General features: G+C 38.9%; 4 protein-coding genes across 4 annotated transcripts; all 4 read right to left on the reverse strand.

Moving 5' to 3' along the window:
- Window positions 1-6,478: 6,478 nt before the first annotated feature.
- Window positions 6,479-7,432, reverse strand: LOC133764315 (olfactory receptor 4A5-like). Its single transcript, XM_062197984.1, has one exon. The coding sequence runs from the start codon at window positions 7,424-7,426 to the stop codon at window positions 6,479-6,481; it is 948 nt and encodes a 315-aa protein (XP_062053968.1). The 5' UTR covers window positions 7,427-7,432.
- Window positions 7,433-27,718: 20,286 nt separating this feature from the next.
- On the reverse strand, window positions 27,719-29,681 carry LOC133764317 (olfactory receptor 4A15-like). The gene is made up of 2 exons (XM_062197985.1): window positions 28,784-29,681; window positions 27,719-27,741 (listed from the first exon to the last, which is right to left on the reverse strand). The coding sequence occupies exons 1-2, from the start codon at window positions 29,679-29,681 to the stop codon at window positions 27,719-27,721; spliced, it is 921 nt and encodes a 306-aa protein (XP_062053969.1).
- A 13,936-nt stretch (window positions 29,682-43,617) lies between these two features.
- LOC133764318 (olfactory receptor 4A5-like) lies at window positions 43,618-48,031 on the reverse strand. Its single transcript, XM_062197986.1, has 2 exons — window positions 47,133-48,031; window position 43,618 (listed from the first exon to the last, which is right to left on the reverse strand). Coding segments are annotated over exons 1-2 (900 nt in total).
- Window positions 48,032-66,701: 18,670 nt separating this feature from the next.
- Window positions 66,702-68,557, reverse strand: LOC133763682 (olfactory receptor 4A47-like). The gene is made up of 2 exons (XM_062197475.1): window positions 67,659-68,557; window positions 66,702-66,732 (listed from the first exon to the last, which is right to left on the reverse strand). Exons 1-2 carry the CDS (start codon window positions 68,555-68,557, stop codon window positions 66,702-66,704), a joined length of 930 nt encoding a protein of 309 aa, XP_062053459.1.
- Between the last annotated feature and the right edge of the window lie 3,532 nt (window positions 68,558-72,089).

The following is a 72,089-nucleotide window of genomic DNA, read 5'->3' on the forward strand; positions in this document are numbered from 1 at the left end:
GGATGAAGAGAAATCAGAATTGACACCACCAAGGTGGACTGCAAAAAAAAAGATAAGAGCATATGCAATCTCTGAGGATATAAATGTTTTTCACACGGGGATACATCTCATTTTTCAGTGCAGAGTGTGAAGATCTACAATTTCAAAAAGATTTTCAGTCTAGACTATGGGATGGCCCATAGTGCCTTCATGAATAAACAGTTGATGTGTTTTCAAATTATCAAATTTGAGAGCTGGCATTGATAACATATATCAAAAATCAAACAGATTAAAATCTTGGCTATTATGATTCCTGGGAAAATTAATTGAATAAAACTATTATGGTGTTTTTAGTTAATGGCGTATGGAACTAAATAATTTGTTTCTGGGATCTTTTAAAAGCCTACATGACTGCTTTAATATGGCTCATGTCTAGTCAGGTAATGGCTTTTGTTTTATATCTCAACAGTGACATTAATACCCAGAGGAGAATTCTTCTCCCAGATTAGGGACGCTATGATTGGGCACTGAGCCAACAATGAATAATAAAGTGCTTCACAGAGTTGTTCAAACCGTTTGTCCCCAAGGCTGCTTCTTCCAAATTAAATTCTCTGAGGAATCATGTACCAAAGAACTGAGACAGTCTTATTATCCTTCTAGTACATTCTATATTTTCAGAGCCTTCTCCTGGACAATCCTTCAGGACAATTAAAGAAAAAATAACAATCTAACAACAAAGAGACATTTGCATATTAACAGTGAAGAAACAAAGATTTAAGAACAGAATTATTTGATTTAATTAGTTGGCACATATTTAAGTTCTCAAATCCAAGAAAGTGATAAAATAAAAGAAAAGCCTCAGTTTTTTCATGCGGTCAACTTATTTAAAGAGAACGTCACCAGATCATTTCTAATCAACTTATAAAATTTTTAATCCAACACAGATATCAAATTAAATGTAATTCCAATGTCTTATTTAGAAGAAAAGAATATTTGTTTAAAAAAGAGATGCAGAGACAAGTAACTAGGACCTGTAATATGTAACAGAAGGCAAAAATAATTAAATTCAGAAGTATTTCACACTTGATATTCAGCTATTTTTATACAGAGCCAGTCCTTAAGATTAAGCCACTCAAAATATCTTCGAAAGAACCATATAATACAATGCAACAGGTATTAAAATATGATGCATAGGGCCGGCACCGTGACTCAACAGGCTAATCCTCCACCTAGCGGCTCTAGCACACCTGGTTCTAGTCCCAGTCAGGGCGCCGTATTCTGTCCCGGTTGCCCCTCTTCCAGGCCAGCTCTCTGCTGTAGCCCGGGAGTGCAGTGGAGGATGGCCCAAATGCTTGGGCCCTGCACCCCATGGGAGACCAGGATAAGCACCTGGCTCATGCCTTGGGATCAGCGCGGTGCGCCGGCCCCAGCAGCCATTGGAGGGTGAACCAACGGCAAAGGAAGACTCTTCTCTCTGTCTCTCTCTCTCACTGCCCACTCTGCCTGTTAAAAATAAAAAAAATAAAAATAAAATATGATGCATAGCTAACACATTCAGTCAAACTAAGACACTAGGGGAACCGTGAACTTTGGATTATCTCTAAACAGAGAAATAAGCATCAAATCCCAGCAGAGAATCTCTGCAGCTGAAGACTGAATGTAGAGAGGAGAATGCAGGAAGTTTGGAGATACTAGAGCAGGAGGGAGAAGCAGAAGGCCTATGGGATGGAGCACAGCCAGATCCATGCACAAAAGAGTAAATCAGGCTGATTTTAGAGGCATGACAGAAAGATAGCTGACAAGTCAGAGCACTGAGCACAGGGATAGAATCAAATTCGAGACTGTGTTCTCATAGAGAAATCACTTCCTAGAGGATGAAGATGAGTAGAAATGGAAGGTTCTCTTGGAAGACTTGATGGTAAAGGGAAGGAGAAAGTAAGAAGGGGTTAATCAAGGTTCTGAGAAAATAAAGGAGAATGACCAACTCTACAGACACTGTTAGTATTCTTTCTTCATTTTGAAAAATCTTTATTGAGAGTACACAATTTCTTTATCTATTTGAAAATGTTACAGAATTAGAGGGAGACAAAGAGAGATCTTCCATCAACTGGTTTACTTCCCAAATGGCCACAACAGCCAGGCAGAAGCCAAGATAATAGGGCGATCAATGAGAGAGAGAGAGAGAGACAGAGAGACAGAGAGAGAGAGACAGAGGAGAGAGAGAGAGAATCTTTCCCCTACTGCTTCACTCCACAAAGGCCTGCAGAAGCCTGGGCAGGATCGGGCCAAAGTCAGGAGGCTAGAACTCCATCCGAGAATTCCACTTTTATTGCAGGAGCTCGATTACTTGAGCAATCATCTGCTGCCTACCGGAATGTGTGTTATCAGGAAATTGGCTCAGGAGCAGAGTCCAGGAGACTTATCCTCAGATTTCAGTATCAGATACAGGCATCATGCTGTGCAGTGGTTTATCCTGCTGTGCTACCATGCTTGCCCCCAATCTAATTTTAAAAACCACAGTGACATAGTACCTAATAACCTGTCTGAATGGCTATTACCGACAAAAACAGGAGATAGAAAGAGATAGAGATAAAGATAGAGATAGAACTAGCAAGAGAGGGCAGAAGAAGGAGAAGGAGGAAAGAAAGAAGAAGAGGAAGAGGAGGAGGAGGAGGAGAAGGGGAGGAGGAGGAGAGGAGGAGGAAGGAGAAAGGACAGAAGGAAGGAAGAAAGAGAATGAGTACTTTTGGAGATGTGAGAAAAGAGAACTTTGCATACTGTTGGTGGGAATAGAAATTTTGTAAAGCACTATGGAAACTTCTCAAAAAATTGAAACTCTGACCCAATATACCTCCCTATGGATATATAGATACATAATCTCCAGATGACATGAAATGAGTCTGCAAAAAGATATCGGCACATCTGTAGATCTGTCACATTCACAACAGCCAAAATATGGAGTCAAACTCAGCGTCCACAACAGCTGAATGGAGGAAGGAAATGTGTAGCATATATTCAGTGGCATGAAGTTAGTCTTTTGAACAGGAGTCAGGTGTTTGGACAGCAGTTAAGTCAGTCCTTTGGATGCCTGTACCCCATATTGTAGTGCTTGAGTTTGAGTCTCAGATCCACTTCTATTGCAGTTTCTTGATAGTTTGCAGCTTGGGTGGCAGCAGGTGATGGCTCATGTACCTGGAACTCTGCCGGTCACTCATGGACCTGAGTTGTTTGCCTTCTCTATCTCTAGCTCACTGTTTCTATGCCTTTGAAATAAAATGAAATTTAAAAAAATTTGAATGAGAAAAGGGAGAAACTCATTTGAATATTATCCTTAGATGAAGTTCCAGGACATTATGCTAAATGAAATAAGCCTGGCACATAAAAACAATTGCCACATGATACCACTTATATGTGGAATCTAGAATGGTAGTCACCAAGGACTGGAAGGAAGGTGTTGGTGAGATGTTGGACAAAAGACACAAAATTTCAGTTAGAAGCAGTTAATTTTAGAAATTTATTATACAACATGGTGACTTTAGTTAACAACAATGTATTATATTCTTGAAAATGGTTACCAGAGTAGATTGTGATTTTTCAACAAATAAATTATAACAATGTGAAGTAATAACACATGTAAACTCATCAATTTTAACATTCCAGAATATATATATATATATATATATATATATGTCTATGTAACATTTTGTACATCATAAATAGGTACAATTTTATGTCAATTTATAAATCATATTTAAAGGATTGTAAAAATCAAGAAAAAGAGCTGATTCTGAGGCAAGAGTGAGTCTAGGACATCTGCCATTCTATGATTCTGCTATGTAGCCCACATCCCCTTTTGGATCGTTCTCACCTTTTAATTCTATCAGTTAGTATTAGCTGACACTACTCTTGTTTATATGATCCCTTTGACTCTTAATCCTATCATTATGATCAGTTATGAACTGAAACTGATCACTTTGACTAGTGAGATGGCACTGGTACATGACACCTCGATGGGATTAAATTGGAATCCCCTGGCACATTTCTAACTCTACTGTTTGGGGCAAGTCCGATTGAGCCGAACTGTACATCTCCTCCCTCTCTTATTCCCACTCTTATATTTAACAGGGATCACTTTTCAGTTAAATTTCAACACCTAAGAATAATTGTGTGTTAATTACAGAGTTCAACCAATAGAATTAAGTAGAACAAAAAAAAATACTAAAAGGGGTAAAGTCTTAAGTTGTTCCTCGACAGTCAAGACAAGGGCTGATCAAGTCATTGTTTCTCATAGTGCCCATTTCACTTCAACAGGTATTTCAGGCATGGAAAGCCAAGACACTGTGGGGAAAAAAAAAAAAAAAAAAAAACACCCTAAATGAAAGATCTCTGTGAGGGAGATCCCAGCAGAAAGAATGGATATCAAAGAAGAAGGTACATTTCTCTGAAGGGAGGAGAGAACTTCCACTTTGAATACGGCCTTGTCTAAATAAGATTGGAGTTGGAAAACTCAAAAGGCTTCCATAGCCTTGGCAACTCATGACAAGAGCCTCAGGTGATTACTGACGCCATAAACAAGAGTGTCAATTGTTAAATCAACAACAGGAGTCACTGTGCACTTACTCCCCATGTAGGATCTCTGTCCTTAATGTGTTGTACTGTGTGATTTACTGGTATAATTAGTACTCAAACAGTACTTTACACTTTGTGTTTCTGTGTGGGTGTAAACTGATGAAATCTTTACTTAATATATACTAAATTGATCTTCTGTATATAAAGATAATTGAAAATGAATCTTGATGTGAATGGAATGGGAGAGGGGGTGGGAGATGGGAGGGTTGCAGGTGGGAGGGAATTTATGGGGGGGGGGGGGAGAATCCACTGTAATCCAAAAACTATACTTTGGAAATTTATATTTATTAAATAAATGTTAAAAAAAAAGATAATTGTGCATTTAATTTAACTACAGTTTTTATTTAAGAATTATGCATCAACAACTAAAATACTTAAAATAATTGTCAATAATAGGTTTTGTATAGTTTGTCTTCTGGTGAATTTACTTCTGGTGCTATCAAATAAAATTTCCACTTAAAAAAACAAATCAAGATTTAAAAAGAAGCTCCTATCAATCTAATAGGTAATAGTGTAGGAAAAAATACACCAATGAAGAAGACTTTCTGATACACATAAAAAATAAAGAGTTAGTGCAGAGGATTTCTAAAGAACTCCAAGAAACTAATAATAATAGTAAGAGGTAAGAGGTTGTTCTTAAAACTGCTGCAAATACATGGATATACATTTCCTAGAATGTTGAAAAAAATGAATTTCCAACAAACATATTAGAATAAGGTAATATTCAGTAGCAGAAAGGGTTGCAATTGGAATCACAGAGGAACTCAAAGGCTCACATCCATTATATTCACAAAAAATGTCAACATCGCACATATTAGACAAGGATGAGGAGAGACGAAACTGTTATATACTACCAGAAGCTTTAGGGGGAAATATAATTGTCTATGAAAATCAACATTTCAACATTCTACTTAACACAAAATAATTTCTTTCAGATAGAAACATGAACTTTTACAAAGCATAATTGATGTCTCATATTGCAATGAAAGCAATTTAAACTGATTTATGATGTTCCAAGATGGCTACTGACTGAGAAAACATTTAGGTTTTTCCAAAAAATTGCAAAGCAACATATAATTTACATAATTTCAAGTCTATAACTAACTTGAACATAAGTTTTAGGGAATACACCTGTTATGTGATACAATACATGATTTACTCACATCTTCAGCATCATGAAGGCAAAATAAGAAGCTTTAATTATTATTCAAAGGTTGGCAAAGATGTAAACGGAAACTAGTGAGAAAAGTCACAAAAATATGTGTACAACTGGGATTAGTATGGCTTTCCAAAGCAAAAAATCCACCATGTCATCAGGAAATTGAGTGTTTCTTCATCATCAGCCACATCACATAAAAACAGAAATAGTCAATAGCAGTGTATTTAACCAACCACAGTGTTATCTATCACCAAATACCCTGAACTTAAAGTGCATAATAATTGAATATGGTGGTAATCTTAAATAAAAAGCATAATGTAGCTATACAAAGATACTATATTGACAGAATATTGAGCCTAAAATTTTAAAATTATTGTTTTGGTTCCAGAGATATTTCTTAGTCAAATTTCCTTCTCATTCATATGGGTGATACTACAGAAATAAAAAGAAAGTTCTAAATCCCATTCAAAAAAAATTAAGTTATAAGATATGCTTCTTTTTTTTAACTTATAATACAACAAAGTGTGCCTTTTATTTGTCCACTAGAATTTATCTATGACATTGATTCTCATATTAAAACATAATTTATTCTATTTCTTTGTAGAATTTATATACAAATAAGCATCCCTAAAACTTCCACTTAATTGATTACATCACATATTTTAATCATTTACTACCTCTTAGTTACTCTAGAATTAAGAGCAAATGTGTTCAGTGTTGGTCACATGTTCTTATTCTACGAAGAGTTAACTTTTTACACCAGAGATTAGCCATAGCATTTTTCATTTCCAAATTCCTCAAGGTATATATTAAAGGATTCAACATGGGAGTCACAATGGTGAAAACCACACTTATGGATTTATCAATGGGAAAATTGGAAACAGGTCTGACATAAATGAAAATACAGGGAACGAAAAACAGGACAACCACTGTGATATGGGAGCTGCAAGTGGACAGGGCCTTGCGCCTTCCTTCCTGGCTGTGAGTTTTAAGAGAGTTTAGGATGATGCCGTAGGATATTAGAAGAAGACTAAAGATAATCATACAGATGGCTCCACCATTGGCAGCCACAGTGAGGCCTATGAAGTAGGTGTCAGTGCACGCAAGTTCCAACAATGGGTACATGTCACAAATGAAGTGGTCAATGACATTGGGGCCACAGAAGGGGAGACTGTACACAAACACAAGTTGAATCACAGAATGCGTAAACCCTCCAACCCAGGCCACCACCAACAGAAGGATGCAAAATCGTCTGTTCATGATGGTCAGATAGTGCAGTGGCTTACAGATGGCCACATAGCGGTCATAGGCCATCACCACCAGCAGGAAGACCTCAGCACCACCAAATAAGTGTTCTATAAAGAGCTGGCCCATGCAAGCCGGGAAGGATATCGTCTTCTTATCACAGAGTAGGTCTATGATCAACTTGGGAGAAACAGCAGTGGAATAGACAGCATCCATGACTGACAGATAAGCCAGGAAGAAGTACATTGGGGAGCCCAGAGAAGGGCTGGAAACAACGGTCATCACAATGAGCAGGTTGCCCACCATCGTCACCACGTAGATGAATAAAAACATGACAAACAGTGCCTTTTGTCCCGTGGGATCCTGAGTGAAGCCCAGAAGGATAAACTCTGTGACATTGTTACCATGTCCCATTGATTCTTCTATAAAGGCTTATTTCCAAATAGGCACTCAGAAGAATAGGACCTGTAATAATATTGTGGACAGGACTGTAAGGACATTAGGCTGTGGAGCAGGTCTTCATTATATCTTCTACATTGGTTTATCCACAAAATCATTTAATAAGTATCTGGTCAGTTCCTCTTTGAGAGTCCAAAGTCTTTGCTTGACAATTCTATAACCCTGAGAGGGTATGATTTTGGGTTGGAGGTAAATGATTCCATTTTTGAGTCTTCTTTCCTTACTTTTATTTATTGAACTCGCTCAGTGGAGCATTAAGCCTTTGACTACAAGATAATTTAAAAATAGGTAGAAATAAATAAATGAGTGGAATCAGTGTTGTGTGTTGGTAGTATTTGTGCCCAGTAGCTTCACATTATAATCTGAGCTACCTGCATATCTATCTCTGTCTCCTATAACTCTCTCACTAAAATTCAATAAATTGAACTTCTAAATAAATTTTAAAAACTACAAAATCATTTAGCATCTTCTACCTTCAGCAGTCACCAAGTCTGACTCCCTGTCAGTTTTTTTAAAATTTTATTTAGTAAATATAAATTTCCAAAGTACAGTTTATGGATTACTATAGCTTTTTCCACCCCATAAATTCCCTCCCACCTGCAACCCTCCCATCTCCCACCCCCTCTCCCATTCCATTCACATCAAGATTCATTTTCAATTATCTTTATATACAGAAGATCAATTTAGTATATATTAAGTAAAGATTTCATCAGTTTGCACCCACACAGAACGTAAAGTGTAAAATGCTGTTTCAGTAGTAGTGATAGCATTAATTCACATTGAACAACACATTAAGGATAGGGATCCTACATGAGGAATAAGTACACAGTGATTCCTGATGTTGATTTAACAATTTGACACTCTTGTTTATGGCATCAGTAATCTCCCTAGGCTCTAGTCATGAGTTGCCAAGGCTATGCAAGCCTTTTGAGTTCACCGACTTCAATCTTATTTAGACAAGGCCGTAGTCAAAGTGGAAATTCTCTCCTCCCTTCAGAGAAATGTACCTCCTTCTTTGATGACCCTTTCTTTCTACTGGGATCTCACAGGCAGAGATCTTTCATTTAGGTTTTTTTGTTTGTTTGTTTGTTTGTTTTGTTTTTTTGTTTTTTTTTTTCCAGAGTGTCTTGGCTTTCCATGCCCAAAATACTCTCATGGGCTCTTCAGCCAGATCCGAATGCCTTAAGGGCTGATTCTGAGGCCAGAGTGTTGTTTAGGACGTCTGCCATTCTATGAGTCTGCTGTGTATCCCACTTCCCATGTTGGATCTTTCTCTCCCTTTTTGATTCTATCAGTTAGTATTAGCAGACCCTAGTCTTGTTTGTGTGATCCCTTTGACTCTTAGACCTATCAGTGTGATCAATTGTGAACTGAAATTGATCACTTGGACTAGTGAGATGGCATTGGTACATGCAATCTTGATGGGATTTTATTGAAATCCTTTGGCACATTTCTAACTCCACCATTTGGGGCAAGTCCAATTGAGCATGTCCCAAATTGTAAATCTCCTCCCTCTCTTATTCCCACTCATATTTAACAGGGATCACTTTTCAGTTAAATTTCAACACATAAGAATAATTGTGTGTTATTTACAAGAGTTCAACCAATCGTATTAAGTAGAACCAAAATAAATACTAAAAGGGGTAAAGTATTACGTTGTTCATCAACAGGACAAGGGCTGATCAAGTCACCATTTCTCATAGTGATTTATGTATTTATTTGGAGATTTAGAGTTACAGAAAGTGAGGGAGACAGGGCGAGAGAGAGGAAGAGAGAGAACAAGCAAACCATGTTTCATCTGCTGGTTCATTCCCCAAATGGCCACAGAAGCCCGGGCTGGGCTAGGCCAAAGCCAGGAGCCAGGATCTTTTTCCAGGTCTCCCACATGGGTGCCGAGGTCAAACAACTTAGGCTATATCCCACTACTTTCTTAGGTACTTTAGCAGGGAGTTAGATTGGGAGAGGAATAGCTAGGACTCGAACTGACATTCATATGGGATACCACCATTGTAGGCACTACACTACAATGCCAGACTTCTGTCAGCTTTTTAAGAAACTATAATTCTATCCATTGATTGTCACTGATACCACAATTGCTCACACATTTAAATACACTATCCTGGTTTTCAGCAAATGGTTTTAACTGAACTGAATTAAAATCTCATCTATCGCCAAACATAAAGTAGTATTTTTTTCAAAACTCTTGTGTTGAGCTTGGTAGTGAGAGAGTAAATAACATACACTGAGAAAGAAGTAGAGAATTGTGGGTCATGGTTATATAAACCACAATGTTGTAGCCTGTGCTGTGGCATAGCAGGTAATGCTACCACCTGCTGTGTAGACATCCCATCAGGGTGCCAGTTCAAGAACTGGCTGCTTGACTTCCTATCCATCTCTCTGCTATAGCCTGGGAAAGCAATAGAAGATGGCCCAAGTCCTTTGGCTCCTGCACCCATGTGGGAGACCCGGAAGAAGCTCCTGGCTCCTGGCTTCGGATCGGCGAAGCTCCAGCCTTTGCGGCCAATTGAGGAGTGAACTAGCAGATGGAAGACTTCTCTCTCTCTCTCTGGCTCTCCTTCTCTAGCTGTACAACTCTGAGTTTCAAGTAAATAAATAAATCTTTAAAAAAATTTAAAAAGTAAATCACAATGTTTCTTAGGTATGAAGAAAATTCAAATGGGATTTCAGGGTCAGGGTTACACAAAACAGTATACTGAAGCCCAAGATAAGTGATGTAAGGAGGCATTTGTTTGAGTAATTTTGTCAATGTAATTGTAAGCCTGTCTCAGTTCACTCATTGAAAAATCAGGGAACTGAGCTACGTGAGCTCAGAATCCTAACTAGCAATGTCCCCATTGCAGTAGCTATGCCTTATTATATTCGGCTCATTTTTTTTTTAATTTTTCCTATTTTTGAGTAGAGAAATATCAATTTCCAAGCTCATGATCATAGTTAATGTAAAAAGGAAATCCAGTGGTAAGTGAGATAGGGTAATTTCAGTGACCTTCACTCAATTTTCCCTTTAAATAAGTACCTACTTGAGAATGAGGACAGCTTTGGGAAGTACATAACACAGCGATGGATAACGAGGATTCAGAGCAACACTGCCTGTGTTGCAATCCCAGCTTCAACAGACCTTGCAGCTTCATAAACCTGCCTATGCCTATTTCCTCATCTCTGGAATGAGGATCCCAAAAGCATCTACTTCCTAGGTTGTGGTTGTATTGCATGGAAAGTGTGCAGAACACCTCTGAGCACCTGGTCAAGTCACAAAAATGGTATCCATCATTAGTGCTTGTGAATGTTTCACCATAAGCACTAGATCAGAACAGAGCTTTGCCAATTTAGTAAGAAACCTAGACACAAATCAACATAAAAGAAGTATTATAACAATAATTCATGAATCACTTTTTGGACATAAGTTTAAAATGCCCATTTTCTTACATATAAGTATTACTACCTGTGACGGTAATGTATCTTGATCAGGAGTAAGAAGACCCCATTCACAGAGACTAGGTAGTGGAAAACATTTGCAGGAACAGGTATCTTCACTTAGAGCCAGCTGGGATGAATTTCAACACACAGCATTCACATGACTGCCTCCCACTGCCTCAGAAGCTCTGTTCTCTGAAGCTATAGACTGACAAAGGCAAAGTTGTGGAGTAACATAAAGGTAATAAGTGCTCTATACCCACTTATCTCTTATTCTCACACTGTACTTTCCACAATGCTTAGTGCCTTCACTCTTGTTACTCAACAATGCTGGATTTCATCAGGATAAATCTTCTGTTAGCCATTTTACCTATTCATATCTTAATAGTAGGATATTTAAACTGCAGAGAGAAAGACTTGACACTATGCAAACCGAGGCTATTACTATTCTATAATGTGACAATTCTTTTAAAAATAATTAACAATGAGGATAAGGTTTTTTGAAAAGGAAATGCACAGAACAGTGGGGTGAATATAGTTAACAAAAATTTATTATATATTATGTGAGGAACTATAAACAAGGACATGGCATTGCTAACTATTGTGGTTGGATCATATAAATGGCTTCAAGTAACACACTGTACCCAATAAATTTGTAAAAGTATTACCAATTAATAAAATCATGTAAAATGTTTATGGACAGTATAAAAAACACTGATATTGTTTTTTAAAATTAAAAAAAGCCCATAATACCAAGATTTGCTGTAGGCTACTTTACAATTATAATGTTAATAGAACTCTCTAAGAAACAGTAGAGAACGTACCTTCCTATGTATGTGTTTCATTACATTTATGAACTCACATGTGTTCAGGGATGATTTTAATATTCATAGATAAAAGACTAGGTCCACTTTCTAGAACATAATAAACATTGGTCTCGGCATCCTAATGTACCTGGTATGATATGTAACTTTAAATTCACTATCCTGAATATATCTAAAGGTAATTATACTTCAGTATTATATATAATATAAAATGTGATAACAGAGGAACTATTGTTATACATCCACAAATTTACTATACCTGAATCATCTGTAATGTATCGCTTGGTGAAATAAATATCATATGTAATGCTTAAATCAAATATCTATGGGGTCACCATAGATGTCTCATGTATCTGTGTGTGATCATACAACACATAATAATGTGTGGGCTAAGCAGAAGATTTAGAAAGATTACAAAGTGGATGCAGATTTCCTGTTTTCATATAAGCTTTTCATTATCTCAGGCTCTCAGATAAGCGTAGAAGTATCTAAAGTGGATGTCTAAAACACAAAGACATTTTTACTTAATGTCAGCATTTATTCTACAAAGGCAGTTGAATAGTCTTACCTGCTGGAAAATTTTCTACCCAGAAAAGCAAAGATGTTATATATGTATGATGAAACATTCCTAATCAGTAGAAATTAATCTAGTCATGCTAAATAATTGGTGGCAAAAATCAACCAATTTTAAAAATATTAACATTAACTGTATGAATCTGTCTTCTCAGAGAATTTTAGAGAACTAACCAAAAAAAAATTGGAAAATGTCTGATGACATTCACATGCCAATGTACTAAGATTTGTACCTAGCCAAACAAAGGCTGGGATTTAGTTCCATGGCACATCCAAAGATAGAGCATTTTGACAAGTAGAAGCATATCTCATCAGTCTACAGTAATTCAAGGAGAGGATGTCTAAAGCCACTTCTTCTCTAATGAAAAACATTTGCCTGGTTCTTCTTAATCTCATCATAGGAAATTGAGACTTTTCCATAAGAGTCTATAAGCAATAATAGCTACGGTAACATAGTATCCTACTATGCACTAGATTCCAACTGAAGAGACACTCCAACTTGGGCAGAAATTGGGGTTGTCAAAATCTCCTGGGCCATTGCACTAGGAAAACAACGTTTCCTTTTTTGTATTCAGACACAATCTTTACATCATTACTATTTTAAGTGCAAGAGACTGTGAGATCATTATACCTTAGTTTGTTAAAATATTTGGAACAGATTCAAATGAAGTAATCTCTCCTGAACTGTTCTCTTCTCTAGAACAATCCCTAGACAACGAAGGATTGAGTTATACCAAGAAACATTTGCTGAATGGCAAGAAACATGAGAAATCCATCATATTAAAAGAACATCTGTCAAGTAAAATGAGCAGTAACTTATGAGTTTCACATTAAGAAATATTTAGGAAAGACAGATAATATTTAAGTCAGAAGGAAGGAGGACGTTTCCCTCACCCACACAGACCCCACACAAAGAACAATGTCACTCTGCCCACGAATCCCTGAGACTCAGAGGCAAAGAGCCTTGGAGCGGAAGAAGTTAGACACTGCTTTTCTAATTTGAAAAGAGAAATAATCATAGTTTTCTAGTTACCCTCGGAGTGGAGGCCTTTGATCAAGAGCTGGATCTGTGTCAGATAGAACCATAATAATCTTCCTTCTATTAAAATATCCTTTAATTTCAATCCAACAAAAATAAATTCATAAATTTCTTATAAGAAAGAAATTGTTTTTCCACCAATGAAACAGTGCCAAACAGATTCCAGTGTTATTTTACAGTAGGTTGCCACTGACTCCAATGAGTATCTGTGTTTCATCATATGTTCAGTTAGATACTGGATCTTCTGTGTCATGAAAGACTTCAATACTTACATAAAAATATAAAAAATATCTAACACATATGGTTTATACATATAAATGTATTTAAATCTTCATCATGCCTAGAATTGTGCTCAACATTCACATATTCAAACAACCTAGCAAATACATTAAATCCAGAAACTCAAATGAGATATGCATTACCTTTAACATAAAAGAATATATATATATATATAAGCACCATGCCTCTTCTATGATAAAATTGGTAAAAGAATCAAAATATGTCTTTGATTCTAAAGAACTCTCTGATACACTAAAGTGCAAAACATGCAAGGGTTCTCAATAAAATCCAGAAGAAATGAAAACTAAATGTGCTTGAAACCATTAAGAAAATAACAAGGAGTGCAGTGGATACTTTGAAGCAAAGCCAGAGAGCCAGACTCAGGTTTGGGATATCTTTTCTACGAAGATTTGTAAAAATTCTAAAGACTAGATACCATGGAAAAGAAAAAAAAAAGAAGAAGAAGAAGACCTAAATGAAAGATCTCTGGGAGTGAGATCCCAGTGGAAAGAACGGGGCCATCAAAGAAGGAGGCACCTTTTTCTGAAGGGAGGAGAGAACTTCCACTTTGACTATGACCCTATGGGAATAAGATCAAAGTCAGCGAACTCTAAAGGCTTCCATAGCCCTGGCAACTCATGACTAGAGCCTAGGGAGATTACTGACGCCATGAACAGGAGTGTCAAATTTTGTTAAGTCAGCAACAGAAGTCACTGTGTACTTACATCCCATGTGGGATCTGTCCTTAATGTGTTGTCTAAAGTGCAGTGATGCTATAACTAGTACTGAAACAGTATTTTTACACTTTGTGTTTCTGCGTGGGTACAAACCGAAGAGATCTTTACTAATTATATACTGAATCGATCTTCTGTATATAAAGATAATTGGAAATGAAAAAAAAAAAAGTGGTGTTAAATTGGAAATGGCATAGAAAATTAATTAATTTTAAAAAAAATTATGTAGGATCTCTATCTTTTTTATATTAAACTTTTATTTAATGACTATAAATTTCCAAAGCACAGCCCATGGGTTACAATGGCTTCCTCCTCCCAAAACTTCCCTCCCACCCACAACCCTCCCCCCCCTGCTCCCTCTCCCCTTCCAATCACATCATGATTCATTTTCAATTCTCTTTATATACAGAAGATCAGTTTAGTATATATTAGGTTATGATTTCAACAGTTTGCCGCCATATAGCAACACATAGTGAAAAAAAAATATTGTTGGAGTACTAGTTATAGCATTAAATAAGAGTGTATAGCACATTAAAGACAGAGATCCTACATAATATTTTTTTTAAAAAATTAATTAATTTTCTATGCCATTTCCAATTTAACACCAGGTTTGTTTTTTTTTTCATTTCCAATTATCTTTATATATAGAAGATCGATTCAGCACATAATTAGTAAAGATCTCATCAGTTTGCACCCACGCAGAAACACAAAGTGCAAAAATACTGTTTCAGTACCAGTCATAGCATCACTGCACATTAGACAACACATTAAGGACAGATCCCACATGGGATGTAAGTACACAGTGACTTCTGTTGCTGACTTAACAATTTGACACTCCTGTTCATGGCGTCAGTAATCTCCCTAGGCTCTAGTCATGAGTTGCCAGGGTTATGGAAGCCTTTAGAGTTCGCTGACTTTGATCTTACTCCGATAGGGTCATAGTCAAAGTGGAAGTTCTCTCCTCCCTTCAGAGAAAGGTACCTCCTTCTTTGATGGCCCCGTTCTTTCCACTGGGATCTCACTCACAGAGATCTTTCATTTAGGTCTTCTTCTTTTTTTTTTTTCTTTTCCATGGTATCTTGGCTTGCCATGCCTACAATACCCTCATGGGCTCTTCAGCCAGATATGAATGCCTCAAGGGCTGATTCTGAGGCCAGAGTGTTGTTTAGGACATCTGCCATTCTATGAGTCTGCTGTGTATCCCACTTCCCATGTTGGATCCTTCTCTCCCTTTTTGATTCTATCAGTTAGTATTAGCAGACACTTGTGTTGTTTGTGTGATCCCTTGATTCTTAGACCTATCAGTGTGATCAATTGTGAATTGAAATTGATCACTTGGACTAGTGTGATAGCATTGATACATGGCACCTTGATGGGATTGTATTGGAATCCCCTGGCACATTTCTAACTCCACCATTTGGGGAAGTCCAATTGAGCATGTCCCAAATTGTACATCTCCTCCCTCTCTTTTTCCACTCTTAAATTTAACAGGGATCACTTTTCAGTTAAGATTTAAACACCTAAGAATAATTGTGTGTTAATTACACAGTTCAACCTCTAGTACTAGAACAACAACAACAACAAATACTAAAAAGGATAAAGTATTACATTGTACATCTCGAGTCAGGACAAGAGCTGATCAGGTCATTGTTTCTTATAGTGTCCATTTCACTTCAACCGGTTTCCCCTTTGGTACTCAGTTGTCACCGATCAGGGAAAACAAATGATATTTGTCTCTTTGGGACTGGCTTAATTCACTCAGCATGATGTTTTCCAGATTGCTCCATTTGTTGCAAATGACTGGGTTTCATTGTTTCTTACTGCTGTATAGTATTCTATGGAGTACATGTCCCATAGTTTCTTTATCCAGTCTACTGTTGATGGGCATTTGGGTTGGTTCCAGGTCTTAGCTATTGTGAATTGAGCTGCAATAAACATTAATGTGCAGATGGCTTTTTTATTAGCCAAATTAATTTCCTTTGGGTAAATTCCAAGGAGTGGGATGGCTGGGTTGTATGGTAGGGTTATGTTCAGGTTTCTGAGGAATCTCCAGACTGACTTCCATAGTGGCTTAACCAGTTTGCATTCCCACCAACAGTGGGTTAGTGTCCCTTTTTCCCCACATACTCTCCAGCATCTATTGTTGGTAGATTTCTGAATGTGAGCCATTGTCACTGGGGTGAGGTGAAATCTCATTGTGGTTTTGATTTGCATTTCCCTGATTGCTAGTGATCTTGAACATTTTTTCATGTGTCTGTTGGCCATTTGGATTTCCTCTTTCGAAAAATGTCTATTGAGGTCCTTGGCCCATCTCTTAAGTGGGTTGTTTGTTCTGTTGTTGTGGATTTTCTTGATTTCTTTGTAGATTCTGGTTATCAACCCTTTATTTGTAGCATAGTTTGCAAATATTTTTTCCCATTCTGTCGGTTGCCTCTTCACTTTCCTGACTGTTTCTTTTGAAGTACAGAAACTTCTCAATTTGATGCAATCCCAAATGTTAATTTTGGTTTTGACTGCCTGTGCTCCTGGGGTCTTTTCCAAGAAGTCTTTGCCTGTACCTATATCTTGCAGGGTTTCTCCAATGCTCTCTAATAATTTGATGGTTTCGGGTCGTAGCTTTAAGTCTTTAATCCAAGTTGAGTGAATTTTTTGTGTAAGGTGAAAGGTATGGGTCTTTCTTCAAGCTTCTGCACGTGGAAATCCAATTTTCCCAGCACCATTTATTGAATAGGCTGTCCTTATTCCAGGGATTAGTTTTGGATCTTTGATCAAATATAAGTTGGCTGTAGATGTTTGGATTGATTTCTGGGGTTTCTATTCTGTTCCAATGGTCTATCCATCTGCTTCTGTACCAGTACCATGCTGTTTTGATAACAACTACCCTGTAATATGTCCTGAAATCTGGTATTGTGATGCCTCCGGCTTTGTTTTTGTTGTACAAGATTGCTTTGGCTATTCGAGGTCTTCTGTGTCTCCATATGAATTTCAGCATTATTTTTTCCAGATCTGAGAAGAATGTCTTCGGTATCTTGATTTGTATTGCATTGAATGTATAAATTGCTTTTGGGAGAATAGACATTTTGATGATATTGATTCTTCCAAACCATGAGCATGGAAGATTTCTCCATTTTTTGGTATCCTCTTCTATTTCTTTCTGTAAGGTTTTGTAGTTTTCATCATAGAGATCTTTAATGTCCTTGGTTAAGTTTATTCGAAGGTATTTGATTGTTTTTGTAGCTATTGTGAATGGGATTGATCTTAGAAGTTCTTCCTCAGCCGTGGCATTGCCTGTGTATACAAAGGCTGTTGATTTTTGTGCATTGATTTTATATCCTGCTACTTTGCTAAACTCTTCGATGAGTTCCAGTAGTCTCTTAGTAGAGTTCTTTGGGTCCCCTAAATAAAGAATCATATCATCTGCAAAGAGGGATAGTTTGAGTTCTTCCTTCCCAATTTGTATCCCTTTAATTTCTTTTTCTTGCCTAATAGCTCTGGCTAGAATTTCCAGAACTATATTGAAGAGCAGTGGTGAGAGTGGGCATCCCTGTCTGCTACCAGATCTCAGTGGAAATGCTTCCAACTTTTCCCCATTCAATAGGATGTTGGCTGTGGGTTTTTCATATATTGCTTTGATTGTATTGAGGAATGTTCCTTCCATACCCAGTTTGCTTAGAGTTTTCATCATGAAAGGGTGTTGTATTTTATCAAATACTTTCTCTGCGTCTATTGAGAGAATCATATGGTTTTTCTTCTGCAGTCTGTTAATGTAGTGTATTACGTTGATTGTTTTGCAAATTTTGAACCATCCCTGCATACCAGGGATAAATCCCACTTGGTCTGGGTGGATGATCTTTCTGATGTATTGGTGCATTCTATTGGCCAGAATTTTACTGAGTACTTTTGCATCTGTGTTCTTCAGGGATATTGGTCTGTAATTCTCTTTCAATGCTGCATCTTTTTCCGGCTTAGGAATTAAGGTGATGCTGGCTTCATAGAAAGAATTTGGGAGGATTCCCTCTTTTTCTATTGTTTTGAATAGTTTGAGAAGAATTGGAGTTAGTTCTTCTCTAAATGTCTAGTAGAACTCAGCAGTGAATCCTTCTGGTCCTGGGCTTTTCTTTGTTGGGAGGGCCTTTATTACTGTTTCATTTTCTGTGTCAGTTATGGGTCTGCTCAGGTTTTCTATGTCTTCCTGGCTCAATTTAGATAGGTTGTATGTGTCCAAGAATCTGTTCATTTCTCATAGATTTCCCTGTTTGCTGGCATACAAGTCCTTGTAGTAATTTCTGATGATTCTTTTTATTTCTGTGGTGTCTGTTGTTACGTTTCAATTTTCATCTCTGATCCTATTGATTTGGGTCTTTTCTTTTTTTAGTTAGTTGGGCCAATGGGGTGTCAATTTTGTTTATTTTTTCAAAAAGCCAGCTCCTTGTTTGGCTGATTTTTTTGTAATGTTTTTTTGGATTCAATCCTGTTGATTTCTCCTTGAGATGACTTGAAAGCTCGTCTATTTGGTGCCTTTCCAATTTCTTGATGTAGGCACCTATTGATATAAACTTTCCTCGTAACACTGCTTTTGCTGTATCCCATAAGTTTTGGTATGTTGTGCTGTTATCCTCATTTACTTCCAGAAAATTTTTGATTTCTCTTTTAATTTCTTCTATGACCCATTGTTCATTCAGTAGAATGTTGTTCAATCTCCATGTGTTTGCACATGCTCTAGGGATTCCCCAGTTGCTAATTTCCAATTTCATTCCTTTGTGGTCTGAGAAGCTGCATGGTATGATTCTAATTCTCTTGAATTTGCTGAGACTTGCTTTATGGCCTAGTATGTGGTCAATCCTAGAGTAGGTTCCATGTACTGCTGAGAAGAATGTATAATCCTTAGATGTAGGATGAAATGTTCTGTAGATATCTGTTAGATCCATTTGGGCTATAGTGTCATTTAAATATACTGTCTCCTTGTGGATCTTCTGTCCTGTTGATCTGTCTGTCTGTGAGAGTAGAGTATTGAAGTCCCCCAGTACTATTGTATTGGGGTCTAAGTCTCCCTTTAAGTCACTTAACAAGTCTTTTAAATAAGCTGGTGCCCTGTAATTAGGTGCATATACATTGATAATCGTTATATCTTCCTGTTGAATGGATCCCTTAATCATTATATAGTGCCCCTCTTTGTCTCTCCTAACAGTTTTTGTGGTAAACTTTATGTTGTACGATATTAAGATGGCTACTCCTGCTCTTTTTTCATTTCTGTTGGCATGGTATATATTTTTCCAGCCTTTCACTTTCAGTCTGTATGCATCTTCATTGGAAAGATGTGTTTCTTGTAAGCAGCAAAAAAGATTGGTTTTGTTCCAATCAGCCAATCGGTGTATTTTAACTGGACAGTTCAGGCCATTAACATTCAATGTGACTATTGAGAAGGAGTAACTTTGCCCTGTCATTTGCCAAAGATTTTTTCTAATATATGGTTTGAGACTCCTGTGATCTTTTCCTGTGAGGTTTCCTTCCTTTATCTTCTTTCATATTGGTGACCGTGTTTCTGTGTTTCTGTATGTAACACATCTTTAAGCATCTTTTGCAGGGCTGGACGGGTGGCGACAAATTCTTTCAATGTCTGTTTGCTGTGAAAGGTCTTTATTTCAACAAATGAGAGCTTTGCAAGATATAATATTCTGGGCTGGCAGTTTTTCTCTCTTAGTACCTGGGCTATACCTCGCCATTCCCTCCTAGCTTGTAGTTTTTCTGGTGAGAAGTCTGCTGTGAGTCTAATTGGAAATCCTCTGAGAGTAATCTGACATTTCTCTCTTGCACATTTTAGGATCTTTTCTTTGTGTTTCACTGTGGTGAGTTTGATTATGACGTGTCGTGGTGAGGATCTCTTTTGATCATGTTTATTAGGGGTTTTATGAGCTTCCTGTACTAGGATGTCTCTGTCCTTCTCCAAACCTGGGAAATTTTCTGCTAGTATCTCACTGAAAAGGCCTTCTAATCCTTTCTCCCTCTCCATGCCTTCAGGAACTCCTAGAACCCGAATGTTGGGTTTTTTAAGAGTATCCTGTAGATTCCTGACAGTATTTTTTAGATTTCTGATTTCTTCTTCTTTTCTTTGATTTGACTGTTTCCTTTCCTGTTCTCTGTCTTCTAATTCCGATATTCTCTCTTCTGCTTCACCCATTCTGTTTTTAAGGCTTTCTAATGTGTTTGTCATTTGATCTATTGAGTTCTTCATTTCATTGTGGTTTTTTGTCACTATCACAGTTTCATGTTCTACTAGTTGTTTCATTTCATTTTGATTCCGCCTTAATATTTCATTTTCACGAGAGAGATTTTCTATCTTGTCCATTAAGGATTTCTGTAGTTCAAGAATTTGTTTTTGAGAACTTCTTAATGTTCTTATCAATTTTTTGAGATCTGCTTCTTGTATTTCCTCTATCTCTTCATCTTCATAATCTTGGATTGGGGTGTCTTGTTCATTTGGGGGCATCATAGTGTCTTCCTTGCTCTTGTTACCTCGGTTTCTACGTTTGTTGTTTGGCATATTGGAGATAATTTATGGGTTTTTTTTTTTTTTTGCTGTGGTGTTTTTTTCTCGTTATACTATGCCTCTAAGTGGGCTGTCTGCTTTGATGGATCCTTAGAGGCTGTGATGGGTGTGGCCAGAGAGCTCTGCTTGATTCTTCAGGTTTAAGGCTGTGCAAAAAGTGACTCACCCAGATTGTTCTCTCCCTTGCTCCTTGCTGGATCGCTCTCTCTCTCTCTGTCTCTCTTTTTTTTTTTTTTTTTTTTTGACTCAGTTGGGAAGTAGTTCGGCCCAGGTGAGTGGAATTGAGGGTAGTTGAAATCTGGCCTCTGTGAGTATTCGTTTGATCTACCCCTGGGACCACACAAAGAGTTTATGCAGCCCTCAATGTGTTCTCAAGTTTCACCAAAGTTCCAAAGTTACTGAGTTTGTGAACTCATTGGCGACGCTTTACATATGTAAAATGGCGCCTGCTCTTTGTTTTGCTCGGTGAGTGAAGAGAGAGGCCTCTGCTTCCCCCCCCCCCCAACGTCTCGGGTTTCTGATGTCTTTGTCTTACTTTCCTTTCGTTCCCACGCTGGCGAGATTCTGCGGCTCGGCTCCCGTGGTTGGGTTTCCACGTGGTGGGCTCCCTGTATGTCCTCTGTGTCACATCCACTAGATCTGGAAGCATTTCCTCTGCAGTTTTTTTCTTGAGTCTTTTCCTGAGGCTACAGAAATTCCACTTTTATGAAACTTTATTTTCCCAAACTACGGCACACATCCTCACTATCCGCCATCTTGGCTCCGCCCCCCCCAGATCTCTGTCTTTAATGTGCTGTACACTCTTATTTAATGCTATAACTAGTACTCCAACAGTATTTTTTTTCACTTTGTGTTGCTATATGGGGGCAAACTGTTGAAATTGTCACCTAATATATACTAAACTGATCTTCTGTATATAAAGAGAATTGAAAATGAATCATGATGTGATTGGAAGGGGAGAGGGAGCGGAGGGGGGGGAGGGTTGTGGGTGGGGGGGAAGTTTTGGGAGGGGGAGCCATTGTAACCCATAAGCTGTACTTTGGAAATTTATATTCATTAAATAAAAGTTTAATTAAAAAAATTCTAAAGACATGAGAGAAAGCTGAGTGGTACCCTCTGTAGATGATTTACTGAGGAGGAACAAATGAAACTCAAGGTCAACCCAAAACAAATGAAATGTCCTTTCTAAAAACCAGGCTTTCATTAGAGACCACAAAGGGCTTTTTTCTTCAAGCAGCTGAGGCTTAAAACAGAACACTCCTCATATACCTCAAACTCAGTTTCAATCATCTAATTTCTTCACTACACTAAGGTTAGCTGGAATTCCACACTTCTCTAGTTAGAGCTGGTAACTAGAAACACCAGAAATTCATTCTTAAGTATAAAAATAATGCCTTTAATTTTCCATAGAGTTTTTGTTTACTATTTCTAGCATTCAGATAAAAAATAGCTAAAGCCTTGTTAAAAGGAAAGAGCACTGAACGTATATATAGATGATACAGACAATGAAGAATGAGCATTTAATAATAAGCTGAGTGTGTAGCAGTAATTGAGCCACAATGTGAATAATTAATACAAATTACTTAAGTAACATCCACAAAATATATACTAATGAAATTAAGAACTCAATGATTGGAATTAACAGCCGGTTTGAAACAGATGAATATAGAATTAGTGAATTGTCGGAAATCTTAGAAGGGAAAATGCAGACCAAACCAGAGATCAACAAAGTAAATGCAGAAAATATTATAAAAAGAGTATGAAGGCTCAGTGGAAAACTTTTAAGATACATTTGTAGAAGATTTATTCATTTATTTGAAAGGCAGAGTTGCAGATCCAGAGGGGGAGAGACAGAGAGGCTTAGTCCATTCTGTGGTTCACTCCCCAAATAGCAAGCAGGAATCCAGGAGCCAGGAACTTGGGTGCACGTGGGTGCAGTGGCCCAAGCACTTGGACCATTTTCCATTGCTTTCCCAGGCCCATTAGCAGAGAGCTGGTGCAGAAGTGAAACAGCCAGGACTCCAACTGACACCCATAAGGGATATCAGAACCACAGCAGTTCTTTACCTGCTAAGCCACAGCACCAGTCCCTCAGATACTATAATTAAATTATAATTCAATTTAATTATTTAATTGAACTATAATTTAATTATAGTTTAAGAAGACAAGAGACAGAGAATAGGGTAGCCAAAATGTTTGAACAATATGGATGAAACTATTCTGAAAGAGTTGAAAAGCATTAAGCTATAAATTAATGGAATATTGAAAGCTCGTTAACAATACATTATAGCCAGCGCCGAGGATCATTAGGCGGGCTAATCCTCGGCCTGCAGCGCTGGCACCCTGGGTTCTAGTCCCAGTTGGGACGCCGGCCCTATCTCGGTTGTTCCTTTTCCAATTCATCTTTCTGCTGTGGCCCAGGAAGGCAGTGGAGGATGGCCCAAGTGCAGAGACCAGGAAGAAGCACCTGGCTTCTGGCTTCAGATCAGCTCAGCATGCCGGCAATGGCAGCCATTTGGGGGGTGAACCAATGGAAGGAAGACCTTTCTCTTTGTCTCTCTCTGTCAAAGAAAGAAAGAAAGAAAGAAAGAAAGAAAGAAAGAAAGAAAGAAAGAAAGAAAGAAAGAAAATACGTAACTTCTTTTTTTTAAGTTTTTGTTTGTTTGTTTGTTTTGTTTTTGTTTTTTTCAGGCAGAGTGGACAGTGAGAGAGACAGAGAGAAAGGTCTTCCTTTGCCGTTGGTTCACCCTCCAGTGGCTGGTGTGGCTGGCGCGCTGCCGCCAGGGCACTGCGCTGATCCAAAGCCAGGAGCCAGGTGCTTCTCCTGGTCTCCCATGAGGGTGCAGGGCCCAAGCACTTGGGCCATCCTCCACTGCACTCCCGGGCCACAGCAGAGAGCTGGACAGGAAGAGGAGAGACCGGGACAGAATCCGGCGCCCCAACCAGGACTAGAATCCGGTGTGCCAGCGCCACAGGCAGAGGATTAGCCTATTGAGCCACGATACTGGCCCAAAATACGTAACTTCTACAAAAGGATAAACAGGTATGAGGCAGCATAATAAAACTAAAACTAAAGAAAAGAAAAAGAAAAAGGACGTCTTACGAACATATTGCATTTAGGAAAATAAAAAGGCTAAAAATTCATTTCTTAAAGTACTAGTAACCCACAGAAGATAAGGAAATAAGACCTCCATAGTCCTAATGAGAATGAATATCAACACAGAATAATATATCAACTTTAAAATTAACAAATGAAGGGAAATGCAGATAGTTTTCTTACAAAATGGAAAAAAACTTGGAATACTGTGTGACCCATCAAATTCCACCAGGCAGAAATCTAAAGATTGATCTTCAGGAAAAAGGGGCAAGCTCTGTTATAGAAAAAAGAAATGCTGAGAGTAATGAGGGTTAAACCAAAGGGGAATTTTGTGTGTCAATCAACCTGAATAAAAACTATACACATTAATAAGCATAAAACAAAGAGGAATGTGGTAAATTTAAATCCACATGCATAACATTTAAAAAAAAAAACTAAGGAACTTTTTGCTTTTTCAAAAGCACAGCTCAATGGTAAAAGCCTTAGGAAAGAAATATCTTAGTTGACAGTGTAAAAACATAAAAATATCTTGGAAAATATTCACAAACACTGACCAGACAAATATACTTTCTATATTAATATCAGACAGAAAAAAGGAGTCGTCAAGAAAAGAAATGTGGCCGGTGCCGTGGCTTAACAGGCTAATCCTCCGCCTTGCAGCTCCGGCACACTGGGTTCTAGTCCCAGTTGGGGCACCGGATTCTATCCCAGTTGCCCCTCTTCCAGGCCAGCTCTCTGCTATGGCCGGGGAAGGCGGTGGAGGATGGCCCAAGTCCTTGGGCCCTGCACCCGTATGGGAGACCAGGAGAAGCACCTGGCTCCTGGCTTCGGATCAGCGAGATGTGCTGGCCGCAGCAGCCATTGGAGGGTGAACCAATGGCAAAAAGGAAGACCTTTCTCTCTGTGTCTCTCTCTCACTATCCACTCTGCCTGTCAAAAAAAAAAAAAAAAGAAATGTTTCCAGAGATAAATTTTTTGTAATGACAAGAGTTCAATAGCAGGAAGATATTACAAAAATTTATATGTAATGAAACCTAGCCTTATCAAATTCTTTGAAAATAAGTTTAACCAACAAGAGAAATGGACAAATCAGTAATAATCTGAGGAATTTTTGGCACATAGTGAATACAAGAACACGCACTTAAAAGCATTCATAATGTGGGGCCAGCACCATGGCTCACTTGGTTAATCCTCTGCCTTGCAGCGCCAGCATCCCGTATGGGTGCCAGGTTCTAGTCCCAGTTGCTCCTCTTCCAGCCCAGCTCTCTGTTGTGGCCACAGAGGGCAGTGGAGCATGGCCCAAGTGCTTGGGCCCCTGCACCCGCATGGGAGACCGAGAAGAGACACCTGGTTCCTGGCTTCTGGTCAGCACAGCACTGGCCATAGCAGCCTTTTGGGGAGTGAACCAACAGAAGGAAGACCTTTCTGTCTCTCTCCTTCAATGTCTATAACTCTACCTGTCAAATAAAAAAATTGTTTTTTAAAAAAAGCATTCATAATGTATTTAAAATTTGCATATCACTCAGAAACTCCATCTATTGACAGGAAGAAATACTGCATTCAGCAGCAGCAAAATGTGTACTCTTAAGGTGAACACGGAACAGATTTCGAAATCACTGTGATTTCTTCCCAGCAGTGCATGGAACTTTCTCTAGGATTGACCATACATTAAGCCATAAAGCAAGTCTCAGCAAATTCAAAAAAATACAATTCATACCATGAATCTTTATGGACCACAATGCAATGAAGCTGGAAACCAGCAACTCAGGAATCCCTGGAGCATATGCAGACACATGGAGACTAAACAACATGCTCATGAATGAACAATTGGTCATAGAAGAAATCAAAAACCTTTCTGGAAGCAGATGAAGATAACAACACAACATATAAAAACTTATGGGATATAGCAAAAGCAGTGTTAAGAAGAAAGTTTATAGCAATAGGTGCCCACATCAAGAAATTGAAAAGGCACCAATACACAGCAGACCCATAGAATGGCAGATGTCCTAAACAGCACTCTGGCCTCAGAATCAGCCCTTAAGGCATTCAATCCAGCTAAAATCCCATAAGAGTATTTCAGGCATGGAAAGCCAAGACACTGTGGCAAAAACAAACAAACAAAAAAAAAGGTCTAAATGAAAGATCGCTGCATGTGAGATCCCAGTGGAAAGAACGGGCCATCAAAGAAGGAGGTACCTTTCTCTGAAGGGAGGAGAGAACTTCCATTTGACTACGGCCTTGTCTAAATAAGATTGGAGAATTCAAAAGGCTTCCATAGCCCTGGCAACTCATGACAAGAGCCTCAGGTGATTACTAACGCCATAAACAAGAGTGTCAATTGTTAAATCAACAACAGGAGTCACTGTGCACTTACTCCCCATGTAGGATCTCTGTCCTTAATATGTTGTACTGTGTGATTTAAGGGTATAACTAGTACTCAAACAATACTTTATATTTTGTGTTTCTGTGTGGGTTCAAACTGTTGAAATCTTTACTTAGTATACACAAAATTGATCTTCTGTATATAATGATAATTGAAAATGAGTCTTGATGTAAATGGGGTGGGAGAGGGAGTGGGAGATGGGACGGTTGTGGGTAGGAGGGAGGTTATGGGGGAAAAGGCCACTATAATCCAAAAGTTGTACTTCAAAAATTTATATTTATTTATTTTTAAAGATTTTATTCATTTATTTGAAAGGTAGAGTTACAGACAGTGAGAAAGAGAGAGAGAGACAGAGAGAAAGCTCTTCCTTCTGTTGGTTCACTCCCCGAATGGCTGCAATGGCCAGTCCTACGCCGATCTGAAGCCAGGAGCTTCTTTCTGGTCTCCCATGCGGGTGCAAGGGCATAAGCACTTGGACCATCTTCTGCTGCTTTCCCAGACCACAGCAGAGAGCTAGATTGGAAGAGGAGCAGCCTGGACTAGAACTGGCACCCATATGGGATGCTGGCACCACAGGTGGAGGTTTAACCTACTGTGCCACGGTGCCGGCCCCGGAAATTTATATTTATTAAATAAAAGTTAAAAAAAAAGAAAGGCACCAAATCAGCTATCAATGCATCTCAAGGATCTAGAGAAACTACAGCAAACCAAATCCAAAACTAGTGGGAGAAAAGAAATAATTAAAATTAGAGAAGAAATTAACAAAAATCAAAAAACAATACAAAAAATCAGCAAAATGAAGAGGTGTTTTTTTGAAAAAATAAACAAAATTGACACACCGTTGGCCAACTAAAAAATGGAGAGAGAAGACCCAAATCAATAAAAAATTAGCGATGAAAAAGGGTATGTAACAACAGATACCACAGAAATAAAAAGTCATCAGAAATTACTACAAAGAGTTGTATGCCAACAAAGTGGGAAATCTATCAGAAATGGATAGATTCCTGACACATACAACCAACCTAAATTGAACTTTTCTCTGAAGGTAAGAGAGAACTTCCATTTTGATTATGGCCCTCTCTAAAAACCTATGGAGTTTGTGGACTCAAAAGGCTTCCATAGCCTTGGCAGCTCCTGACAAGAGCCTCAAGTGGTCACTGACGTCATAAATAAGAGTGCCAATTGTTAAATCAACAACTGAAGTTACTGTGCACTTGCTTTCCATGTAGAGCCTCTGTCCTTAATATGTTATACTATGAGAATTAACAGTAAAACTAATTCTAAGACAGAACTTTATACCTTGTGTGTCTGTGTGGGTGCAAACTGTTGAAATCTTTACTTAGTATGGGTTGATCTTCTGTATATAAATATAATTGAAAATGAATCTTAATGAAGAATGAGATGGAAGAGGGAATAGGAGGTAGGATGGTTTGGGGGTAGGAGGGCAGGTATGGGGGGAAGAACTACTATAATCCAAAAGTTGTACTGATGAAATTTATACTCATTAAATAAAAGCTTTCTATTAAAAAAAGAAAAAATATTATCTCCAAAAATAAAAAATAAAATTATACAATAAAAAAGAAATTGCTTAATAATATTCCATGTTTTAATTTGTTATATCAAATAAAATACCTACATTAAAATTTTCTTAAAAATCATTGTGATTTCAAACCCAGTCATTTCTAACCAAGGAACATATTTACAAACAAATAAAATGGAAAAAATCACTCACTACCATGGAACTCACTGTATAGCCATATTCCCTAATATCTACAAGTAACTGCCTTGAAAGAATATTGGAATGGCCTACTAAAGGCAAGCTTTCCCTGAAAATGTGGAATGCTTTCTTCTACATATTTGACATAGCATGTGCTTGTTATGGTTTAGTATCCTGTATCTCATGGCATGTATTTATACATGATACACTGATATTATTTCTTAGTCTATTCTGAGAAAAATGTTATAGGTACTAGCAATTCTGAGAAAGAATTAACTTTATTTAAACGAAAAACATAAGAAAAATTTCCATTACAGATAAAAATTACAATATTAATTATGGCATATAAACTTATAGTCTTAAAAATGTCACTTTATAAGAAAATATGAATATATACTTTTCTAACCAACTATGAAAATCTTAAAAATACCCATTCCCCATTTGAAGAATTCACTACTAAACATTTCTTCATTGTGCAAAGGTAACCAAGTCTAAAGAATAAGTTTAATCTGATTACAAAATCAAGAATAACCCATGAAATGGGGTGTGTATTGGTTCTGCTGCAGAGGCTAATAAAGGTGCAGTTGACCTTTAAAAAAAATCACACTTGGCTGTCCTGGAAGGAACAAAACTCCACTGAGAATAGATTTTCCATTTCTCTGCCACATCATTTTCTTTTTCTGGTCCAAAGCTTCTTCATGGCATTTTTCATCTCTGCATTTCTCAGAGTATAAATTAGAGGATTCAACATGGGGGTAATAACAGTGTAAAACACAGTCAAGGATTTGTCAATGGGTAAGGTGGAAGGGGGTCTCGCGTACATAAAAATACAAGGAACAAAGAAGAGGACCACCACAGTGATGTGAGAACCACAGGTGGATAAGGCTTTGCGTCTCCCTTCCTGACTGAGATTCTTCAGGGAGTGTAGAATGACTCCATAGGAAATGAGTAAGAGAACAAAGATGACGACACAGATGGCCCCATCATTGGCAACCACAGTGAGCCCAATAACATAAGTGTCAGTGCAGGCAAGTTTTAACAAGGGGTACATGTCACAGATGAAGTGGTCGATGACATTGGGGCCACAGAAGGGAAGGTTGTAAACAAAGAGAAGTTGGACGACAGCATGCACAAAACCTCCAACCCACGCCAACAGCAGCAGCAGAACACACACCCGTTGGTTCATGATTGTCAAATAATGCAAGGGTTTACAGATGGCCACATAGCGGTCGTAGGCCATGACAACTAGGAGTAAAATCTCAGCTCCACCAAATAAGTGTCCTATAAAAAGCTGGGTCATACAAGCTTGGAAGGAAATGGTTTTCTTTTCATAGAGTAAGTCTATAATCATGTTTGGGGTAACTGTAGTAGAATAGACCGCATCCATAAATGATAGGTAGCCTAGAAAGAAGTACATTGGAGCATCCAAGGTGGGGCTGACCACCACAGTCACGACAATGAGTAGGTTGCCTACCATTGTCACCATGTAGATGAGCAAGAATAGCACAAATAATATGTTCTGACCCTGAGGGCTCTGAGTGAGCCCTAAAAGGACAAATTCAGTCACATTGTTTCTCCGTTCCATGTGTCCATCTACATGTCCTTATTTCAAATTACCTGCAAATATAATTATTACTAGTGACTTCATGAAATATTAGGATACATTGTTTATTCATTCAATAATCTGCTATTACAATTTATTATGTTTCAGAACAATCAAGAATACAAAGCTTATTAAAACATGAGCCCAGTGATAACATCTTACCTAACCCAAGTACATTGGGAATAGCCTGGTGATGACTGCATGGGAACTCTGTAATATAATTGCAATGTATGTTGAATCTAAAATTATTTCAAACTGAAAAGGTTTCTTTACAAAAAGTATAGTCCCTTACCTCAGAGATCTACCAGATAAATGGAGCAAGAAGTAATTAAAAATATGTGGGAAGGCCGGCGCCGCGGCTCAATAGGCTAATCCTCCACCTTGCAGCGCCGGCACACCGGGTTCTAGTCCCAGTTGGGGCGCCAGATTCTGTCCCGGTTGCCCCTCTTTCAGGCCAGCTCTCTGCTGTGGCCAGGGAGTGCAGTGGAGGATGGCCCAAATGCTTGGGCCCTGCACCCCATGGGAGACCAGGAGAAGCACCTGGCTCCTGCCATGGATCAGCGCGGTGCACCGGCCGCAGAACGCCGGCTGCGGCGGCCATTGGAGGGTGAACCAACAGCAAAGGAAGACCTTTCTCTCTGTCTCTCTCTCACTGTCCACTCTGCCTGTCAAAAAAAAAAATATGTGGGAAAAGGACAGATTATTAAATAAATGAATATTATTTCTACATGAAACCTAATAAAATTGCACAAGTTGTTACTACCACAAAAAGGAATAAAGTAAAAATGGATTAAAGATTCAATGTAAAACTATGTAAGGCTTATATTTGATTTCAAATCAACAAATAAGATGGCTGCCTACATTCTAGGGTGGGAATATCTTCTTAATAATTGAAATGCAAAAAAAAAAGTACTTCACAGCGTTAAAATTTCTTAAGAATTTAAGGAAGAACACAAAGTCAATAGACAAACAAAGGTGTTTTAGAGAACATATATAGAGACGTCTAAAGTACACAAAAGAGAGGGCTGAACATTTGGCCTTGCATTTCAGACACTGGTTAGGGTACTGGTGTCCCATATCAGGTACTTGAATTTGACTCCCAGCTCCAGCTTGTGGTTCCAACCTCCTGCTAATGCAGACCCTGGGAGACAGCAATGATGGTGCAAGGTGTTGAACTGCCACCAACCACTTGGGAGACCTGGATTGGGTTTATGGCTACCAATTTCAGCCTGTTGGTTGTTGCAGGCATTTGGAGAGTAACCAGCTGCAGATTACATTTTTCTCTCTCTCATCTATTGTTTACATATCCATCTATCTCTACCTCTGTCTTTTTAATTCTCTCAAACACATAAGTAAATTTTAAAAATTTATCAAGATCTTCCAGGGGCCAACAATGTTGCATAGTGTGTAAAGCTTTCACTTGCAGTGCCAGCATCCCATCTAGTTGCTGGTTTGTGTCCCAGCTGCCCCACTTCTGATCCAGCTCTCTGCTATGGCCTGGAAAAGCAGAAGATGGCCCAAGTCCTTGGGCCCCTGCACCCACGTGGGAGACCCAGAAGAGGCTGCTGGCTCCTGGCTCTTGGCTTCCTATTAACCCAGCTCTAGTCTTTAGGGCCATTTGGGGAGTGAACCAGTGGATGAAGGACCGATTCTCTCTCTCTCTCTCTCCCCCCCCCCGACCTCTGCCTTTCAAATAAATAAATAATTTTTTAAAAATGCACTGAAATGGCAGCAAATATGATAGAATGTTGAAATGCATTTGTAAACAGGAAAAATGCAAAATAGAAAGCATATATTACATTTTATCTACTGGAATGACAGAAAAAGTTTCAAAAGTGATAATACTCATGAATTTTAAAAATAAAAAGGGTATTATACTACTACTGAAAATGCAAATGTAAACAATCTTTTTGGAAAACAGTTTAGCAATTTTGTTGAAAGTACATATGTGTGTTTACATTTTATGGCAACAAAGTGCACTTTAGAATGTAGCCTACAAAATTCAAAGCCCTTGTACATAAGGCTATATGCATTACATCATTTGTGGTATTAACTAAAAAGTCATAAAATAGCAAAAACAAAATAAAATGTTAAATTGAATTCTACTCATAAGGAAATGTTCGAATAAAATATAAAAATTGATTAAGTGTAATACAGATATTTTAAAATAATTAATTCCAGCTTTTCCAGTACTTAGATAAATTCCACACAAGTCTTGTTGAATAAGAAAGAAATAAGCATAATATGATATTATTAAAAATATGTATGCCTTCTTAGGTTGTATATGATTATATTATCATGAGAAAACATGGAAAACAAAATGTGGGTTTTTTTGTAAACATGGTTCAAGTTGTGCTGGTGGCATGAGAGAAAAGCAGGTGAAGGGGTGAAAATGATAAGAGGGAAAAATTCAAGCCAAGAAACAGGGAAAGAAAATGGGAGGCAGGAAGGTAGGAGGCAGGAAGGAAGGAAGGAGGGAAAGAGAACAGAAAAAAAAAGACACACACACATAAAAAAAAAAAAAACCCTATAGCATAAACAACATCAACATTCATCAGCCCATTTACATTTAAAATAATCCTAGTATGGATATACACTTACTTTTTATCTGTTGATACTCTCTCTTTTTTTTTTTTCTTTTTTTTTTTTTTTTAGTTTTTGACAGGCAGAGTGGACAGTGAGAGAGAGACAGAGAGAAAGGTCTTCCTTTGCCATTGGTTCACCCTCCAATGGCCGCCGCGGTAGGCGCGCTGCGGCCGGCGCACTGTGCTGTTCCGATGGCAGGAGCCAGGTGCTTCTCCTGGTCTCCCATGGGGTGCAGGGCCCAAGAACTTGGGCCATCCTCCACTGCACTCCCTGGGCACAGCAGAGAGCTGGCCTGGAAGAGGGGCAACCGGGACAGGATCGGTGCCCCGACCGGGACTAGAATCCGGTGTGCCGGCGCCGCAAGGCAGAGGATTAGCCTACTGAGCCGCGGCGCAGGCCTGTTGATACTCTCTACAGTCTGACCTCACAGTATGTGGATTTCCTGTGTTGCTAACTATAGACTACCCCCCCATTCGCAAGCACTAGATAACCAGTTTTGTATCAATCTGAAAAACAGCGTTCCTGCAATTTTGTCCTCCATTCTCTATGTCACTATTTTTCTCCCTATATTTCCCCATTGTCTTCATATTTGTATATCAATATACATCTATTTTAAAACATTTCTATCTCTATGTTTAAGTAGCCATCTATTTATATTTAAACATATCTTTAAGTTCAAAACAAAATCTACTCTGTCACCTCACCATCTCTTTCAAGCAAACACACAACCTGATTTCTGCTCTTTACTTTTCTGGGTCTAATAGTCTATTGCAGCCCCCCCCCCCCTTTTTTTTTTACTTGACTTTTCATTCCTATGAATTAAAATAATATTTTGCTCACTGAAGTATTTGAAAGCCATACACTTAACTTCTACAAGATGCTATATCATCTTGTACTTGCTAACACACTAAACAATGCTTGGATAGAATATATCAGTTGTTTCTATGAACTAATTCACAAATAGCTTCCCATTAATATTTTCCCCAAATTCTTACACTTGGACTTAGTTATTAAGAACACTTATATCAGAAATGCAATTTATTATAATATTTTATAATATTAAAGTATTCAAAATACTGTTAAAGAACTGAGTAGGTCCACATGTATTTCAGCAATCCCAAAGAACCCTTAATATATCTGATAATTAGAATCACATAGAAAATTTGAAATACATGAGTATTCACTCCACCTAGTAACTATGGAATAACATAAAGCCTAGGGCAGAATCTTACAAATAAATGCACTTTCTGGTATACTTGCCTAAGAAGACAGCCATTCAGTCCATTCACCTTCTCGCTTGTTCTAGAACATAACAGCCTTTTACACTGACCCCATGTCTATGAGCACAGACAGCAGAGGAGCACATGCACCATCAGTGGTGCTTGAAATATTCTCTTGTGCCCAACTCACTGTATGTTTGCAAGGAGTCTAATTCATCTCAGTCTTTCAGAAAACAAAAAATTATCTTTTAAATTTCTGGAATTTTCAAAATGAATATCCAAAATATCCTGTAACCAAAAGAAATCCAAATGTTGATATTGAACAGAGATCCAAAATTTCGTTGTTGAGAAAAGTGGTCCTAATAACAAACAAGTGTAAAATAAGCCTTTTGGGGTTTAAGTGAACGTTAAGAGAGACAGAATTGTGAAATAAGCCTGACCCAAACATCATGTTTTCCTTAATTTGTAGCTAATACATAAAGTACAAAATAAGTACTTTGAGTAAAATTGAAATATTGAGATTTTAAAAATATCATCAAATCTTGTAGTCATTAATGTTAATAATTTACTTTTAAAAAAGAATTGTGCCTGTTCAAGTAAATATTTGCAGTTTGTGTTTTATGCCATGAAACTGAAATAATGAAATGGTCTACAACATTTTGATTCTCAGTCAGTTATGCTGACCTGTTTTCACCTAGCCTACTTGAACTTCACATTGTCTAAAGGTTGGTGAATAATTTTAACCCTTTTTGATCATGTTTTGAGTCCATGATTTCGACTACAAAAGACACTCATGAATATCAGTATAAGACAGCAGTCTCTGAGATGTCTGTGAACACTTTGTCTACATTTGAATTATAGCAGTCTTGGTGAGTCATTCAACTGGTGCATCCCTAAGGGTGAGTCTTCTGTAATTAAATTCATTGGGACCTTAATCATAATTCTGGGGATAGAACTGAGGTAGACTGCACCTCCAGAGATGCCACATGGATACTAACTACAAAGATCAAGATTTAAGGAAACATGCCCTCTTGGGGGTGAAGAATATAGAAGAGAAACTTGGGGTCACATAGCTGAAGAATCTAGTCTGGGCAGAAATGAAATATGTACTATTCATATTAAAATCATGCCTTGAAAAATGGGCAAACATTGAATGTGCAAGTTTAACCCATGTCTTTCCAGACATCATCTGAACTGACACTGAGGACAAGGAAAGTTAATTTCAAAACAAATCATTGAAAGCTTGATCCAAGCACAGAAAAATCAGCATTCTCTCCTAAAGGGAAAGATCCTGAGTTTGTTATTTAGTTTTAAGCAGACAAGTTGGTAGTACATGTATTAGTATAGGAATACAGAAAAGGAAAATAAATGTAAAACACTGCGTATAAAGCTCAAAGTGATCACAGAACGTTCTAAGAGTAAACAGTATGCCCGTATGCTGACCTCTCAGACATGTTACCATACATTTCTAAATACTTAAAATAATACAGAGTGCATACATGAGAATCAGAACTCAACAACAATTAGATAACGAAAATAAAACTGAATATTTGCCAATTAACTACTAAGAAACCTAACTAAATTTGAAGCATTATAATCTACTGGAATATATTTTATTGGGAAAAACAGTTGCAGCAGGTAATGTTAAACTGCTTTGAATATTAGCCACATTTTTAGCAGTGCGATTAGTATTATTTTTATCATTTTAGATCTATTGTATAAATGACAAAGAGGAATCCTATGGACTGAAAGTGTACAACTTTATATTGGTTGTAAAATGATTGCAACAACTAAACTAACATATTCATCACATCACAAAGTTAATATCTTCTTTCTGTCACTTAATTTTATGTTGAGAACATTTAAGATCTATCCTTTTACAGTGTCGTTAGCCATGCTATAAATTAAGGGGCCCAGCATGAAGCTAGAATTGTACAAAACACAGTAAATGATTTATCATTGAGAAATTCTTTGGAAATTGTTTTTGATTTCTCTTTTGAATGTTGCTCTCTGTTCCTCTCGAAACACCAATGGAAAAATTGAGACAACAACTTTAATGAGCACATTTTTGAAGGAAATTACCACAAGCCTCTCCATTGAAGTTAAAATCAAGATAATGTTTCCTCTATCCACAGTTATTATGCCATGTTTTCCTATATGAAATAATATAATGTTATAATCAGGAGGTATATGATACAAAATATTGTAAATAAGTCCTTATTTAAGATTATATTTTTATCTAGCTAAAATAATATATATATATATATGTGTGTGTGTGCATATATATATATATATATATATATAGTAAGGGTGTTCAGTACAGTGAATTAATTCAAAATTAAACTTTCTTTAATATTACCCAAAATTATTTAGAAGATATATGGTAGAGAAGTATCTTTAATTAAGGTAACCAAAATTACATAATACAAACTCAAATGAAAATCTGAAAGACGGGGAGAGCGGCAAGATGGCGGAATAGGAAGGGAGCACACTATTAGTCCGGGGGAGAGACAGGTTAATAAAAGTGGAGATACTGCAGGGTCAAGGAAGAGTAGGGGAAGAAACAGCAGAGGAAACTCTTCTGGAACTAGTGATTTACAGTGGACCTGCGTGGAGAGCGTGGGAGCCCAAGTTCGGGACACCAGCAGCAGACTCAACACACCAGCGCTGGAACGCGAGGTGAGCCGAACCTCAATAGCCCAAAACACCAGCGGGCAAGCAGAAAGAGGAGGCTAGAGGGAACGAGGCTTGAAACTCCGTGGGGAAATGTTCACCAGCCTAACTAGAAGAGAGAGAGAGAAAAAAAAAGGTGACCGATACAGACACGAGTTTCTCTCTCTCCGCTCACCCCTCAAAGGCGAGCAAGACAAAGAGCAGGCGCCATTTTGGACATACGTCATAAGCAGGGCGACCTCAGGTCTGCACCGGCCCTGAGCCTAGCAGAAAAACCTGACTCTGGGGGGAGGGGTGAAATAACAGGAGATTAGCATCTAACTTGGCAACCCAGTGGGAGACTGCAGGAGAATTGGAGCCCACACTGAGGGCAGCACAGATTCCCTGTGTGGTCCTTGGGAAAGAGCTTCAGATCTCTGGCTCCTGTGGGTATATCATTCACCTGTTAACTACCTCCAATTACGTTCAGCTGTGCGGAATTACTTCCCTTTTGAATCAAAAAAAGAAAAAGAAAGAGAGATTTACCACACCTAACCTGGGAGTGTCATCTGTGACACACCCTCAACCCTGAGGAACCAAACAGAGCTCTCAGGCCACACTCATCTCAAGCCTCTAAGGCTCCACCAAAAGCACACAGTCCACTTAATATAGAGCCATAGTGTAACAAGAAAAAACACCACAGTGAAGAAACCAAATATCTCCAACATGCCAAAGAACAAACGCAAAAACCGAGGTAAAAAGACAATGACAAACACATTAGAGAGCCTTAAAAACAGAATGGGCGAAGCAGAAGAGAGAATATCAGACTTAAAAGACAGAGAACAGGAAAGGAAACAGTCAAATCAAAGAAAAGAAGAAGAAACTAGAAATCTAAAAAATATTGTCGGGAATCTACAGGATACTATTAAAAAACCCAACATTCAGGTTCTAGGAGTTCCTGAAGGCATGGAGAGGGAGAAAGGATTAGAAGGCATTTTCAGTGACATACTAGCAGAAAATTTCCCAGGTTTGGAGAAGGACAGAGGCATCTTAGTACAGGAAGCTTATAGAACCCCTAATAAACATGACCAAAAGAGATCCTCACCACGACATGTTGTAATCAAACTCACCACAGTGAAACATAAAGAAAAGATCCTAAAATGTGCAAGAGAGAAACGTCAGATTACTCTTAGAGGATCTCCAATTAGACTCACAGCAGACTTCTCATCAGAAACCCTACAAGCTAGAAGAGAATGGCGAGATATAGCCCAGGTACTAAGAGAGAAAAACTGCCAGCCCAGAATATTATATCTTGCAAAGCTCTCATTTGTGAATGAAGGTGAAATAAAGACTTTTCATAGCAAACAGAAATTGAAAGAATTTGTTGCCACTCATCCTGCCCTGCAAAAGTTGCTTAAAGATGTGTTACACACAGAAACACAGAAACATGGTCACCAATATGAAAGAAGGTAAAGGAAGGAAACCTCACAGCAAAAGATCACAGGAAGCTCAATTTCTCTTTGACATAGAATTAAACTCTGATGCTCTGTTAAAGCAATGTGTTAAAGTAATCTATTATGTTCTCTTGATGTCTGTTACATTCTAATTGTTCAAAAACAGCTGAATTTTTATTAAGAGCTATGGGTTATTTAAATATGTGCTTATTTTCAAAGATTTGAATAATCACCTTGTAGCAATGATCAAATTTGGTCTATGTTATGTCATGATTTTAAGGAATCTTATTTCAACCAGATATTTTGGATTTTGAGCCTTCTTGGCATTCTTGACAGGCATTCAAAAAATCAAAGTTTCAAACAATCTGGACTCTAAAATTTCCAGTAAATCTTGGACTTTGGTTTTTCCAGTTTGGGCCCAACTGAAAAAAATTGAAGGACCTATGTCTCTCATCTTATAGAGACACCAACTAATCAGTCTATTTGGATTATATTAGAAGGACTGTCAAGATGTGATGTGGTACCAAACTTTAAGTTTCTATAATGGAAAATGCTATTAATACAAATGTTTGAGAATTAAAAAGTCTAATGATCTTGTGTTACTAGACATGATAGTTATCTTAATGAGAAAGCCCCAGAGGCCTAACGTGTTAAATACTTGTAAAATCCTACAGGTGCTTTCAAAAATACTGTGAAGTAAGCAAGTGCCTCTTGTTGGTTGATGAGTTTATAATTTTAAACATGGCGACTTAAAGTCTTTTGTCATCCACAGTTATATTTGATTTGCTGCTCATAAAACTAAAGCGTTGTTGGTTCTGTGTTTAGCTGTCCTCCTATAGGTTCCTATGGATTTTTTCCAGCCACTTCTATTGTATTCAGTACTTTGGGATGGCTCTGTAAACAGATGAAGCCAATAATGTATTAACAGTACCAACTGAGAGAAAGTATGGTTAACTGAGGTTACTAAAAACAAAAAGCAATTCAAATCAATCGGCAATCTACAAAAAGAGTTAAAGATTTTAAAAGCTATTATTAAAATTGCTATATTGGTCTACTATGCTATGTTATATGTGTGTACATATTGTATGTCCACATGGGGAAATTTTATTAAGAGTTTTATTTTAAATGGCTCATAGATAAGATTGTCCATAAATTTAAGCTGCTAAAATCAATCAAAGATACATTTTAATTTGTGTGACCTGAATCTGTGTATCATATGTTTTAAACGTGTTGGTAGAAAGAAACTAAAAACATTTTATATGGTTGTGTTTAAGTTTACTGGTTAAACAAACTACACCATGTTAGATATTTAAGAGGTGTTTTCAAATACATGATTCTTAAAATTTATAGAAGGCATTGGACCTTCTGGTAAATGTTTTCTTAAGTTGTTATCTAATGGTTGAAAGTGTTTGCTAAGTATTCATGTGATATTGCTATTGTCAGCAAGCGATCTAGGACTTGCTCCCTCATTTCTCTATTCTAAGCCCAACTTGTTCTTTCATTTCTCTCTTTTCAAGGTAGGAAACTAATTCTATTATGAAGGAAACTGTAGGACGCACAATTTAATCTTTAGAACTTATAAAAGAGATGGCTAACATTTTTCTGTAATAGCATAGCCAAAATAAGAACTTAAATAATAATCTCATAGCTAGATTCACTTCGCCATCAGCAAAGTAAACAGTAAGTAGAAAAAACCTCTCTTTCAGACCAAAGGGAAAGAAAGTTTTAAAGTGAGAATATAATTTTCCTCATGGGCATTGTCTACCTTAGAAAAACTACTACAGAACATGCCTGTGACTATAGACTTGTAGTTCAGGGCACCGAAGATTAGAGATGGGACATGGGCGCTCCCTTGACTTGCATCCTCTGGTCTGCTTTAACACAAACCAGGAGGAAAAGAAAGCTTGGCATCAGAAGCTATGGGTGGCAGGCCTATTAATGGCTGATCTGTACAGTGATCTGCCCTCAAGGAGACCCAACAGGCCAGTCCACTGCAGTGGCTTTCAATGTGGTAAGCCTGGGCTTCAGCAGAAGTCAGCTTGTGAAGAGCCCTGGCAGCTCTGCCAAGAGTTGGATCACTGGAAATGGACTTGCCCTGGAGTCGAAGGATGCCCAGGTCAGAGCCACAGATCTTATTGGCTCTAAGCTGAAAAGCCCTTCACTCAGCCCAACTTCCAAAGTGACCACTGCAGCTGAGGGGACGGTCACGTAGGGTCAGCAACATTGCAGGCAGAACTGTAAATTTCTTGTTAGAGATGCCCCCTGCCTTTACCTGGCCAGCTCTCCTCCCAGGCCAGCCAAGTAATGAAAGTCAACAGAGTGCCTTCCCCTAGGAGGTTCACACCTCCCTTAGGATATACCCCATGTGAAGAGATAGATAGGTCTGGGCCTCTTAACTTACAAGGCCTAAAGCCCACCAGATTATTATCAAGCCCCTTCTATCAGGTTCTATTTGCCTCTCAATCAGAAAACTTAATTGTAGCTTAGACAGCACCTTTCTTAGCTCCTCTAATAATGACTCTGTCCTTTGTTCAAGACCCTGTCTAGTGCACTTGGGCCTCATTCCTTTGTAATCATAACCTCTACCACCAATGGCTCTACTCTCAACCTGTGTGTACTGATGGTCCTCTTCCCCACTTAATGCTGTATAATTGTTCAAACCTGGTAAATACCACTCTTAGGATCATTGGTTACTATCCTCACTCTGTCTTTTATGACCTTGTCTAAATATGATCAGAGTCGGCAAACTTGGAATTCTTCCATAGCCTTGGCAACTCATGACGACAGCCTAGGGTGGTTACTGGCGCCATAAACTAGAGTGTCAATTTGGTGGGTCAACAACAGGAGCCACTGTGCACTTGCTCCTCATGTGGGATCTCTGTCCTTAATGTGCTGTACATTGTGATTTAATGCTATAACTAGTACTCAAACAGTATGTTTCACTTTGTGTTTCTATGTGGGTGCAAACTGTTGAAACCTTTATACTAAATTGATCTTCTGTATATAAAGAGAATTGAAAATGAATCTTGATGCAAATGGAAGGGGAGAGGGAGCGGGACAGGGGAGGGTTGTGGGTGGGAGGGAAGTTATGGGAGGGGGAAGCCATTGTAATCCATAAGCTGAACACTGGAAATTTATTTCATTAGATAAAAGTTAAAAAAAAAAGAGAAAAATAAGAAAAAAAATCTGAAAGACTTCTATGATGAAAACAAAAGAATTGCTGAAGAACTTCAATGACCTAAATAAATCAAATTATCATATTTCCAGATAGAATCATTCAGTGTGTTTTAAGATGTTAATTATTTTCCAGTTAATTATATATTTATTATATTGCCAGTCATAAATCTGAATAGATTTCTGCATTCTTCTGAACTTACATTAGTACTAATTTGGAAATTTTTTTTATTTAAAAAAATGATAGATTTCTTTCTCGAAAGGCAGAGTGACAGAGATACAGGGAGAAACAGAAAGATAGAGATCATCCATTTAACTGTTTACTCTTCAGCTGGGGCTAGGCCATGCTGAAGCCAGGAGCTAGGAAGTCAATCTGGGCCCCCCTTGTGGGTGACAGGAACATAAGAGCTTAAGTAATAATCGTAATAATCCATTTGCTCCCAGCTCATTAGCAGGAAGTTGGTTGGAAACACAGAGTAGAAGGGACTCCAACAAGGCACTCTGATGTGGAATGTGCGCATTCCGAGCTGCATATGAATCAGCCGTACCACAACACTTGCCCTTAAAATATTTTTAAATAAGATTATTGAGTTGTATGCCTTTAACCAGATTTTAAAATCTACCTACATGAATTAAATAATGGGGTAATGGCTTAGGAATAAACAATTAAGAAAAGGAAAACAATGTAGAATAGATAGATAAATATCTGGGCATTTTTTAAACTACATCAGACTAGAGAAGAAAGTTGGATTTTTTTAAATGTCTGGAAAATTGGTTTTAAAGCAACAGAATACCATTAAGAATGGTAATAATATAAAAACAAATAACCCAGTTCCAAAGGGACAAATGATCTGAATAGTTATTTCTCAAAAGATGGCAAACAAATCACAGACATATAAAAAAGGTGCAAGATCACAAAGAATCAGAGAAATGAAAACCAAAATCATACTGAGGTATTACCTTAAAGTTTTCATATGCAATCAAAAAAGATCCAGTACAGCTGAGGCAGAGCTGAGCAAAAATATTTTTTCAGATTGAATCGGGGCATCACAATACCTCATTTCAAAGCATATCACAAAGCTAAAGTAAATAAAACAGCATATCATAAAGCTAAAGTAAATAAAACCAGCACACAGAACAATGGAACTGAATAGAGAGCCCCAAAGCTTATCCACACACATATAGTCAACTGACTTTTGACAAAGGTAACAAGTGCATACACTAGAGAAAGCCTTTTCAATAAATGGTGCAGGAAAAACTGGACATATATGCATAGAAGAATGGAATTAGATCCCCATCTCTCACGACATACAAAATATCAACTCAAATTGGATTGAAGATCTAAATTTAAGACCAAAAGCAGTGAAATTACTAAAAGGAAATGTAGGTAAAATACTTCAAGACATTGGTGCAGGTGATAACTTCTTGGATAAGATTTCCCAAAAGCACCAGCAACAAGGGCAAAAGTAGAAAAATGAATGGCATTTATTAAAAACTGACAAATAAGAGTTGGAGAAACAGGAAGCCCTGCACACTCTTGGCAATATCAGAATAGCCATTATGGGGACAAGTATAGAATTTCCTCAAAAATTAAAAATAGAACTGCCATGCGATGTAGTATTCCTACTTCTGGGTATACAGCCAAAGGCTATAGAATGAGTATTTAGAAGAGATGTCTGCAGTCACATCTTCACAGCAATAGCCAAGCTATGCAGTCAACTTAAGTGCCCATCAACAAATGAATGGGCAAAGAAAATATGTGCACAGTGGTAAATCATTTAGTCTTATAAAAAAGAAGGAAATCCACATTTACACATATATGAACAATGGAGATTATGTTGAATGAAATCAGTTAGGCATAGAAAGACAATTACTACTTGATTTCACTTGTATATGGGTTCATAAAAAGTGTAGAAATATGATTACCAGAAGCTAGACTAAGGGTGTTAGGTAGATGTTGGTCAACCGTCACAACAGTTTAGTTAGATAGGAAGAATAAATTCAATACCTCTACTGTACAACATGGTATCTATAGTTAATAACAATGCAGCATAGTCTTGAAAATGGTTAAGAATGTACATTGCAAGTATTCTCACCACAAAACAGCAATAACTAGGTGAGATGACAAATATGTAAATTAGTTTGATTTAGGCATTCCTCAATGTATACATACTTTAAAACAACATGTTATCGCCGGCACCATGGCTCACTTGGCTAATAGTCCACCTGCAGTGCCAGCACCCCAGGTTCTAGTCCTGGTTGGGGCGCCGGATTCTGACCCGGTTGCTCCTCTTCCAGTCCAGCTCTCTGCTGTGGCCCGGGAATGCAGTGGAGGATGGCCCAAGTGCATGGGCCCTGCACCCGCATGGGAGACCAAGAGAAAGCACCTGGCTCCTGGCTTCAGATCAGCGCAGCGCGCTGGCCACAACATGCAGGCCATAGCAGCCATTTGCGGGGTGAACCAACAGAAAAGAAAGACCTTTCTCTCTGTTTCTCTCTCTGTCTAACTCTGCCTGTACAAAAAAAAAAAACAAGTTGTATATCACAAATCTGTAGAATTTTCATTTTTCAATTTCAAAAATTTGAAAGATTTAAAATTAAAATAGTTATTATTAACCAAATGTATCAATAATGGGATTTTTTTTTTAGTTATGTTGTTTTCTTTTCTTTTTTTTTTCTTTTTTTTTTTTTTTTAAAGGCAGAGTGAACAGTGAGAGAGATAGACAGAGAGAAAGGTCTTCCTTTTGCAGTTGGTTCACCCTCCAATGGCCACCGTGGCCAGTGTGCTGCGGCCAGCGCACCGCGCTGATCCGAAGCCAGGAGCAAGGTGCTTCTCCTGGTCTCCCATGCAGGTGCAGGGCCCAAGGACTTGGGCCATCCTCCACTGCCTTCCCGGGCCATAGCAGAGAGCTGGTCTGGAAGAGGGGCAACCAGGACAGAATCCGGCGCCCCAACCGGGACTAGAAACCCGGTGTGCTGGCACCACAGGCGGAGGATTAGCCCATTGAGCCGCGGCGCAGGCCTCAATAATTTGTTTAAAAAATAAGATAATTAGCCTAGTGAGCCGCGGCGCCGGCTAGCAAGAATGTCCCCTCTAAACTTTAGATTTGCTTGCTTCTCAGCTCCCACATTCTTGAGGATTCCAGTAGTTGAAAAGCTGCTCCCCACGATGCTAGGGGTGGGTGGGGAAGCAGAAAGATGCTGTCTGATGTGGCTGTATCTTCATGGCTCGCTGGCTTCATACAGGGAAACCAGTCTTTGATGATGTTCTCCTTACCTGCCTACAGTGCTCTACCCAATAAGAAAGAATCCCCCAAAAAGCAGTAATTTGAACTTTCAACTGCCTTTTATACTGTGGCCCATTTTGTTAATAAAACTTATTTTTATAGAAGCAAAAAAAAAATAAGATAATTAAGAGGAACTTGCAATACACATAAAATTACAAGTAAAGAACTAGAACAAAGGAATTCTGATGAACCACAAAAAATTTATAATAATAGGAAAACAATTGATAGAAAAATGCAAATGCATGTTTAATAGAAGTTTGAAAATGGAGGATTAAAAAAAATAATGTTCAATAAACAAGAATACACTCAAATTCAGTATCAATAAAAAATCCAAATTAAAATTGCAATGTATTCCATCTTAAAACCATTACATTAGAAAAACTATCAAAGAGCTTGCAATAGCAGACATTGGGAAGAATGTAGAGCAATAAAATTGTTATGTACTCTTGGTAGGGGTGTAACATAATAATATAGAATTTGGAGGGAAAATGCTATCATCTGTAAAAGTGAATGTATAAACATTGTACTTAGCACAAAATAATTTCTTTCAGAACATCCATAGCAATACTATGTGCTCTATGAAAAAAATCTGGACACAATTCCTATGACCATTAATTAGATGGCTACACATCATGTAGTATAGTCACACTTGGAATAAAACACATCAAGCAAATGATGAGACTAAAGGGACATGGAGGGGCCAGCACTGTGGCACAGCAGGTTAACGCCCTGGCCTGAAACGCTGGCATCCCATTTGGGCACTGGTTCAAGACCTGGCTCTCCACTTCTGATCCAGCTCTCTGCTATGGCCTAGGAAAGCAGTAGAATATGGCCCAAGTCCTTGGGCCCCTGCACCCACGTGGGAGACCCAGAAGAAACTCCTGGCTCCTGGCTTAGGTTCAGCGCAACTCCGGCCATTTTGGCCAACTGGGGAGTGAACCATCGGATGGAAGCCCTCTCTCTCTCTCTACCTCTCCTCTCTCTGTGTATCTGACTTTAAAATGAATAAATAAATCTTTAAAAAAAATAAAATAAAGGGACATGGAGCAACATAACTGAATCTTAGAAAGTTAATACATGGATCAATATAATATTCAGAAAAATGCATAGCGTATGCTTTCAATTAAGGACATGAATAAGAAAAAACTAAACAACATATTTTAAGTATACATACATATGTAGTTAATTATTTGTAATTATGATTCAAAAAAGTTTAGCATGCAATCACCTATGCAGAAAGATGGATGAGTGGTATAAAAAAGGTACACAGGGGCCGGCACTATGGCTTAGCAGGTCAAGTCACTGTCTGCAATGCTGGCATCCCATATGGGCATGGGTTCGAGTCACTACTGCTCCACTTCTGATCTAGCTCCCTGCTAATGTGCCTGGGAAAGCAGTGGAAGATGGCCCAACTGCTTCAGCCCCTGCTCCACATGGGAGACCCAGAAGAAACTCCTGGCTCCCGGTTTTGGATTGGCCCAGCTTCAGCTGTCGTGATCATTTGGAGAGTTAATCAACAATTGGAAGATCTCTCTCTCTCTCTCTCTCTCTCTCTCTCTCTGCCTTTCTGTAACTACACCTTTCAAATAAATAAATAAATCTTTTTTTAAAAAAGGTACACACAGGTAATTTAAAGATAATAATATTATTGGTAAGTAGCCACAATGTTTGGAAATAAATTGTATATGCTTTGGATATAATATACACAACTTAATGATCATAATAAATAATGTAACAATTTTAATTAATAAAAGTTCAAAACTTGTTTTTCAATCAGAATATAAACTAGTGTAGCACATTAGGTGTCTAGGCTTGCTCATCTTATTTTGTATCCTCTACTATTTTTCATCCTCAATTAATATACAATATCAGGAATATAGCCAATAAAATCATGCTACATTTGGATTCAAGCTAAATAGTTAGATTTTAACTACTCTTACCACAAAAAAGTGAGAATCTACATGAGATGATGAATGTGTTCCTTAGCTTCATCATAGTAATGTTTTCACCATGTATACACACTCCACTTTATCAGACTGTATACCTTAAGTATACACAACAAAACTGTGTTAAACAAATAGAAATAAATGAAAAGTAACTCTTCCAATCATTTGTGATGTTCCAGTTTGGATTGAAAAAATTCTGTCTTTCTACTGGTTTCTGATGTTCCAAGTTGGTGGCTAAGATCCTTTTTTAAGTCCATAAAATAATGTATTTATATTAAATGTAAATTTTAGGAAGTATTGCACCTTAGGCCAAGTAATATTTCTTTACCCATATATTCAGAATCATAGAAACAAAATAAGAAGCTTTACCTATTTATTACAGAAAACATGCATATAATAACTAGTGAACAAAAAATCATAAAAATATATTTACGACATGTCTTACAGTGGTTTCCTCAAAGTATATATCCTGTAATCAAGATTTGTAATGTTTTCGTCATCAACAACATGCCTTTTAACAAAATTGTTCACTGGTATTGTCCGTGTCAAAACACAACATCATCTGCCTGATGATGATCTGACAGAGTTCCTTAAGGAATAGAAATATTCTGAAATGAAATTCATCATGCAGCTACCAAAAGTTGATGTGCTGGTAGAATATTTAACATTAGGATTTAAAAATAACTCTTTTAGTCTCAGAAATTTGTTCCCGTTAATAGCAAAATTCCTTTCTCATTAGTTTTGTGATAGTAAATTTTCAAAAGTAGATCTTATTTCTCTTTTGAAATGAATAATCAAACTTCTAAATCAAATTTCAATATAAACTGAAAAACCAAGGTTGTAATGTAAACTAATAGGACAATACATGTGCCTCTTACTCACTTTACAGAAAAGTTTCTATAAAATTGATTCCAGTCTCAAATGATAAATTGTTCTACTTTTTTATTGTTTTGAAAAAACAAAAGCATCTGACAGAACCAGTTGAACTGTTTACCTCATCCATGGTTTGAATTAAGGTGTTAGAATTTCCTGCCTGCTTGTTGTTTTAGAACTTACAACAAATATGTTCAGTGTGGGAATCATTCTTATCCTACCTATAGTTAACTTTTGACACCAGAGTTTCCCCATAGCACTTTTCATCTCTGAATTTCTTAAGGTATATATTAAAGGATTCAACATGGGAGTCATAATTGTATATACCACAGTCAAGAACTTATCAACAGGAAAGTTGGAAACAGGTCTAATATACATGAAAATACAGGGAACAAAAAACAGCACAATCACTGTGATGTGGGAGCTGCAGGTAGACAGGGCCTTGCGCCTTCCTTCCTGGCTGTGAGTTTTAAGGGAGCTTAGGATGACTCCATAGGAGATCAGCAGAAGGATAAAGACCGCCATACAAATGGCTCCACCATTGGCAACCACAGTGAGGCCTATGAAGTAGGTATCAGTGCACGCAAGTTCCAATAATGGGTACATGTCACAAATGAAGTGGTCAATGACATTGGGGCCACAGAAGGGGAGACTGTACACAAACACAAGTTGAACAAAAGAATGCATAAAACCTCCAACCCAGGCCACCACCAACAGAAAGATGCAAACCTGTCGATTCATGATGGTCAGATAGTGCAGTGGCTTACAGATGGCCACATAGCGGTCATAGGCCATCACCACCAGCAGGAAGACCTCAGCACCACCAAATAAGTGTTCTATAAAGAGCTGACCCATGCAGGCTGGGAAGGAAATAGTTTTCTTATCACAGAATAAGTCTATGATCAACTTGGGTGAAATGGCAGTAGAATAGACAGCATCCATGAGGGACAGATAGGTAAGGAAGAAGTACATTGGGGAACTAAGAGAGGGGCTGGCAACAACCGTCATCACAATCAGCATGTTTCCCGCCATTGTCACAATATAGATGAGTAAAAACATGACAAACAGTGCCTTTTGCCCATTCCGATCCTGAGTGAGGCCCAGAAGAACAAATTCTGTGACATTGTTACCATGTCCCATTGATTCGTCTATAAATGCTTATTTCCAAAGTAGGAGCTCAGGAGAATAGGACCTGTAATGAAATCGTGAGCAGGACTCTGAATCCATCATGTCATGAGCACATCTCCATCATTATATCTGCTACACTAGCTTACACACAGAACACATTTCCTTAGTAATCTACTGAGTTCCTCTCTGAAAGAGTTCAATAGGCCTTCCCTTGACAATGCTATTTCTCCTTCAGATGATTTTTTTGGACCTAAAAGAAATAGTTTCTATATCTCAGGCTCAACAGATCTTCTATAAAGGATTAGAGTCAAAAGCAGAGCAGCCATTCATGCATTTACTACTTCTTTGATACATGTCACTCTTTGTAACGAAGTCAGCAACAACAAACAGGAAAATGAATCCTGTTTTCATAGAACTTACTGTATAGTTGGGAAAATACACTCCAAATAAGTAAATCAACATAGAAACAGACTTTGAGTGGGGATTTTTTGTGGTGAATGACTTGAAGCCACACTGTATTGGAATCCCCACTTGCAACATCCTGTCTCTGTGGCCTTGGGGAGTTAATGAACCTATTCAGTTTCATTATTTTTTAGGGTTCAGATACTAATTATTCTTTACTTTCATCATTGTTGTCTTGTTCACAGAGAAGTGTATAGAACACTGCCTGACAACTGGCAAAGAAACTTCGTGCTCCCGAATGCTTCTCTGTGCACTTTTGATCAAGACTAATAATATTATCTCTTTCAATCTAATAAGAATCACACAAATTGTATAAGTGATATACCTATAACTTGGGCATAACATAAAAGCATGTGTGTGACTACTAACATCTACACAGGATGGAACATGCCTTAATAGAATCAAGCAAGAACATAACACTCACATAGATTTTTGTAGCAAGGAAAGACATATGCAGAAAGGGTCTGAGATTTCTTTAGAAGCCAGCTCTGATGAACTTTCTGCATGTTTCACTCACATTGCTACTTTCATTCACTTCAAGATTTCTGTTATTATTAAAGCTGTAGACCAATAAAGCAATATCTAATGAAGAACATAGAATATGGTATAAACTATATCCATATATCCCACATTTTATTTTCTGCAATGTATAGTCATCATTACAGGCTTTAAAATAAATATTACACTGAAAAGTTTAATTATTTACATGTTAGTAGAGTATTTCAACTATAAACTATAGTCTAATATTTAAGTTTACAATGATTTTATATCATAAACCTAAAAAGTAATGCAAATATGCTTCCAACTTAAATCCTTAATGTTTTTTAAAACAATGTAGTTTCTTAAGAATATGACCTTTAAAAATAATTCTGTTATAACAAATAAACTCTGTATAGTACTTTATAATTATAATTTTATAAAATGCCTAAGTGGTGATAGTATATGTACTTCCCTGAGCATGAGTTTTATATATATATATGAATGAGTCTGTGTGTATAGCATATTAACATGTGCTGGTATAATTTTAAAATTCACACACAAAAACCCACATAAATTCTCTATCATAAAGTATGACTGACCAGAGTATCTAGAAAGAGTTCAAAGTGACTACAGAATCTATATTTCTAGTCTCTCATGAAAATATAAAAGTACCCTATGTACATGCCTAAAACATAAAGACAATTAAATATAATGTCAACATTCACTGTACATTCACTGTCTCACCTGCTAAGAAAATATCTGCATAGGAAAAAAAAATGCCATGTCTGCTTGACCATGGAAAATTGACAAAGTGAACCTGGTTTTACTAGCACAATAAACAAGCATTAAATTAGTTACATTAACTTTTCCTTTTTTCAATCAGTGATGGTAAAGTAAACAAAAAGAACATTACTTTGATAATTTATGATTATGTTCATGTACTCATCTTCATTTTTTCCATTAATATCTCTATTAAGATGTGTACCCAAGAAGACAAAACTTAGGAGCTGACTTCCTGGAAACAGTAGAAGCAGGAATCATCAATCTTGCAGACATTTTCCTAAGGCTATTTTGTTTTTCCTGATTAAAAATATCCCTATGCCTCCCAATCTTTTTCCTAGAAATTTGAGACCCGCCACAAATTTCTATCAGCAATGCTAAATACAACAAGGAAACATAATTTCCAGGGAACTAACCATAACAAAGACATACTATGGCTTGGGCAGCAATTTAAGTTTTCAGAAATCCCTTGGGTCATTGGTCATAAAAATAATCCTTCCTTTTAAATATACAGACACAGTCTATGACTTTTACATCATCACTACTCTAAACGAAAGAGTCTACAAAACCATAACATGTTAATTAGTTAAAATATTTGGAACAGATTCAAATGAAGTAATCTCTTCTGAACATTTTTCTTCCCTAGAAAAATCCCTAGAGGATGAAGGCTCTTGCTAATAAATAATTGCGGATGCCAAAAAACATGAAAAAATCATAATGTGAAAAGAAAATTTGTAAAGAAAACTAAGTAATATAATATGAACTTCATATTCTGCAATATTTAGGAAAGGATGATAACTTTTAAGCTATAATTAAGGAAAAAGTAAGCCCAGGTTCCCATAGCCAAACAAACCCCCTACAAAGATGAGCCCTACTGTGACTGTTTAGAGGGTCTCTTCCTAGGAAATCTTGAAGTTAAAAAACAGAAAAATTTGGACTGAGGAGATTATTAAAGTTGGCATCCCAATTACTGAAAAGATAGATACTCATAATTTTGCATTTTTAGTTGGAGTCATGATTTTTTTAAAAGGCCTGAATTCTTGTCAGATGAAGCCATAATGATCACCATTCTACTAATTTAATCCCTTAATATCAATCCAGTGTCAATTGAAATCTCTAAAGGAGTAAATTTCTAATTTCCAACAACAAAGTAGAACTTACGCTACATTGGCCAGAAGTATCATCTATTTAGATAAATATTAGATGTTCTGTATCATAAAGATTTTATCATAGGGATAGAAATTGGGAAGGAGGAAGTCAAACTATCCCTATTTGTGGATGACATGTTTCTATATATAGGGGAACCAAAAGACTCCACTAAGAGAATATTGGAACTCATAGATGAGTTTGGTAAAGAGCAGGATATAAAGTCAATAAACAAAAATCAATAGCCTTTGCATAAACAGATAATGCCATGGCTGAGAAAAAAATCTTCTAAGATCAATCCCCTTCACAATAGTTACAAAAATAAATCAAATACCTTGGAATAAATTTAACCAAGGATGTCAAATATTTCTATGGTGAAAATTACAAAACATTAAAGAAAGAAATAGAAGAAGAAACAGAAAATGGAAAAATCTTCCATATTCATAGACTGGAAGAATCAATATCATCAAAATGTTCATTCTTCCAAAAGCAATTTACAGATTCAGTGTGATACCAATCAAAATACTATAGACATTCTTAGCAGATCTAGAAAAAAATATGATGCTTAATGTCATATGGAGGCACAAGAGAACTCGAATAGCTAAAGCAATCTTATACAAAAGAAAAAACAAAAATGGAAGCATCACAATACCACATTTCAAGACAAGGCAGTCATAATCAAAACAGCCTGGTACTGGCACAAAAATAGATGAATAGAACAATGGAACAGAATAGAAATGCCAGAAATCAATGCAAGCATAGACAACCAACTAATATATTTCCAGGGAGCTAAAAACAATCCCTGGAGCAAGGAAAGTCTCTGCAACAATTGGTTCTGGGAAAACTGGATCACCACATGCAGAAGCGTGAAGCAACTCCTACCTTACACCTTACATAAAAATCCACTCAAAATGTATTAAAGGTCTTAATCTATGACCCGACACCATCTAATGATTAGAAAACATTGAGGAAACCCTGCAAGACATTGGCACAGGCAAAGACTTCGTGGAAAAGACACCAGCAGCACAGGAAATCAAAGCCAAAATAGATAAATGGGATTACATCAAATTGAAAAGTTTCTATATGGCAAAAGAAACACTCAGGAAAGTGAAGAGAAGACCGACAGAATGGGAGAAATTGTTTCCGAACTATGCAAGTGATAAAGGATTAATAACCAGAATCTACAAAGAGATCAAGAAATTCTACAACAATCAAACAAAAACCCAATTAAGAGATGACTCAAGGACTTAAACAGACATTTTTCAAAAGTGGAAATCCATCTGGCCTTACATCTGGTCATGGAAATCCTGGCTATTTCCTCTCCTTGGCCCAATATCTTCTGTAATCTTGCTGTATCTCTTCGGACCATGTGTTTTTAATGCCCTTGTTCATTTTATCTCTAACAGAATAAAAGCTATCGAACTCCAAATTGTTGTCAGACAAGGCTTCCAGCCCATACCATTGGAAAACCTGAGCAGCCCTCTGGACTTAGCAGGACAGTCTTTCCAAGGCCACTCTCGCACACCATAGGACAGTTAGCAAGCAGAAATACCCATATCCTACTCGATGCCCATATGTCATCTTTGAAGAAACTACAGAAGATGGAACTCCATCCATTATCCAAAAAAGAATTATGGGTATTCCTCTTGAGGGGGGGAGTGTTAGGTAGGAGGTTAGAAATAGGCTTATGAGTGTGTGACAAAGGCCTAGGGAATTGACATCTAGGTCTAGCATCTTCATCTCAGAGTCATCCAGATAACCTTCCAGGTGCAGCCCACTATCTGCACTTCAAATGCCCTGCCCGTTCTACCCAATAACCATCCTTCCTCTAAGGCAGGGCAGGGCAACACCAGCTGAGCTTCCTCCTGTCTGATAACTTCAAGGGGAGGACTCAAGGGGAGGACTCAGAGGGGAATTTTTCATATTTGCATCCAAGGAGTCCTTTGTTCTAGGAGGAGGAGAGGGGAGGGCAGGGCCCATCCCCTTAAAAACTCCCGGCCTCAACCGGACTGCACGCTCAGCCCTCTGCCTCTCTGCTGAGCCACCCGCCTGGCCTTCCCAGGTATACTCTCTCCACTCAACCATGTAACCTCGCTCTCCCCCAGTCTGAGCGACTGGACACTCTCTCTCAGGTTCTGTCTGAAGAGGTACTCATCCATTCTTATGGATGTCCCTACTCTAATAAACCTTTAAACCTTGCTATGTTGCTTTCCCTAGGGGGGGGAAAAAAAGTGGAAATCCAAATGGCCAACAGACACATGAAAAAAGGTTCAGGATCACTAGCTGTCAGGGAAATGCAAATCAAAACCACAGTGAGGTTTTACCTCACCCGTTAGAATGCCTTTCATACAGAAATCAACAAACAACAAATGCTGGCAGGGTTTGGGGAAAAGGTACCCTAATCCACTGTTGGTGGGAATGTAAACTGGTAAAGCCACCATGGAAGACAGTATGGAGATACCTCAAAAATCTGAGTTAGATCTACAATATGACACAGCCATCCCATTCCTGGGAATTTACCCAAGGGTAATGAAATCAGTAGACAAAAGAGCTAACTGCACCTCCATGTTTATTGCGGGTCAATTCACAGTAGCTAAGATGCGGAATCTACCTACTGCCCATCAACTGAAAACTGGATAAAGAAATTATGGGGTATGCACACTATGGAATACTACACAGCATTAAAAAAAAAAAAGAAATCCAGTCATTTGATACAAAATGGATAAATCTGGAAATCATCATACTTAGTGAAATAAGCCAGTCCCGGGGCCGGCACCATGACACACTTGGTTAATCATCCACCTGCGGCGCTGGCATCACATATTGGCACAGGGTTCTAGTCCTGGTTGCTCCTCTTCCAGTCCAGCTCTCTGCTGTGGCCCAGGAGGGCAGTGGAGGATGGCCCAAGTGCTTGGGCACCTGCACCTGCATGGGAGACCAGGAGGAAGCACCTGGCTCTTGGCTTCAGATCAGCGCAGTGCCGGCCATGGCAGCCATTTGGGGAGTGAACCAACGGAAAAGGAAGACCTTTCTCTCTGTCTCTCTCTCTCTCACTATCTATAACTCTACCTGTCAAATAATTTTTTTTTAAAAAGTAACAAGCCAGTCCCAAAAGGACAAATACCATATGTTCTCCCTGATCTGTGAGAACTAGTAGAGCACCAAAAATGAAATCTGTTGAAGTGAAATTGACACTTCAAGAAGGGAAGACTTGAGCTGTCCTTGTCTTGACTATTGAGGAACAGTTTCGTTTTCTTTGTTATCTCATCTTTTTTTTTTCTTCATACTATTTGTTGAACTCTTTACTTAACGTAGAGTTAATCATATGTGGATAAAGTCAATTGAAAATAGATCTCAGTAAAAAAAATAAGAGTGAGAATAAGAGAGGGAGGAGGAAGTTTGTAACTGTAAAGCTGTATAGTTCTGTATACATTCCTACAGACTTCTAAGGGTACAGTTTAAAAACCAGGAAGAAGCACCTGGCTCCTGGCTTCAGATCGGTACAGCGTGCCAACTATAGCGGCCATTTGGGGGGTGAACCAATGGAAGGAAGACCTTTCTCTCTCTCTCTCAATCTCTCACTATCTCTGCCTGTCAAAAAAAAAAAAAAAAAAACTTGTCATGGGACTCCAAATCCCATTAAACCTGGTGGTAAAAATGCCATCTAAAATGTTAAAGTGATCATATTAAGTGTTAAAGTGAATTTATAGAAAAGATTAGTGGAAGATGTTGGGCGTGTAACAAATCTTCCCAGTCAAATGAATCAACTAATTCACAAGATTTTATTGGAATTCCACTCCCAGGTGAAGTTCTCTGGTCCCAACAGAGCAGAGGCTGGGGAAGTCGCACTTCAGAAGTTGGGAGGGCTCCTTTTATAGATATAGGACATGGGGTTAAAGGTTGAGGCAGGTCTGATCCTCATTGGTTGACCTTTAGGCACCCACAGGGACCTTGACAAGGACTTTTGGTTCCTGGAAGTGCAGGTAGGGACTCTCCATTCCTGGAAGTGTGGGCCTTCTCTCCTTGCAGATCCCAAAGCTACCATCCTGACCTTTTGATGATAGGTAAAGGGGTGACGATGAGTCTCTCTGGCTACTTCCTGCTGATTGGGGACATCATCTACAGGGGCCCACTGAGGGTATCTTGGGGCTCTCATGGACAGACATGTATGGGTGGAGAAGCATCTGGTTGACCGCTACCCTGGAGGCTTCCTGGATTTGATCTTTTATGAGCCTGAGAACACAAGGAGCAATCATTACAATTGTCCCTACAATTATTATGGGTCCTAGGGTTGGGAGTACCCAAGGGAGAAAAGAGGAAAATAGATCCCATCCTTGTCCCCGTTACTCCTGATGTCGTTTGGCAATGCATTCCTTAAGTTGTTATGCCATGTTTCTGACCACTCCAGATTTGTTAGTAAAAAAGCAGCAGTGTTCCCCCATAAATATGCATGTTCCCACTTTTTTCTGCTACTAAGAGGTCTAATGTCCTTCTGTTTTGAAGGGCTACATCAGCCAGGGAGTCAATCTGGTCTTGCAGTTTTATAATGGAGGTTGCAACATTTTGTAGCTCCGTATTTAAGATGTTTGCCAGTTGCTATATCTGGGTAGTACCATACACCAGGCTAGTTACTCCTGTCCCCACTCCCATTAGAACACCTAGTGCTGCTAGAAAGGGATGGATAATTATGACCCTTTTAGCATGGGCATTTTGCAGAACCGGTATTGGGAGACTGGTTTTGGGGCACCAAGGTGACCTCTGGGAAGATAATTACAGGAATACAGATATCAGTTGCATTAGGAGGTAGACAGTGGAATAGGGAGCTTCCGCACAGGAAGAAGTGACCTCCAGTTAAGCAATATCCCGGCTTTATAGGGGTCATGGAATTACAGAGAATGGAGTTTAAAAAAGGGTTGGGGGTCAGGAGATAAAGACAAGGTTAGATTGAAGCACTGGTGTAGATTTTTTGGGTGAGGGAGATTAGTAAGTGAGGGAAAAATTGTCTCATCAGTGGGTCCAGGAGTAGAATTTGTTGGGACTTCGATAGTTGTAAAGGAAGGCAACAGGGTAGAACAGATCCAACAACCATCAGCCAGAGAGCTATCAGAAGAGTTGAGGAGCTGGTAGACAGAAGAGATATATGAAAGGCAGTCAGGGCATGAGAGGCGAGGTGGGTTGGATCTCCATGGGAGAGGTGGCAAGGGTCGCCATTGAGTGGTTATTTGTGACAAGTTTTCTCCCAGGTCCTTGAGCACCTCCTTAACCCTAGCAACCTCCTGTCATTGATTAAAGTCCTGGTGCCCTCCCCAATCACTATAGCCCCAGTGAGTGGTTGGTGTCATACAGACCTTTGATCCAGGGGATTTGCCAAAGCAGACATGTCTGTGAACTCCACCACCGCGGACAGTTACCTGGATTGCTCGTAATCCAGCAAAGGAACATAGGAATTGTGGTGATGTTCTCTGAAAACACATGGCTGGAAAGTAAGGCAAGAGGAGCATGAACATGTGGGCAGGGACTGAGCCAAGACCAGTATCTTAGGAATCAGGGGTAGGACCAGGAGGACTAGGATTATGGACAAACAGACTTGGTAGGCCGCAGAACAGTGGCTGTTCAGGATGACAGAGGCTCTGAGGGAGGGGAAGGTGCCCTCTTGAAGCGAGATATATGATACCAGTTTTCATGACCCAGTAGTTTGGCTGCAGTTGGAGTGGTGAGAATTATGATGTGGGGTCCCATCCAACGGGGATGAAGTGGCTGGTGCTGGGAGGATCAGAGTAGGATGGAGTCCCCCAGCTGGAATGGCAGGACCTTTGGACCAGCTGGGTGATGAGCAGATGGGGACGGGAGATGTCAGTCAGCATGTTCCCTGAGAAGTGAATGAAGTAAGGTGAAGTCAGGGAGGTAAGAGGCCAGCGGTGGGGTGTGGACTGGCAGGTTATGGTTGAGAAGGAACGGTCTTCCATACATGAGCTCAAATGGGCTAAGTCCCAGGGGCTTGTGTGGAGCTGCACGGAGCCCAGTGAGGGCCAGTGGGAGTAGTTGTGGCCGACCCATACAAAGTTGGATGGAGAGTTTAATAAACTGATCTTTTAGCATGTCGTTCGACTTTTCAACTTTACCCGAGGATTGAGGGCAGTATGGGATGTGTAACTTACAGGTGGTGCCAAGGGCTCGTGTAACTTGTTGTACCACCTGTGATACAAAGTCCAGCCCATTGTCCAATTGGAGAGAGGTAGGCAGCCCGAATCGTGGGATGATGTGTTGTAATAAGATTTCAGCCACCATGGCTGCTGTTTCTGAAGTCATAGGGAAGGCCTCTATCCAACCAGAAAATGTGTCCACCATGATTAGAATATACCATAAGCATTTGTGAGGGGGCATATGAGTAAAGTCTATTTGCCAGACTTTACCAGGAAGGTGGCCTCTCATCTGGTGAGTGGGTATCTGGGGCTTTAGCTTTCCCTTAGGGGATGTCAAGGAACAGATAGAACAGGATGAGTGAACCTGTTTAAGGAGATCTTTAAGAGTAGGACAGTAAAACAGAGGGGTCAGAAAATGGTACAGCGAGTCCAGGTCCATATGTAGAGAGTTGTGAATGTCAGTTAATAATGGAAGGGAATTTTGAATAGGGAGAGTGATCTTGTTGTTGAGAAAAATCCACCCCTCAGGGTGTTCCTTACCTCCATTTTGTAGTAGTTGATGTCTTTCCTGAGGGAGGTAAGTAGGCTTAATAGAGGTTGTGAGAAACAATAATGGGGCCAGGGGCTCCTGTGTAGGTGGGTCTTGACTAGTAAGTGTCTGAGCCACCAAGTCTGCCCGCCTGTTACCCATTGACACTGGATCAGTCATTTGTTGGTGTCCCTTGCAATGGATTATTGCCACCTGGAGGGGCAGGGTGAGGGCCTGGAGAAGCTAGTGGATGTGGACAGCATTAACTATCAGCATTCCCCATGACATCAGGAACCCCTTTCCTTCCATATGGCAGAATGAGAATGAGCTACGAGAAAGGCATATTTAGAGTCCGTATATATGTTGACCCTTTTGTCCTTAGTGAGTATAAGAGCTCGGGTTGGGGCATGGACTTCTGCCTCTAGGAGGTGAATCCTGGGGGAAGGTATTTAGCTTCTATGGTCTTATTGAGGGTAAACACTGCATATGCTGCTCTCCGCACCCCATCAAACCCCTCACTGAGCTGCCATCCACAAATATTGTTAGGTCAGAGGAGTCTACTGGGTAATCTAGAACATGGTCTGTCGAGGTCTGGAAGAAATTTAATACTTCAGAGCAGGAATGAAAGTCAGAAAGAGGGTCCGTGGGGGAAGACAGGAGAGGAAGGAGGTTGGCTGGGTTTAAGGGTGGGGAGCAGGCTATAGTAACATGGGGATTTTCGACGAACAGGAGATGTAGCTCCTGGACCTGGGAGGGGCTGAGGAGGGGGAGGAACCTCTGTCCCAAAAGTTCAGCTAAGTTGTGGGGTGACAGGACCATGAGAGGCTGCTGCAGGGTGAGCTTGGTGGCATCTTTGGTATGTGTGGCCGCTGCTGCCAGAGCTCGAATGCATTGGGGTCAGCCTCGGGCTGTAAGGTCAAGCTGTTTTGAGAAGAAGGCCTCCAGCCGGTTCATGAGCCAGATGGTTGGACTAGGAGGCCAGTAGCGATTCCATTGCATTCATCTGTGAACAGCTGGAAAGGCTTTGTAGGATTAGGCAAGGCCAAAGGGGGGCTCTTGAGCAGGATATTACAAAGGGTCCTTCAGGAGCGAGTTATAGTGGTTGGTGATGACAAAGGGCCCTTTGGGGTCTCAAGAGCAGACTGGTATAAAGGTTTAGCCAGGACAGCGAAGTTAGGGATCCAATGCTGGAAAACCCCACCAATCCAAGAAAATAGAGTATGGCCCCAGCGTCGGTTGGTGGTTGGAGAACTTTTAGGGCCTGACGTCGATCAGTCATTAGTGACCAGGTGGAGGGTGTCAGAAGGATGAATGATAGGTCACTGATGGAAAGGACAGTTGGGCTTTAATGGGGGATACCCTGTACCTCTTGTCTCCTAGGAAATTTAAGAGAGCCACTGTCTGGGATTTGGAGTCCTCTTTGGAGGGGCTGAATAAGAGGAAGTCATCCACATATTGTAATAGGGTGGAGCTGTGGGCCTCGAATGTTGAAAGATCACTGGCCAGGGCTTTTCCGAATATGTGGGAGCTATCTCAGAACCCCTGGCGGAGGATGGTCCAACCAACTGTCGGGCCTGATGAGTGTCTGGGTCTGTCCAGGTGAAGGCAAATAGGTATTGAGAATCAAGGTGTAAAGGAATAGAGAAGAAGGCATCTTTAAGGTATTGTACTGTGAAACGGGAGGTTTTGGGGGGGAACGTGTGATAGCAGTGTACAAGGATTAGGCACTACCAGGTGGATAGGGATAAATGTGGCATTAACCAGGCAGAGGTCTTGGACTAGTCTATACTCTTCCAATGGTTTTCATACTGGGAGAATAGGCGTGTTACAAGGGTAATTAGTGGGTATTAGGAGATTTTGTTGGAGGAGCCTGTCAATGAAGGGTTTAAGACCGCATCTGCCTGGCGCCGTGGCTCAACAGGCTAATCCTCCGCCTAGCAGCACCAGCACACCGGGTTCTAGTCCCGGTCAGGGCGCCGGATTCTTCTCCGTTGCCCCTCTTCCAGGCCAGCTCTCTGCTATGGCCCAGGAGTGCAGTGAAGGATGGCCCAAGTCCTTGGGCCCTGCACCCATATGGGAGACCAGGAGAAGCGCCTGGCTCCTGGCTTCGGATCAGCGCAGTGCGCCAGCCGCAGCACGCTGCCTGCAGCGGCCATTGGAAGGTGAACCAACGATGAAGGAAGACCTTTCTCTCTGTCTCTCTCACTGTCCACTCTGCCTGTCAAAAAAAAAAAAAAAAAAAAGATCGCATCCCGCATCTGTGAGTTTCAGAGATGAGGAATTGGGGTCAGTTAGGGTGCGGAATGCCCTCCTGGAGTTTAATAAGGGCTGGCTGGTGGTGAGTCGCCACCACTGGTGCTGACAAATCCCATACCTGAGGGTTGACCTTCGTGGGAGAGACCAGCTATTGGGGGTTTCATGAATCAGGGGAAGGGGGTGGGAGAGGTTAGAGTAGCGATCAGAGGGAGTAGGAGAGCAGCTGAAGGTTTTTGAGGTAGAATGTGGAGACTGGAGCCCAGTAGGGGGTTCAGGCAGGAAGGGATTACCAGGAAGGAGTGGGAAAAAGGGTGGTCTTCCAGTTAACAAGGCAAATCTCGTGTGCATCTAGGGTGGGAGGGAGTCCCATCGATCCCCATTACAGAAATTGAAGAGGGCAGGAATGGGCCTGTATAGGCTGGCAGGACAGAATAGGTAGCCCCCATATCCACCAGGAATTCTGTGGACTTACCTGCTACTTGAAGCATTACCCTGCAAGGGTGATAGGGGTCCCTGAGTCTGGGCTCCATCAGTCTTCAGCCATCCCCAGCAGTTGTAGCGTGGAGTCCTCTTGTGGAGTCGGGCTTCCGCATAGAGGTGCAGGAGTTGGGCTTCCAGTGGCCCAGCTGGCCACATGTGGGGCATGGCCACGTGGATGTGCAAGGGTTGGGGCATGCTTGAGCCCAATGTCCCTCTCATCCATACTTGAAGCATGCCCTGGGAGGCTGATTGCCCTTGACCCCTCTCCCCTCCACCGGCCGCAGGGCTGCCACCAGGGCCTGAGTCTGGAGGGTAACCTTTTTCTGCATCCTGGCAAGTTGTGCCTGCTCAGCTGCCTCTTCCTGAGTATCATGGACCTTGAAAGATATCTTTACAAGGTCTCTGATGGGGGTCTCTGGACCATTATCCACCCTTTTTAGTTTTTTCTGATGTTGGAGGTGGACTGGGAAATGAAATGAGAGGCTAGAAACGCCAGAATTGCTGCCCCCAAAGGGGAATGAGGATCCAGTTTGGTGAAGTTAGGGCCTCAGTGAGCCTGTTTAAAAAAAAGAGTTGGGTTTTCTCCCAGGTCCTGGATGACCTCTCGAAGTCTATCAAAATTGACCACCTTGTGGGAGACAGTGTGCATGCCAGCCAATAAGTATCTTATCATATTGGCCACATTTTGTCTTCCTGCCTGTCCTGGTAGCCCCATCCTGGCTCCACCTCTGGTACTGCCTGGGCTCGTGGTGGGAGAGTGGGATCAGTTAATCAGGCCTTGTCAGCCTCATCTCGGGCAGCCTCTCAGACCTGTACCCATTCCTTGGAAGTGAGAGAGGAGGAAAGGATAATATCAAGGTCTTTCCAGGTGAGGTCATATGTTAGAGAAAGGTATCTAAACTCTTTTATGAACCTAGTTGAATATTCTGAAAATGATCCTAGACTTTCCTCGATCTGTGCAAGGTCTTGTAGCACGAGTGGAACATGGACACACACAATACCCTCAGCCCCAGCCATCTCTCAAAGTGGGAGGAGGTGTCAGGGCTTCTGGTCAAGTGACCACGTGCATGCACTTATGGGCAACAGCGATATCACCTGGGTGCCAGTCATAGGTAATGGGGAAAGGGACTCATCGCAGGTTATGGTGAAAGTGGGGTTAGATGAAGGGCCAGTTTCAGGGGGCAGACAGAACATGGCGGCAGGGCAGAAGAATGTGCGTATGGGGGCGGGAGGTTCCTGGCTACCTGCGGGGTCCCCAGGAACTCAGGAGGGTCTGAAAAGGTGGCGCGTGGAGAGTTTGGCAGTAGCACAGAAGAGGCGTCCTTAGGAGGTGAGGCTATGGTCCTGGCCAGCAAGACCTGGGCCGTGGAACAGGAAGAGAGGAGAATAGGGTGGGGGTAGAGGTCCCAGAAAGCCTGGACATACAAGACCTCTGACCATTTTCTCTCCCTGTGGCAGAAATTCTCAAGGTCGGTAAGGACATTGGATCAAAGTTTCCCTCAGGGGGACACTTAGATCCTTTGTCAAGTACATAATTAGGCCATGCCTGGGTAGAGCACAAGATTAGGCATTTACACCATAGGTCCTGGGCCAGTCCCAGTTGCTTGAAGTTCTTTAGGAGGCAGGCCAGGGGATATTTTGAGTCCCACCCTCGGGATTGGCCAGATCCAATGGTCTCCCCGGCAGCCTGGTATCTACTGGAATTCAGGCAAGTCATCCCCTGTCCCGAACTTCAGTAGAAAGATATGAGGTCAGTCCTCAACAGGACTAAGCCAGCAGCCAGGACATTGCCACAGCTGCTGGGAAGCTAATCGGAGAATAGAGCTTGCGTGTGCATGATTTGGAAAAACAGGTCGCTGTCCAGATGTTGAGGCTGGCCGAAGATCTCAGAGACTGGGCCAACCCAGAGGAGGGAGGGAGGACAGGGGAGGAGTTATTTACAGTTGGTTGAGTGTGCTCCGTAGTCAGCCTGGGGCACTAGACAGGTTCAGGGAGTGAGGGGGCCTCAAACCCAGAAAGGGGAGGTGCAGACCCTCAGCTCCTAGGTTTTGGCATCATCTGGAAGGTGTCTAGCATGTAACAAATCTTCCCAGTCAGATGAATCATTTAATTCACAACCTTTTATTGGAATTCTGCTCCCAGGCGAGGTTCTCCGGGGAAGAGCGGGGGCCGAGGAAGTCTCACGTCAGAGGTTGGGAGGGCTCCTTTTATATATCCTCATTGGTTGACCTTTAGGTACCCACAGGGACCTTGAAAAGGACTTTTTGTTCCCGAAGTGAGGGTAGGGACTCTCCATTCCTGGAAGTGCAGGCCTTCTTCTCCTTGCGGATCCCAAAGCTACCAATTAGGTGTTAAAGCTATCATATAAATAGGATCAAGTGCCCAGTAATAATAATAGATGGAATTAAAAAGGAGTGATGTCCAACGTGGGAAGCAGTCCACACAGCAGACTCATAGAATAACAATAGCTTTAAGTAACACTCTGACCTCAGAATCAACCCCTAAGGCTTCCTGGTCTGGCCTGTGAGAGCATTTTAGTCATGGAAAGCCATGACATTGTGGCAAAAAATGTTCCACATGAAGGATCTCTATGAGTGAGACCCCATGAAAAGAAATGGCCATCAAAGAAGGATGTACTTTTCTCTGAAGGGAAGAGAGAACTTCCACTTTGTTTACTGCCTTGTCGAAATACTGACAGAGTTTATGGACTCAAAAGGCTTCCATATCCTACACAGCTCATGTCAAGAGGCTTGGGTGGTCACTGATGTCGTATATAAGTGTGTTAATTGTTAAATTAACAAGAGTCACTGTGCACTAATGCTCCATGCAGGACCTTTGTCCTCAATGAGTCATACTGAGAGTTAACTGTAAAACCAGTTCTCAAACAGCTCGTGTGTGTGTGTGTGTGTGTACCAAATGTTGAAATCCTTACTTAGTATAGAGTTGGTCTTCTGTGTCCAAAGTTAATTGAAAATGAATCTTAATGGAGAATTGGATTGGCAAGAGGAGAGGGAGGAGGAGGATGGGTGGAAGTGTGGGTTGGAGGGCTTATATGGTGGGAAGAATAATTATCTTCCTAATTGTACATATGGAATTTGTGTTCCTTAAAATAAATTAAAAAATAAAAAAGAGACATATAAATACCTGCATTAACCAGCTAAAATATTTATAATATGATGGCCTTCAATAAAAGTTGACAGGTTTCAGCTTACCTAATAAATGACCTCAATCTAACAACGTCAAATGGAATATAAGTATCTATTACTTCTAACATACATGAGAAAAAAGTATTTTCATGTAAGGTTTCAACGACAATAACCCAGACAGTCAATTTATTTGCTTAGGTTTAAAAAATACATTGAGGAGCTGTATTGTGGCATAGCAGGTGATGATTCCATCTGTGATGTTGGCATCAAGTATGGGCACCAGCTCATGCCCCTGTCACTTCACTTCCAATCCAGCTCCTTGATAATGACCTGAAAAAAGCAGCAGAAAACCTCTCAGGTTCTTGGATCCCTGCCTCTCATGGAAGACCCAGATGAAGCTTCTGGTTCCTGGCTTTGGCCTGGCCCAGTGCTGGTCATTGCAGCCATCCGAGGAGTGAATCAACAGATGAAATATTCTCTCGCTCTCGTGCTCTCTCGCTCTCTATCTCCCTTTTAGCTTAATTTTAAACTCATCAAAATTTTAAATGACTTTATTTCCATTTAAATTTAAACTTACTGGGGCTGGCGCCTTGGCTCACTTGGTTAATCCTCTGCCTGCGGCACCGGCATCCCATAGGGGCGGCGGGTTCTAGTCCTGGCTGCTCCTCTTCCAGTCCAGCTCTCTGCTGTGGCCCAGGAAGGCAGTGGAGGATGGCCCAAGTGCTTGGGCCCCTACACCCACATGAGATACCAGGAGGAAGCACCTGGCTCCTGGCTTTGGATCAGCATAACTCTGGCCATGGTGGCCATTTGGGGGGTGAACCAACAGAAGGAAGACCTTTCTCTCTATCTCTCTCTCACTGTCTGTCAAAAAATTTTTTTAAATTTAAATTATTTTATTCTAAATTGAATTTTAAAATATAAATAGGCAAAAAGAGGCAAAAATCTGAAAAACAGCGATGAAGAAGTGCTGGGTTTGTTAAAACAAAATGTATTATTTACCAAATACAAATATACCATGTGTCAATTGGCACATGAATAGATAAACTAATTGAACAAAATAAAGTCTTGAATCAGATCCAAATACATATGGGAATTTAAAATATAATTAAGTTGAGAATTCAAATCAATAGTGTGAATATAACCATAAAACTGAAAAAAAAAAACCTGAAATTTAGAAAAACAACTACAAACTACTATATTAAAATAAAAAAATAAAACTACTATATTAAAACTACTATATTAAAATAAAATTACATATGAGTTAAAAATATAAAACCACCAAAAATGCTAAAAAATAGAATGCTAAAAAACAATTGAAGCTTATTTTGGTAAGAATGAAACTGTGGTTATCTTTTGAAATAAGATTTCAAAAGCTAGAGAAAATATTAATGAACATGGCTACATGAATATGAAGAATTTTACATGCTAGCAACAGATATAAAAGGTACTTCAAAAGTTCATGGAAATGGACTCTTATTTTTGTGACAATAAATGAAACTCAAGCCTAGTGTTTTCATAATACACAGTATCATGAATTATTGAGGCCCTCTTATACTTGAATATGCAATGATACATTATTCACCATTAAACAAAAGAGATCTTGCCATTTGCATCAATGTGAAGGAAACTGGGGGACATTACATTAAGTGAAGATAGGCCAGACACAGAATTAAACATATTGCATGACGTCACTTATATACAGAATCTTAAGAAAAATAGCCCACTATATACAGGGAATAGAGATGAAAACAATGATTGTCAATGTCAGAAAGAGGTGAAAGGCTAGAGAGTGTGGAGATGTGGGTCAGAGGTTACAACGTACAGATATGTAGGAAGAGTAAGTCTAGAGAACTAATAATGTACAGCATGAGGCTTATACTTTATGCAATTGGACTTTACTTTGGATTTCTGCTAAATGAGTAGACTTTAGCCTCTACCACAGCAAAAAGGAAAACAGGGTATGTTAACTTGCTTCATTAGAATATTTTATCTTTATCCCATAACAACATGTCAGATTTATTTAAATATGAGCAATGAGATTTATTTTTAAAATACTGAATAATGTAACAAAGTTGACAACATATCACAAAGCAGAAAAAATTACATATATAAAACTAAAGATCAGTTTCTTTAGTTTATATTAACTCATAAAAGAGTATGGAAATTATCTTTTGAATGGAATGGATAAAAATACTAACAAGCAATTTGTAAAGTATTACAAATGGTATTTAATACAAATGATATTAAAATGCTCTAACACAATTATAGCTAAAGGATTTCAATTATAGAATTAAGTAAATAAATTCATTCAGACTTTCATTATCATAAACATGAATTTGACAGAAACATTCTCACAGACCATAGAAGAGTTTATAATCAGTACAACCTCAATGATTTCATTCTGGCAATAACTATGAACATCAGCATTTTAAATATATATAGCTTTGACCATTAATTCAAATACATATGTATATTACCAATTCCAGGAACTGATATGTGCTTATATTTTAAAAATAAATGTTTATTGCAAAATTATTTTCCATAAAATAATTGGAAATAACATGAAGAATATTGGGCACATTCAGTTTAGTACATCTTTATGAGGGGATATTTACAAACCTGAGGAAAAATTTGACTGGTATGGAAAGATCTTCACAATTATATGACATTAATATCCATGTTTTCAACAAAAAATAGTGTATATGTTTATATATAATATCTACATATGAAATGAATGTGGCAGAATGTTAAAAATTGTTACATAAAATTTTAAAAATGTTCCTAGGAGTACAAAACAAATAAACATCACTGTTCTCCCGAAGTATGTATAATTTTATTTTGTTTATTTATTTTTTTTTGGAAGGCATGATAAAAACAAGAGAGGGAGAGAGAGAGAAAAAAAAATCTTCCATCTGCTGAATCACTTCCCAAAATGGCCAAAATAGCCAGGGCTTGGACAGAGTTAAGTCAAGAGCCACGAACGGCATCCTGCTCTCCTACATGGGTAGCAGTGGCTTAGGTACTCAAGCCATTTTTTGCTGCCTTCCCAGGCACAATAACAGGAAGCTAGATCAGAAGTGGAGCATCAGGGACTCAAACTTGTACTCCAACATGGGATACCAGTGTCGCAAACAGTGGCTTCATCTTCTATGCCACTGGTCTGCCCACCATAATTACTCTTTATAAAAAATTTTACTAAAAGAATCCTGTTGCTTAGAAAATGAAAACTTGGACAAGAAAAGCACAGAAAGATACATTTAAATATCAATATTTATATTTATTTGCAAAGAGTATTACCTGAAGAAACTTCAAGAATAGATTACAGTGTATCTTAGGGAAGATACTGAGTGACTATGTCTGCAGATGGATAAGGAGTTCATTTTGCATTTCCTATTCTTTTTGATTGATTTCAGAGGCAGTGTTGTGGAGACAGAGTGTGCTCCTATCTATTGGTTCTCTCCCCAAACACTTGCAAAGGCTCCAGCCAAGGCCAAGAACCCTTTCTGGATCTCCCATGTGGCATGAATCCAACTAATTTAGCCATCACTGCTGCCTGAAGAGTTTGCATTAGTAGGAAGCTGGAATCAAGAATGGAAGCAAGAAAACAAAATGAGGATTAGCCTAGTGAGCCGCGGCGCCGGCCCAAATTCAGGGATTCTTATGTAAGACAGGGTATCTTAGCCAGTGACTTAACCAGACCAAACAAATATAATTAGTTTATTTCATTCTGGATGGTTTCTCTTTTTACTATAGCTATAATCAACTAAAAATTCAAATTTCAAGAATCTAGAAGTATTACATTTGTATATACAAAATCTGTTAAGTCAAATAAAGAGGGCAGTCTATATAAAAATAAATACTCCTAAATTATGTGAAAAATGAACTTAAATGATTAGAGCTAACTATAAATAAAACTCTCGGAAAAAAACTGAGTTAAATAAATAAATCAACTGAAAAATCACCGTTACAATATAATTTATTCAGCAACTAATCACTATAATTCATTCATTACTATATTTGAATTACACCTTTGTAAATGAAGTAAAAATAAAAGGTTATAGAGCAAACTTTCCAACAAAAAGACAGCATTTATTTGTACAGCTAATGCTGTGCCAAAGGGGAAGTTGGCATTCGAATTAAGAAAATCTCCAATTCCCAAAGAGACAGAGTCTAGAATCAAGGGATTCTATCATTACTACATTTTATGACTTTTCCAGAGCTTCTTAATGGCATTTATCATTTCTGTGTTTCTCAGCGTATAGATTATGGGGTTCAGCATGGGGGTTATGACTGTATAAAACACACTCACTGATTTGTCAATGGGGAAGGTCTTTGCAGGTCTTGCATAAATAAAAACACAGGGAACAAAGAAGAAAACAACCACGGTGATGTGGGAACCACAGGTCTGGAGAGCTTTCCGTCTCCCTTCCCGGCTAACATTCTTTAAAGAGTTCCAGATGACACCGTAAGAGATGAGTAAGAGCAGGAACACAACAACACAGATCATGCCTCCATTGGCTGCCACTAAGAGACTAGTGACATAGGTGTCAGTACAGACAAGTTTCAGTAAGGGGTACATGTCACACATATAATGATCAATGATGTTGGGGCCACAGAATGGGAGCCCATAAATAGTGCTGAGTTGAATGACTGAATGCAGAAACCCTCCAACCCAGGACACTACCAGCAGCACAACACACACCCATCGCCTCATGATAACCAAATAGTGCAAGGGCTTACAGATGGCCACATAGCGGTCATAGGCCATCGCCAACAGAATAAACACCCCTGATCCACTCATAAAGTGCTCTATAAAGAGCTGGGTCATACATGATTGGAAGCTTATGGTGTTTTCACCGAAGAACAAGTCTGAAATCAATTTAGGAGTAATGGCTGAGGAGTAAAACACATCCATAAAGGAAAAGCAGGCAAGAAAGAAATACATTGGTGAGTCCAGGGTCTTACTGACAGAGACAGTCAGGACAATGAGCAAGTTCCCCACCACAGTCAGAATGTAGACGATCAAGAACAAAACAAGAAGTATTTTCTGTCCCTGTGCATTCTGTGTAAGGCCCAAGAGCACAAAGTAAGTCACATTGTTCCTGGATTCCATCTCTTCTTTCCACAGGTGATGATTTCAGATATTAGAAACAGTTTCTCTAAAAAAGAAGGAGGAAATCTTTTAGGTACATAAAAAGCTTAATATTTATTCATTCATTCAAAAATACGAATGTCTATTTGTGTTGAGTCTATTACAAACATGAGAGTTATCAAACCAGATGAGACATGGTACCCTACTCTTAGGGATTTGGTACATAAGGATTGATTCAGATGACGACAAGATAGTTTAATAATTGTGTTAAATTTAGTCAGTTATTGTAAGGAATCACAAGGCTAGAACATCTAAGTCAATCTGGAGACTTGGAAGGCTTCTCAGAGGAAGTGTACCTTATCTGATTTATGAGGAAAATTTAGTCTTAATTAGAAAAAATGATAGGAAGGGAATTCCACAAGAGATACATCCTGTATTGATTCACTGTATTATAACACTTGAGAAAAATTTGAAGGTAATTTACATATTCAAAATGGATAGAATTATTCATAGATCTTTGTTAACAGATCAACATCTCAAATTGAATGTCAATTTAGTATTTCTAAAACCATTTAAAAATTCCTTTCTAAATGTTTCCTAAGTTAATAAATTATATCACTTGCCACATTACTATTTATACTAAAAAATCATACAATATCTTTCATACCTCTAATTCTCTCATTATGGATCAACACATATTTAAAACACTGTTAACTCTACAATCAAAGCACCCCAAATTTTATCCTCCACAACCTCCCAGTTTCCACCAGTCGACTCTCATAGCCTCTTGCAGGTTTTCTATACTTATATTCCAGAGTTCCATAAACTAAGTACATGAAGCAGCCCAAATTATCCCTTTTACATCTTTTTGAGATCATATCACCATCTGTTCAAAACCCCTACAGTGGCTTCCTATCCTAAGTTCAATAAAATATGGTATTTCTATATTGCCTACAGGACCCTTTATGATTGGGATCAAGGCTATCTTCCCAAATTCATCTCTTACAAGATTTCAGATCCATCCTATTCAAGACTGTTTTTGCTGTTCTTCAAATATCATTGTGCTTTTCCATATCCTTTGTTTCTTTTTAATAGATAGTAATATCATAAATCAGAAGCAATAACATTAAGATAATAATACATATTACACAAATATGTATTGTAAGTCTAAATTTTTATTTATTCATTCAATCAAAAAAAAAACCCTTATATAACACACAGTTGTGATATGCCTTAGAAGTAAAGTAGACTTTGAGGTATCATAGATTATTTAGGCTCAGGATCTAAAATTCAGGCATCACATCATCAGAAGAAAAAAGTTTTGCTGACTAAGGAATCACTTTTTCACCTAACTCTACGTTTAACAAATAGATGTATACAGCTTGGAGTAATGACCCCTAAATAAAACATACATTCTATACAAGAAGAAATGGCTTACTTTATTCAAAGTATGGGAAGTCATTACTCTGAACTATACTTTGCAGATTTGTAAATGAAGTTATTCTAAACAATTACTGAAATTATTGTAAACATTTTTTGTGAGGGTCTAATGTGATGAAACATAGGAAAGTGTGTAGTACAGTAGTTGAATGCTATGGATAAAACATTAAAATTCCATTTGTGCAAACTGGCATATATATCACAAGTTTATATCCCTCTACAATGAAAAATCACTAGAGAACAAAACATTTTCACCTTATCAGTTCCACTAAAATAAGCAAAATATAATTTAATGAGTGGAAATACTAACATTGCCAGAACACCTAGCATTAGTTCTACAAACCTCTGCAAGATTCTATGTGATTCTCACATGTATGTTTCATACAAATAGATTTATATTCATAGACACACAAATATCATCACATAAACCATAAATATTGATACCTGCGCTAATATATGATAGTTGTCCCCACTTTACATTTGAAGAAACAGGATCAGGAAATTCAGTAAATTTTCCCACACTCATACACTTTTCAGTGACAGAAGTGGAATAAGAAACTAAATGTCTTTTATGTTCAAAGATCTTGGAACATCAGAAGTTTTTCCACATTTCCACTCTTGCAAAGTCAAACAGTATAGTTTCCTACATACCAGGAAAATGCATACATGAAAAATTCTAAATTCTTCTATTAACTGCCACTTTCTCACCTTTTGGAGGCTTCCTCAGAGCCTGATGGAGAGCTTTTAACTGACGCGTTAGGACAAAGAAATGTGTCTTCCATATTTTGACCAGAGAGAGAGACACTTTACTCCTTCAGTACATATTTGGTTTCTCATGATTATGCCCAATTTCTTATATCATTTAATATTTGAGTAAATTATAATGACTTGCATTGGAGACCTACAAATAGCATCAGATTACACAAAAAAAAATTAAAAATTCTGTATTCAGTAAATTCCTGAACAAAGTAAACAAATAATAGCAAACTAAATTATAACACTTGAGAATTCTTTGGAGATAATTTACATATTCAAAGTGGATTGAACCAATTATTCATAGATCTTGGTTAACAGTCTGCATAAGAAAATAGCAACCGGTCATGTTACCAGGAGATGTTTCCTCTACTGTTGACTTATTTTCAGCAAAACTCAAAAAGAAAAATTATCATTCAGATATTTTTCCAATCTCTTTCATTTCTGTTATGATAGCCAAACTTTTCTGTGGTATTTTGAGAACATATTCATGCAATAAGTTATTGCTCATCTGGAAACAGTTGTATCACACCTTAAGAGTACAGCATCCTCCCCAGCAGGGGCCAAAATCACTGGATAACTTATATCTCCTAACCTCACATGGCCCTGCGACCTGCATCTGGAGCTTGTCCAAGAGTCATGCTTAATTAAATTCACTGGGATTTTCCACAAAAATTATAAAGATGTCATTAGACCAATCACATGACCAGAGTCAGGGACGTTCAAGAAGCAGGCAAAGTGTGCTTCAGAACCATTGTTGAAGCTATTTCTGGTGAAGAATAAAATATCAGTCATTTTGTTCAAACAAGGATATTTATCACTTACTTGTGCTACCTTACTTGTCTTATCACTAATATGGCTGTAAAAACTGAAAATCAGTTCATTCATTCATATTCTCTTTTTTTTAATTTTTTTTAACTTTTATTTAATGAATATAAATTTCCAGTGTACAGCTTATGGATTACAATGGCTTCCCCCTCCCATAACTTCCCTCCCACCCGCAACCCTCCCCTCTCCTGCTCCCTCTCCCCTTCCATTTGCATCAAGATTCATTTTCAATTCTCTTTATATACAGAAGATCAATTTAGTATAAAGATTTCAACAGTTTGCACCCACATAAAAACACAAAGTGAAACATACTGTTTGAGTACTGGTTATAGCATTAAATCAAAATGTATAGCACATTAAGGACAGAGATCCCACATGAGGAGCAAGTGCACAGTGGCTCCTGTTGTTGACCCAACAAATTGACACTCTACTTTATGGTGCCAGTAACCACCCTAGGCTGTCATCATGAGTTGCCAAGGCTATGGAAGAATTCCAAGTTTACCGACTCTGATCATATTTAGACAAGGTCATA

Source organism: Lepus europaeus, chromosome 7 (genome assembly GCF_033115175.1).
Source record: "Lepus europaeus isolate LE1 chromosome 7, mLepTim1.pri, whole genome shotgun sequence".
Lineage (NCBI taxonomy): Eukaryota > Metazoa > Chordata > Mammalia > Lagomorpha > Leporidae > Lepus > Lepus europaeus.

What these genes read in the sequence shown, in the direction of transcription:
- LOC133763682 (XM_062197475.1), bottom strand. Translation starts at nt 68,557, where the DNA reads ATGGAATCCAGGAACAATGTGACTTACTTTGTGCTCTTGGGCCTTACA. An exon ending in AATGCCATTAAGAAGCTCTG is followed by an intron (nt 66,733 to 67,658) that starts GAAAAGTCATAA and finishes CAGGTAATACTC; the next exon opens with TTTGCAAATAAATATAAATA.
- LOC133764317 (XM_062197985.1), bottom strand. Translation starts at nt 29,681, where the DNA reads ATGGAACGGAGAAACAATGTGACTGAATTTGTCCTTTTAGGGCTCACT. An exon ending in AAATGCCATGAAGAAGCTTT is followed by an intron (nt 27,742 to 28,783) that starts GGACCAGAAAAA and finishes ATTATATTTATA; the next exon opens with TACAGAAGATCAACCCATAC.
- LOC133764315 (XM_062197984.1), bottom strand. Translation starts at nt 7,426, where the DNA reads ATGGGACATGGTAACAATGTCACAGAGTTTATCCTTCTGGGCTTCACT.
- LOC133764318 (XM_062197986.1), bottom strand. Translation starts at nt 48,031, where the DNA reads ATGGGACATGGTAACAATGTCACAGAATTTGTTCTTCTGGGCCTCACT.